The sequence below is a fragment of the Triticum aestivum genome, chromosome 1A, assembly GCF_018294505.1.
Source record: "Triticum aestivum cultivar Chinese Spring chromosome 1A, IWGSC CS RefSeq v2.1, whole genome shotgun sequence".
NCBI classification, from domain to species: Eukaryota; Viridiplantae; Streptophyta; class Magnoliopsida; order Poales; family Poaceae; genus Triticum; species Triticum aestivum.
The window spans coordinates 521,878,753-521,950,841 of NC_057794.1; the positions used below are offsets into that span (position 1 = coordinate 521,878,753).

The following is a 72,089-nucleotide window of genomic DNA, read 5'->3' on the forward strand; positions in this document are numbered from 1 at the left end:
ACATTACATTGATGAACTGGAGCTAGTTCTGTGTCACCCTAGGTTATGACTGTTACATGATGAACCGCATCCGGCATAATTCTCCATCACTGATCCATTGCCTACGAGCTTTCCATATATTGTTCTTCGCTTATTTACTTTTTCGTTGCTATTGCTATCATCATTACAAAATACCAAAAACATTATTTTTACTATTGTTACCTTTTGCTATCGTTACCACTACTATCATATTACTTTGCTACTAAACACTTTGCTGCAGATACTAAGTTTCCAGGTGTGGTTGAATTGACAACTCAGCTGCTAATACTTGAGAATATTCTTTGGCTCCCCTTATGTCGAATCAATAAATTTGGGTTGAATACTCTACCCTCGAAAACTGTTGCGATCCCCTATACTTGTGGGTTATCACTACAGAGCCGCTACAGTTTCATTTCTTTGTGTGGTTGGACATGACGAACTACTTTTGGACATATTGGCGGCGAGGGGACTACCACACCAGGAGACCTGCCCTTATTGTGATCAACATGAAGAATCGATCAATCATATACTCGCCACCTATGTCTTCGCTAGAACTATTTGGTCGAAAGTGTGGACAGCCCTGGGCAATCCTGATTGGACATCTTCGTCGGAAGACCACATGGTGGAGTGGTGCACAGATTGACAAGGGATCGATGTTAGAGGAAGGAAGCACAAGCAATTGTCATGCTAGTCTTTGGAGCTCTGGAAGCGTATGAATGCCAAGTTTTCGATGGTGTGGCTCCATCCACTACTCAGGGTTTTCGAAGGTTGAAGAGGAGGTTCATGTGTGGATGCAGGCGAGTCTCCACCAAGGGGGACTATGATCCTCTTTTGGGGGTCTTGGCTAGGTGGGTAGGTATTGAGTAGTCACCTTGTAGCCGCCAAATTCTTTGACCATTACTTCAGAATTAGCCACCGCACCCACTATGCCAAGCACCATACATGCCTCACCCTGTCCAACCTCTAGCAAAAGGTGACATGGCAAGAACAAAGCAACCAAGCTATGTCACGACTGATGTCGGAGACCTTTGCAACAAGACCCTAACTCCAGGATAGTCTAACTAGAAGGACGTGGCAACACCGACTAGCCTATGGTAGAGTCCTCGACATCCTCATCATCGGAGAGTCCACGAGAGAACCCAGACGTGTTCGCCGACTCACCCCCGGTTTACCAGAAGGTGCGGAGCTCATATCTACTTAGAAGCAAATGTATATTTTGGTTGAATAAGTGGTTCATATGAACTTGATGAGAACGGATGTTTATTTAAAATTAGTAGTATTATGTTCGATGAGAAGCGCTCTTAGTTCACTTCGGTAGAACGCTGGTCTACAAAACCTGATGTCATAGGTTCAAATCCTACAGAGCATGATTCCATCTATTTTATGTCGAAGTAGAGTAAACAAATGTTTATTTAATATTAGTAGCACTAAGTTTGAAGTGTATGATACAAGATGAAAACATTGTGATATGATCCCAAACAGATGAACCACAACGAAACAACATGATTGTTTTTGTGAAACATAATAAAACATTATGGTAAAACATTTGAATTTGTTAGAATATTATGTTTCTTGTAAATGACAATATATTTTATCTAATTTACTCTTAGCTCACTGTGCTTCAAACATGATTGATAAATAAGATGTATAGGTTAAAAAAATCAATTGTTTTATTGTAAATTATTATTTTTTTGCATGTCGGGAGCATACCACAATGTTACATTCCGTATCAATATACTTCAAACTTAATATCTGGATTTTAATAAACTTTCATTCTTATTAGGTTTTCTTCATGTTCTATAGTCCATCCCTATGTTTCATAATTAAAAAAATTATCAAAATATATTCACTATTGATCTTGTTAAGAAGCCCTCATTACCATGAACACAATTGTGCAAATGGATCATAAATTCGACTTTATGTTCAACAGATATGGAGGCTTCAATTTTCAGAATAAGATTTTAATGCATATGGTTGTGGAATGAGAGAGTAGATGGATTGTTGCACTGTACAATGTCGATGGTGACACACACATACTCCTATGTAACATACCTGACATCAACACGGTATGTATATGAGAGTATATAGTGATAATAGAAATCTATTATGTACTCTTACCTTTCATGTGAAAGCATGAACGACTAAGCCATGCACAGTACCTTCCGCGCACAGTAAAAAAACAGTCTGCTGAAGAGGTAAAAAAACAGCCTTTGGAAGTAGGAGCGACTGGAATTGGGATAGGGAGGCCCCGATTATGCGAGCATTGCAACGTCCCCACTTGATAGTTCATCCACAGATAGCAACTGTACCTCCCGTGAGTGAACTTTTTTTTTTGAAAAGGGGTGCAACCCCAGCCTCTGCATCAATAAGATGCATACGGCTCATAATATTAAAATAGAGAGTGTCACAAAGTCTTCAGCAGGTTTAAAGTAAAAAAGACGACAAGCCGCTCAGACGAGCGTAAACATAAAGCCACAACCGGCTGGCAAAAAATAGGAGCACTACATGCTTATCCTATTACATGACCGCCATCCAAACCGGTTGAAAATAACCCGAGCTACCATCTCCCATCGGGTAGACGCAGTAGCCAAATGCCCCCTGTCCTCCATCGGAGTGAGTAGCGACCACATACGGATCAACGCTGTGGCCCTGAAGATAACCTGCAAAAAATGAAAGTTCGTTGCTCTGTTAAAAACCAAATCATTTCTGCAGTTCCATACTGCCCATAACAAGGCACACGCGCCAACACGAATGAGTCTTGCTAAAACCAAGTCTACCCCATCAAGCCATGTTCCAAACAACATATTGATAGAAGTAGGTGGAATAATATTGAAGGCAATATGAATCGAACGCCAAAGAAGCTTAGCCAGTGGACAATCCAGAAAGAGGTGCCTGATAGTTTCATTACAATCGCAGAAACTACATCTAGCAGAACCCACCCAATTGCGTTTTGCCAGATTATCCTTTGTCAAAATTACTTTTTTATGCACAAACCACATAAACACTTTAATTCGCAAAGGTACCTTAACTTTCCAGACATGTCTGGAGCAAGGAATGACACTAGTATTAATGACATCCAGATACATGGATTTAACCGAGAACCTACCGTCCTTTGTCAATTTCCAAAACAACCTATCTGGATCCTGAGACAGTTGGACATCCATCAGCCGTCGTACAAGATGAAGCCATGCCTCCCATCGTTCACCCACTAGTGTCCTCCGGAAGCTAATATTGAGAGGCGTTGACTGTAAGACATTTGCAACGTATACTTCTCGACGTTGAACAATGTTATACAGTGTGGGATATTGACGTGCCAGAGGTGTTTCTCCTAGCCACGTATCCTCCCAGAACCTCGTAGTAGCTCCATCACCAACTAAGATTTTTGTCCTGTTAAAGAAGAGGGGCTTGACTCTCATCAACCCTTTCCAAAACGGTGAATCAGTTGGGCGCACCGTCACCTGAGCTAAAGTTTTTGACTGAAGATACTTATTACGCAGAATTTGTGCCCAAGTAGCCTCTGTCTCGGATGAAAGTTTAAAAAGCCACTTGCTAAGGAGACATCTATTCTTGATCTCTAGATTTTCAATGCCTAGACCGCCTTGGTCCTTGGGCCTACAGATGATGTCCCATTTGGCAAGCCTATACTTACGTTTCAACTCATCGTTTTGCCAAAAAAACCGGGATCGATAAAAGTCTAATCTCTTCCTAACCCCCACCGGGATCTCAAAGAAGGATAGAAGAAACATAGGCATACTTGTGAGAACCGAATTAATCAAAATTAATCGACCTCCATATGACATGAGCTTCCCTTTCCAACAGCTTAGTTTCTTTTCAAAACGATCCTCAATACACTTCCACTCCTTGTTCGTAAGCTTACGATGATGAATGGGAATGCCCAAGTAAGTAAACGGTAGTGAACCCAACTCGCATCCGAACAATTGCTTATACGCCACCTGGTCCTCAGTAGCTCTTCCAAAGCAAAACAATTCGCTCTTGTGGAAGTTAATCTTGAGTCCAGACAATTGTTCAAATAAGCACAGCACAAGCTTCATATTCCTAGCTTTCACCAAGTCATGCTCCATAAAGATGATCGTATCATCAGCATACTGCAAAATGGATATACCTCCATCAACTAGGTGCGGAACCAAGCCCGAAACCTGCCCCGCCTCCTTGGCCCGGCCTATTAAAATAGATAGCATATCAGCTACTATGTTAAATAAGATCGGTGACATTGGATCCCCCTGTCTTAGGCCTTTATGTGTCTGGAAATAGTGACCTATATCGTCATTCACTTTAATCCCTACACTCCCTTTTTGCGTAAAGGAATCAATTTGGTCGCGCCATGCCTTGTCGAATCCTTTCATACGCAACGCCTGATGAAGGAAAGGCCATTTGACTTTATCGTATGCTTTTTCGAAATCCACTTTAAAAACCACCCCATCAAGTTTTTTTGAGTGAATTTCGTGGAGCGTTTCATGCAAGACGACCACCCCTTCAAGGATATTTCTATCCGGCATGAAAGCAGTCTGGGACGGTTGCACCACCGTATGCGCTATCTGCGTGAGTCGGTTCGTCCCAACCTTAGTGAAAATTTTGAAACTTACATTAAGCAAACAAATGGGTCTGAACTGCTCAATGCGAATAGCCTCTGTCTTCTTAGGAAGAAGAGTTATTGTTCCAAAATTAAGCTTGAATAAATGAAGCTGACCATTAAACAATTCATGAAACATGAGCAACAGGTCATGTTTAATGAAATGCCAGCACTTTTTGTAGAACTCCGCCGGAAACCCATCTGGTCCTGGCGCTTTATTATTATTCATTTGTGCAATGGCCTCATACACCTCCTTCTCCGTGAAAGGGGCAGTCAAAATCTCATTCTCTTCCGTCTGAAGTTGGGGAACATCCTCAACTCTTGACTCATCCAAAGACACAAAACTCCGTTCCGGAGGTCCAAATAACTGCTTATAGTAGTTGGTAATGTAAACTTTCAGGTTTTCCTGACCAACTATCGTTCCTTCATCTTGTTCTAATTGAAAAATTCTCTTCTTACGATGCTTTCCGTTAGCAATCATATGAAAGAATTGGGTATTATCCTCACCTTGGACAACCTTGCGAACCTTAGCTCTGAGAGCCCACTTCAATTCCTCCTCACGGAGAAGCGCTTTCAGCCTTAGCTCGGCCTCCAATTTAGACTCCAACTCTCTGGTATCTAAAAGAGAGGTTTCAGCTTTTAACTCTAGGGTGTGAATCATCATAAGGAGCCTTTCCTTCTCCGCCTTATAAATTCCGTTCGTATGCTTAGCCCATCCACGAAGGAACCTTCGCAGATGACGAATCTTGCATTGCCACCGCTCCATGGGTGACCTTCCCCCCGAGTCTTTAGCCCACTCTCTAGCCAACAGATCGATAAATCCTTCTCTTTCAAACCAAGCAAGTTCGAAAGAGAAAATATTCTTATTACCCAAATGAGTTGGGGCCCCTGAGTCCACTAATAGCGGTGTGTGATCCGAGATACCTCGTGTCAACGCCTGCACCGTTACCAGAGGAAACTTCTGTTCCCACTCAACACTTGCCAGAACACGGTCCAACTTCTCAAACGTCGGAACCGGTAATGAGTTTGCCCAAGTGAATTTCCTACCCGAAAGCTCTATCTCTCTGAGGTCCAAGCTCTCTATGATAGTATTGAACATAAAGGACCATCTGCCGTCAAAGTTGTCATTATTCTTTTCTTCCTTTCTTCGAATAATGTTAAAGTCACCTCCCACTAAGACAGGTAGTTGCTCATTCCCGCAAACTCGGACTAAGTCCGCCAGGAAATCTGGTTTAAGTTCGGGTTGCGCAGCCCCATAGACTGCCACCAAAGCCCAATCAAAACCATCAGCTTTCGTTCTTACCCTAAACTTAACCGCAAATTCACCCATCACTACACTCCGAACCTCCAACGTATCGCACTTAACCCCGAGTAGAACCCCACCGGATCTTCCTCGAGGTGGGAGACAATGCCAATCAAAGTCTACCCCCCCTGCTAAGGTGCTAAGAAACTGTGCTGAAAAATTACCTCGTCCAGTTTCGGACAAAGCAATAAAGTCTAAGTGATGTTCAATAGAAGCTTCTGCTAGAAAACGTCTTTTAGCCAAGTCTTTAAGACCTCTGCTGTTCCAAAAAATGCCTTTCATAATTCATCATGAAATTTTTTGGAGGTACGGATCCTAGCACTTCTACGCACAGCCGACACCGGATAAACCTTACGTTTCCAGGTCCTCTTAGGCTTAACCCCACCATCAATAGATTCAACACACTCGGAAAGAGGCTCTACGGCCACAGGCACCACCTCTAGGTTTGTGGTTACCGGAGAGGTATACTCATCCTCCTCCTCCGTCACCTGGACCGCAGGATCAAGATCAGCACACAAGCTATCAAGAACCCTAACCCCTAGCTTGTCAATCTCCGACTCATTCATCGGTTTTACTGCAGCTATGTTACGAATCAATTCTAACGCACGTTCAGCTTCCAAGTCTAGCATCTCATTAACCGATTTAGAGATCTCTAGATCATCGTTACCAAGAGACACTCCTATTTGGTTTGCATTATGAACAATCTCTTCATTGGTAAAATGCATAATAGAATTAGACTTATTAACTGACATACCAGTTGTAGTCTCGACGTCCCGCAGCTTGGCCGCTCTCAACGCGCACCTCAGCTGCATGTCATCAACATCGGAGTGCTCCTGTAGTCTCCCGCTGACCCGTCTCCCTACAGAGACCGGGTCCGGGATCCCACCGAACGCGATGACCTCGTCGCGCGAAGTAGCGGTAGGGGAAGAGCCTCCTGCCCGTCCCACAGCCGCAGTGGCCATCACCGAGGCCACCGGAGCAGCCACCAGAGATGCCGAATCCTCCAACTCGCGGACCTCCTCGCGCGAAGTAGCGCTAGGGGAAGAGCCTCCTGCCCGTCCCCCAGCCGCTAAGACCATCACCGGAGCCGCCGGAGCAGCCACCCGAGATGACGAAGTATCCACCTCGCCGATGCTCGTGCCCAAAGAAAAAGGCGCTGCCGGTTCCGCAGGAAGCGCACCCACCAGGCTGCCTTCCAGTGCCACCGCAGGAGAAAGGGCGGCCTCCTGCGCACCCGTTTCCCTGCCATCCGGGGACCTCTCCAGTGGGGCCGCGCCGCCCCCAGTCTCCAGCCACATCAAGGACCCAGAAGGTCTAGCCTCCTGCAAGTCCGCTCGTCCCGCAGCGACCGGCTCCGCCACGATCGCCATGGCCGAAGGCGAGCGAGGGACAGACGACGGGGCCTGCTGCCCCACCTCATCAGTGTGGTCGACCGACCTCCCCACACATAATCTAAGTCTTGGACTCGGAGGACCAGCCCTAACACTCGACAATCTCGGCGGCGCCGAGAAGGCCCCAAGAGAACCCAGCTGAAGCGTGGTAGTTGGTACCGTGGAGGACGGCCCAACAGGAGTGGAGTCGGCATTCTCCGACTGCCCCGACGGTCCCAAAGCCTTATCCTCATTACTCTTAGCATTGTCATCCCTGGTACCTGAACCCCCACCTCCCTCAGAAGTGTCCATGGGATTGTCATCCTCAAACTCATTGAAAAGATCAGGATCCTCATAGTGCACGTCCAACTGATACAGAACGCCTGCGTAAGTCCAAGGCACCACGTCTGGCAAGTACTGAATATTGGCGACACTAACTAGCAGCCGTGCGACCCCATGAGCCCGAGTGAACTGCATATCCACCTGCTCGGTCTTACCTATCAGCGACCCCAGACTCCATGTCACCAGAAAGCTGTCCAAAGGATCAGACGGGGCACCAGAGAAACGAACCCAAATCTGAGTTAAAGGTGTGCCCTGTGGTTCTTTCTTTTTCCACTCATCGAACGCCAGCACAAAGCTAGTGCCTGTGACCCTGCTCATACCAAACTTGAGAATCCTCACCTGATCCTCCTTAGAAGGGAAGTCCACTTTATACGAATTATCAGAGAGCTTAAGTAATGACCACTGAAAATTACCCGGAGCTAGCTCTCTCAACTGCTGAATAATCTGTGCTTCGGTCAAAGGCCCGTGGACCACCTTCACAACACCGGGGAAGGAGGTTTCCACTATGGGTGCGGAAGGTTCCGCAGACGGAGATTCAAAAAACATCAACTCGGAGCAACACACCCCGTATATCTGGACGGATGGTTTTGGCCCCAACATCAGAGGACAGTCAGCCGCTGTGTGATTAGGCTTCCGGCAAAGATCACAAAGCTCCGCCGTACACTGGACCAAAAAGTGCCCCGGTTCCCCACACCGGAAACAAGTGAGCTTTTTCTTCTTAGCCACCCACTTAGACAATTTGTCACTGTCGACCTTGTCAGAACCGTGCTCGGAAACAGTATCCTCAGTCTGCATAGGCTCAGGCAGCGAGACTGAAGCCAAAGCCTGCACCGTCTCCACTGCCACCTGGGGTAACTCTGATGCACCCTCCGCGACCTCCGTCACTGTAGCCGTCCTAGCATACCGAGTCTGATTAAACCTGCGGTTACCGCCCCGACCTCCACGGAAGCGCCCGCGAAAAGCACGGTTGGGACCGGGAGCTCCCTCGACAAAGTTCCTGGTCGGTCCTTGGAAACCATTGTTACTCTGTCCCTTGTCCACCCGAGCATATCCTCGGTCTCCACCGGTTGAGGAAGAGCCCCTGTGCAACCCAGCACCATAAGCATCGTATCTGTCGTCGCCCCACTGACCGCGCGGTGGGTTTCGATCATCTCCCGCCGACGCGCTCGAGCCGTTGCGAGTGGAGTTTTGAGCACCAGAGCCCGGAGCTGCCGCCATTTGCCTCGGCCATGGTCTCTGCGTTGTTGTCACCTCGGCCCTGGGAACCGGCACCGGTGGTGGCCGCGGACCGGCAGTAGGCGGAGGTACCGGTCCTCGCGGAGGAGTTGGCGCCCTAGGCGTAAGCGCGGTTCCCCCCCCCCCCCCAGCCGCCGTCTGGGTCGGCGCCCGTATCGGAGGCGGCGCAGGTCCCCTGGGGGCTGGCGTAACCGCACCTCTGGGCGGCCTCGCACCAGGCGCCGCCCTAGCCAAGACCGGCGCCGGCAGCTCCGCTGCCCCGGCCGAAGCTCCTGGGGTAGCGACATTTTTCGCCGCCGGCGGCGGAAGTTTTGGCGGCATCGCGCCGCTAGCTGTTGTTTCCGCAAGATCGGGTTGCCGAGAGCCTCGCCTGACTCGGTCCCGAACTGACGAAGGAAATCCCACCCGACCGCGGCGGCGAACCCTAGCTAGAATAACGCCTCGACAGGGAGACGATCGTGCATGTGGCAGCTCGCGATCCGACGCAATCACATGCACGAAGGCCTCTACCGGTTTTGCCTGGGCTTCCAGCCCCGCTAATCCCGTGAGTGAACTGAAGAGAGATAAATCGATCTCTACCATTTCATGCTGTAAAACATGGTGTAGCACGAAAACAAGGAAGACTATATTTTTTTTCCATCCACAGAGGAAAGATATATCATTCTTAGTCAGGAAAAATGATAAATTGATGTATTTGTGCTTAAGCTATGTAGTTGTGACAGGTCTCTACCTAAACAATGTGAGATCTTTGTGCATGATGTATTTTCCTTTTGACGAATTTGTGCGTGAGCACTTGCGTTCCTCGCACCTACATCATCTCTCCCAGCATTTGTTTCAACCTTTTGAAAGTTAAATCATGATCATCAAGATATCTGAAGGCAAAAAACTACACGTGCTGCACTAAATACAGCCGGCCCTTGGTCAGATTCAGTACTTGATTCTAGTTGAACCCTACTCGGCTCGGGGAATGCATAGCGCATAGCGGAGAATCCAGTGCGGCGGCGCCTCATCTGGAAAATCCACCGCGGCGGCGGCGGCGCAGTACATGGAGATGGAGGGTGCCAAGAAGAGGAAACTAGCCGCAATGGGCATCAACGAAGCCACGCCGGCGGTTACGGAAGGCCACGATCCCAAACCACCGACGACGACGGCGGTGAGAAGCCCAGAACAGCCGCCCGGCGACCACATCAGCAACCTCCCCGACGCAATCCTCGGTGAGATCATCACCCTTCTCCCCACCAAGGACGGCGCTCGCACCCAAGTCCTCGCGTCACGCTGGCGCCACCTCTGGCGCTCTGCCCCTCTTAACATCGACGTCCGTGACCTCCACGCCTATGGGATACAAGCGAAAGCTCTCCTCGGCGTCATCCTTTCTGCCCACCACGGGCCCGGACGCCGCCTGTGTCTACCTGCGCCTTATCTTCTGTACCAAGCAAAAGCAGCGCATGGCTCAGTTGGAACCCTCGGATCCCCTGCCCTTGATAACCTCCAAGAGCTGGAGCTCTACGTGGCCCCATTTGCAAGCCGAAGCCCACAACTGCCATCATCGCTTTCAACGTCCATCTTTCGGTTCACGCCCACTCTCCGTGTCCTCACCATCAGCCAGTACTCTCTCCGGGACTATATGGTCGAAACGCTCCGCTTTCCCCAGCTCAAGAAACTTGCACTGGTGGAGGTCATTATATCACAATTCACGCTGCACATTATCCTCGCGAGCTGCTCTGTCCTGGAAAGCTTGCTTCTTGATTACACTTTTGGCATCCGTTGTCTCCGGATCAACTCCCCTACCATCAGCAACATCGGCATTCGTTGTGGCACAATGGAGCTTGTCATCGAGGATGCGTTTTTGCTTCAAAGGATGCTCAATCTTGATACATACACACAAATGCAAATTTCTGTTATATCCACGCCTAAACTTGAGATATTGGGCTGCATTCCTGAATTGTATAGCGACTCCAAAATTGTGTTTGGCTCAACAGTTATTCAGGTAGCTATGTCTGTTTTACTTATTACATGGCTTCTCATTAGTTGCACTTTTGTGTGCACATATGTTATGCATATCAATCGTATATATTTATATTTCATTGTGCTAATGTTTCGTTCTATGCATGCTTGACAAAGGGATTGCGCATTCATAGCTTGACAACGGTGGTGCCTAATGTCAAGATCTTGGCTATCAGTATGTATATTTATGATCTGGATAAAGTTATTAATTTATTGAGATGTTTTCCCTGCTTGGAGAAATTGTATATAAAGGTAAAATTTCTCATGTATAAAGTTCATATCGTATTAGTGGTCACCATTCCGCTGGCATATGGTTGACCAGCTTTCAAGTGGTTAATTTTTCTCAATGGCTCCTTTCAGGGAGGCAGATCAGGAAAACGAAATTTGTGGCGCCGGAAGCATCGGAATCTTCTCAAATCTCTTGATATCCGTTTGAAGACAATAGTGATGCATTGTTATCGAGCCATCAAGGCACAAATTAACTTTGTCCAATTCTTTGTGCTGAATGCCAGAATCCTAGAATCACTTAAACTTGCGGTTGAATACCACAATCATAATGATGAATTTTTTGATAAGCAACATAGGATGCTTCAGATGGAGAATGGGGCTTCTAGAGGTGCTCGGCTTTGTTTTACAATAGCTTGTCGGCATGATGTTTCAGATATCATGCATGTCCGTGATTTGGATTTGACCGATCCCTTCACATGTGGATGCTGAAAAATGGGGCCCCCCCTCCATCTTGCTTGTCCCATCTTGTGTTTTGTTCAAGCCTGAGTAGTTCCAATGTGCTTGTAGTGTGGAGAAGTTCATATTATCCCAATTTATTGTATCTAAACAAGTCATTTGGTGGAGCTATGCACAATTGCACTGTTAAGAAATTCAGTACTAAACAACGATGGCTGACAGAAGGTATATTCAATTAAGAAGTTTCTTTTAGAACTGTTTTTATGTTTTTTTCTAGTGTAGCATCATTGAAAATTTGCATGCCACTAAACTTCATGATTTGAGTACCTCTGATAGCTCAAAGTTTTTGAATGGAAGGGAAGAGTTCTTTCTTTTTCATCTGAAAATCAGGGACATGCGACATGCTGCTTTTTTCGCGAATACGCTAGAGAGCTTATCTTTTCATTGATAGGAAGAAGGGGAAAGTACAAGGGGGGGGGGGGGCTCGGTGTCCAGCACGCAGGCAAGACAAGGAGCAAGGAGCAGTGGTGACGGGCTGCTCAACCCGGGTACAAGTTTAGGGACCAAAGTCAGCAGCGCATTTAAACCGTGAGCGCCAGCCCTAGCCCAAGAACGTGCCTCGTTCTGGATAAGCTCAAAAAGCCGGGAGGTAGGGGGATTCGCCGTCGAAGACACAACGGTTGCGCTGCTTCCAGATAGACCAGGCCGTCAGGGTTGCAAGGGTGGCAAGCCCCTTGCGGTGCCCTGTGGGGGAGCTCATGATCATCGAGGAGCACCAGGGGAGGAACTCCTCGGGACCGGACGGAGGGGGGACGGTGGCGCGCACCCAAGACATTTCCAAATCTGCCTGGAGAAAGGGCAGGTGATGATGATATGTTGCATGGTCTCGACGTCCTGGTCGCAAAGAGCACATCTGTCATTGTGGGGGAGACCGTGGCGCGCCAGTCTATCGGCAGTCCAGCAGCGGTCGAGGTCGGCCAGCCAGGTGAACATCTTAACGTGCAGTGGGGCCCAACATTTCCAGGTGAGGCGCCAGAATGGGGCGGATATGGAGCCGGCAAAGAGGGCTCGATAGCAGGATTTGGCAGAGTAGTTCCCATCTGCAGTCCAGCGCCAGACAAGTCGGTCTGGGGAGGCGGACAGGTGAAGGTGACGGAGCCTAGTCCAGAGCTACGTACTCCACCAGTGCAATGGGCGTGAGCGCACCACGCAAGTCCGCAATCCAGCAACGGTCCTGGAGCCCCTCCGCCACGTTGTGTTTGCGACGCCGTCAGGGGACTAGGGAAGGAGGGTAGGGGCGATGTCCGCGATGGCCAAGCCGTCGATCCAAGCATCAGTCCAGAAACGGCAAGACCTGCCATCACCGAGAATCCAAGAAGTGGACGCGCGGAAGATAGCGAAGGAGTCAGTATCGGAGGGCAGGTGCAGGTGTGCCCACGGCCAGGCCGGGTCGGTGCGCTGCAGCCACAGCCAGCGCACACGGAGAGAGATCCCTTGCCGATGGAGGTCCGGGATGCCGAGCCCGCCGAGATGGAGGGGCCGGCAGACACGCTGCCAGTTGACTGGCCCGTGGCCAGCGCGGGTCTCCTTATTGCCATGCTAGAGGAATTCACGGATCGTGCGGTTCACTTGCTTGAGGATCGTCGGACAGAGAGCGATGACAACCATGATGTGGGAGGGGATCGCGCACAGCACTTGGCGGACGAGGGCAAGACACTCGCCGCGGGACAGGAGCATCGCCCGCCAGGTGGAAAGCTTCTTGGCCAGCTTCTCTACGATCGACCGGAGCGACGAGGTGGACGGCTTCCGGAGCGATAGCGGAATGCCCAAGTAGGTGATAGGGAAGTCCATGACAGTGCAGGCCAGTTCGCATGCGATGGAAGCACGCGTGGGGTCGTCGCAACAGATCGGGGTTGCTGAACACTTGGAAAAGTTCGTGCAGAGCCCGGAGGCCTCGCCAAAGACATGAAGTAGCTCCCGAATGACCCGGAGATCGCGGGTTGACGGGTGGCAGAAGATGATCACGTCGTCGGCATAGAGAGAAATGCTCGAAGAGGCGTGCCGAGTGGTGAGCCGCTGAAGAAGGCCGCTGTGGTGGGCATGGAGGAGGAGGGAGTTGAGAGCATCAATGGCAATCATAAAAAGCATTGGGGACACGGGATCGCCTTGCCGCAGTCCGCAAGCGTGGGCGATGGGAGGGCCGGGGGATCCCTTGATGAGGACGCGTGTGCTGGACGTGGAGAGTAAGATGGCAATCCACTCGAGCCACCTACGACCGAAGCTCAGGTGGCGTAGCACGTCGAGGAGGAAAGCCCAAGAGACCGTATCAAACGCGCGTGCAATATCAAGCTTGAGGAGGACACGAGGCACGCGGAGGTTGTGAAGCTGGCGGGCGGTTTGCTGGACCAGCATAAAATTATCGTGCACACACCGCCCGGCGATGAATGCACTTTGGTTGGAGGATACGAGCTGGCCCAGGCGAGGAGCAAGGCGTAGGGAGAGGACTTTTGCAACGAGCTTCGCAATCAAGTGGATTAGGCTGATGGGGCGGTAGTCCGAGAGAGAGGAGGCATCCGGCTTCTTTGGGATCAGCGTGATTAGGGCTTCATTGAGGCGCTGGAGGCTGCGCCCGTTCATGGAGTAGAACTTGTCGAACACCTCGCAGATATCGGCTTTGATTGTATCCCAGCACGCCACAAGGAACTCGGCCGTGAATCCATCAGGGCCCGGGGCTTTTCCACGGGGGAGCGCCTTGACCGCGGTCCAGATTTCCTCCTCAGAGAAAGGAAGCTCGAGCTCCTCGAGATCGAAGGAGCGGTCATCAATTTGTTGCAGATCGAGGGAGAAATCACGGGGCCTTGGAGTGCCGAGAAGCGAGGAGAAGTGGTGGTAGGCCGCCTTGGCCATGTCCTGCTCATCGGTGATCGTAGAGCCCTCACGCAGAAGGGAGAGGATGTGGTTCTTCTGGTGCCTGTGGGCCGCGTGAATTTTGAAGAAGGCTGTGTTAGTCTCGCCCTCCTTTAGCCATCCAAACTGCGCCCGCTCGCTGGCGATGAATCTCTTGAGCGAGGCTAATCCAAGGTAGGCGCGCTTTAGACTGCGCCGAAGCCAGATCTCAGAGGGAGAGAGAGCCCGGACGTCCTGGGCCGCATCGAGGCGGGCAATGAGCTCCCGTGCAATCATAAGTTGCAGGGACACGTGGCCATGAGTGCGCGCGCCCCAGCTCTGGAGGCGGTGAGCCGTGATCTTGAGGCGGAGGTAGACGTGCTGGAAGGGGTCCGGGTCGTGGACGGAGCCCCAAGCAGCCGCCACCGTTTCTTGAAAACCTTCAAGCTTGATCCAAAACCGCTCGAAGTGGAAATGTCTCGGGCCAGCCGAGCGCGGAGTGCAGTCGAGAAACAGCAGGCAGTGGTCGGACACCATCGAGGCAAGGCAGCGGAGGATGGCATGCGGCTGCGCGAGATCCCACTCAGAGGTGCATAGAAAGCGGTCGTTGCGCACAAGCGTGGGCGAGTCTCTCTCGTTGGACCAAGTGTAGCGGCGGCCATGCATGTAGACGTCGCGCAGCTCCATATCAGCAATGAAGCGACGGAATCTGTTGGAAGTGCGTCTGTTAATCCGGCTGTTGCTTTTGTCACTAGAGGAGGAGACGAGGTTGAAGTCACCGCCGAGGAGCCAGGGGCCAGCGCAAGAGTCACGGGTATCTTGCAAGTCCTCAAGGAACAAGATCTTTTCATCGTCGTCCTGCGGGCCATAGACCCCGGTGATCCACCAAGGATGTGCGCCCGAGGTGGTAGAAACGAGGGCCGTGATGTGGTGTTGACCAAAGTAGGGGCTGGAGATAGCGATCTCGTTACGGTTCCAAGCAAGAAGGATGCCGCCCCGGGTGCCGGAGGCCGGGAGGAAGAAGTAATCCAGGAAGCATGAGCCGAGCGTCTCCACAACAAGGGGCAACGAGAACGAATCGAGCTTCTGCTGAAACTTTATTTTGAAACCGATCATGTGAGTGTCAGGCATATGGGAAAATGCTGACCTAGTTTATGGTAATACGTTGGCCTGGGGGATTACTAAGGTACACCTCTAATTTCTGGACAGAATCAGGTTGTCAGTTACTTGTGCTCTTTTTATCCCCGGATTTATTTCTTTTGGTGGGAGGCACAAAGATTGTTCAGCAATCGGCATAGTTACCATTTCACTAGCGAGGTGTGTCGCTCTAAGAAAAGTTCACTAGGGAGGTGTGCTTCGGGATCGCAGCCTGCTGCTCGCAACCCACGCCGGCGGATGCTGCACCTCAGTATTGCGCTAGCTGCGAGTGTGCCTGAGAATTGCAAGACGAGTGAAGTGATCCTCCATTGTGCGCGAGAGGAGAACAGAAAGAGATGATGTCCCTCCGGTGTATCAGGCCTAACATAGACGGACATAGGTTGTCTAACTGCTATGGTACATCTTAATTATCGTTTGTGCAATATAAGTCAAGAAAAGTAAAAAAAATACTACATCATATGTATATCATCGCCTGGCTTTTGTATTTTCTTTTTCCTCTGAAAACTATATCATCATATTCATCACCCAGCCTTGGTTACCCCATCACGGCCATACCTCAACAAATCAGGGACTGCTTTCTTTGTTGTGTCACATACTCAGTCGTCAATATACATATCCAAGAGCCATTCTTAAATAGTTATTTCTAGACTTATATGATGCATACCACTTTGTGGAACCTTTGAATTTGTGTACTGAGCTTGGGGACCTCTGTGCTCGAGCTCAAATGAGCTTGAGTAAACAGTAAAATTGAAACAAATTTCAAAGACAACTGTTTTTTTGGTGCAAACATTGACAAATGTTTCGAGTGATCACAAAATTTCATTGCGAAATGACATTAGTGGAAGTCGTGGCAAAAACAAAACGATGCTCCAAAAGTGTTATTTTCAAAAGTGTATTGGATTGCTGATTTGTTTTTGGCCACGACTTCTACGAATGTCATTTCATGATGCTCCTAAACTGAACAAATTTGAGTATCAATGGCAACCACTTTTTTCTACACATTTGCATAGGATTGTAATGCATGCCATCATATCGTCTATGAAAATACAGACTCAAACTGCAAGTTTCCTAGAACAATAACTTATAGCTTGTCGTATTAGTAAGTGTAGAATTGTGAAGCTCCATGGTATCATAGACATGAGCATGCCAATACCAGAAGGAATCAACCTTGGCCCAGCCATTAGACAACTTTCTGTCAGCTTTCACTTGTGAAAACAAAAATCTTCAAATTATATGACCCATGATTCAACCTGATGGAAGAAGCTAATTAGTCAAGTTGTCAATTCTTTGCGAATTAAATGAAGCGGCATGTTAAATACGAAAACTAAAGCAGATAGGAGATTTTCCCAATAAAGTATTCAATGTTCTTTATCTAATAAGATGTTGCAGCAAGTTAATTGATTTGTGGAGTGAAGTGACATTCGCAATATGTTTTGATCATCTATCGGCTGCAAATTTGTATTAGCATGGCATTCATGGATCACGAGCGTAACCAAGAAGAAGTAATGTACGTTCTATGTTGTGGCGGAGATAGACATAAACCACTAGAAGGCTAAACGCAATAGATGAAGAGCTGGGGGGCAAAGGCTAATGTTTTCCTAATTTAAGCCCTTCAAAAAATAATTTCTCTAGGGATCTCTCAAGGCTGGGGGGCACTGCCCCCCCCCCCCCCCAACCCCCATCCCACCACATAGCTCTTTGATTGGTGCAGAGCACCGAATCGATCAATCTTTGAAGATGACGGTGTCTACGATGGCCATTACCGGGTGCAGCCGGCGGGGTCGGCCATGTCGAGCAGTGTCGAAAAATAGTGCTCCTTCCATCATTCGGGTAGGATGAGCCTTGCCACTCCAGCAGGCACCACCCATATCCCCTCATGAACAGAAATAGAGTCTAACAAGGGATGTGTCGTTCATGGTTGTGACCCGCGGTCGTTGTGACGGCTATTTTATTTGCCTTTGTTTCACATGGTGCTCTCGTGCCATGGACCTCCCCTTGGACCCTCGGGTCGTAGTCTTCCTTCTCTTCCCTTTATTCCTTCGTTATATTAATCCTCTTTAGGGATGGGACCCAATCATCCACTCTGTTTTTATTCCAATGAGCCTATTTGATAACTCAAGAAACTTAAAGACGTATATAAGTTGCAGGAATAGAGTGTAAGGAAGCGAGATGGGACTATTCAATATATTTTTTAGACATCGGTGGGACTATTCAATAGATATACTGACCCTATTTAGGAGCAATATTTTTGCATCGCAATCGGGCTGCATGTATCTTAAATGGGCCTACTCGGACCTACACACGTACAACAACAGCCCGAAGAAAAAAAGGCAATGTTTTTCCTTTCTACTAATAGTTCACACAAGGTATAAATAGAATAAAATATGTTGTTTTTCACAAGAGATAGCTAGCTTAGTTGGTTATTTGTGACTAGATGATGTTGTGAGTTCAAATTCAATTGGCACCAACTTTTTTATATGACCGAGCAGGCCCGCGCGTACCGGTGGGATGCTAAAAAAACCTACCCTAACGAAAAATTCAGAAAAACACATCCAATAATAATAATAATAATAATAATATAGGTGAACGGATGAACAAATGAAAAATGACCTTGCTTTATAATGATATATATAATATAATATAATAATAATAATATATAATTAAAAATTAAAGAAGAAGAAGAAGATAGAGATATAGACATAGACATGGATATATAGGCATATAGGCATAGATATAGATTTAGAATGTTTACAGGGATCACCTCCGAATCATGTGGATTACCTAGCCAAACATGTCTTCCCTGATGGAGAGAGACACCATACCTAGCCAAATTATTTGGTTCTTTAAGGGTATTTTATTTGTTTTTTTTAGGTAAACCCTTTCTGATTTGAGGGGAGGCTAAAGAAAAATACACGGGCTGCACTGAATGGGTCACTGAAAAGCGGCAAGGTGCTAGTGGGCCGTTAAATGTGGTTATACACACCCCCGCCCTTTGTCAGGTCCAGTACTTAATACTAGTCGAACCCAACAGACTATCTGTCGGCGGATGTTGTTTTCCCGATCAACTTGTGTGTCGAGGATGTAGTGTTGTGGTGTAGTGCCACCACCAGGGCACCACCAACTCGGCAATGAACGATCTCCTGAATGCTGAGTACAAGGTGGAGGAAGTGAAAACTGCTTTATTTCAAATGTTCCCGACCAAGGCGTCGGGTTCAGACGGGTTCCCTGCACATTTTTATCAACATCATTGAGATGTGTATGGCAAGGAGATAACCAAGGCTGTTCTACGCATTATTAGTGGCACTGAATCAGCAGCATGTATTAACGAGACCATCCTGATTTAATACTAAAGGTAAAAAACCCAAACTTGATGTCACAGTTCAGGCCCATCTCTCTCTATAATGTATTATACAAGATAGCATCCAATGTTATTTCTAACAGGCTGAATCTAGTACTTCCAGACGTTATTTTAAAGGAGCAGTCAGCTTTTGCCTAGGAAGCACTACTAGAGAAAACCTTACTAGTGGCGCTGGTTTTTTACATACCAGTAGCGCGGGCACCCGCGCTACTGCTAGGGCGCTACAACTATTATTTAACAGTAGCGCGTTTCTAAACAAGCGCTGCAGCTAAAATACTCAGTAGTAGCGCCTCTTTCTCTACCAACGCTACTACTATCATCACGTAGTAGTAGCGCCCTATTTTCTCCCCACGCTACAACTAGCTAAATAAAATTTTAAAATAATAAAAAGAAGTCAGATGCAATATTCATGGAAATCAAGACAAGTCCAGTGCAAATAAACTAAGTTCACAGAACCATCTCACAAACATTAACGACAATACCACATTTAATATAACCACACAATCTCACAAACTCATATATAGTAGTCAACAATGCATGGATAGATCATAGTTGATAAGTCTACTAGGTAGTCATACTAGCATATATATGGTTCAGCAGCCACACATATGCATATGTAGTTCTAGATGATATCGATGACGATCATCATCCTCAAGCCTGTCCGGTGGGTGTTCCTGATAGTAATTAGGATAGCCTGTCCAACATGAAGATTCTTGCCGACGAGAAAGCTCTTCCACCCAACCGAGTTGAAGTGTGTGCGACCGTCCGTGTCCATGCCGTACGCAAAGGTGGTGACGAAGCCCCTCGCGGTAAGGCGTATTCCAGCAGAGCCTTCTTCATCAGGCTTGATACTACAACTTTCAGATAGGCTCTTTGGCAATTTCTGAATAAGAAAAACATATCAATTAATAAGAAGCCTCACACATTCTACACTATCAAAAGACAGTACTACATTTCTACTAAGCATGAATTCTACTAATAAGTATATATGGATTCTACATTATTAATAGTTCTTTGATTCTACATGAAGCATATATATCATCAGATTCACTAAGCATATAGATCATCGGATTCACTAAGCATATAAGATTCACTAAGCATATATATCATCGGACTCTACACTAAGTATAACGATAAAGCATATATATCATCGGATTCACTAAGCATATAGACCATCGGATTCACTAAGCATATAAGATTCTCTAAGCATATATATCATCGGACTCTACACTAAGTATAACAATAAAGCATATAAGATTCACTAAGCATATAAGATTCACTAAGCATATATATCATCGGACTCTACACTAAGTATAACAATAAAGCATATCATCCAATTACTATAGTAAATGCAACATACCATGACATGCCGATCAACCATGGTACTTGTCAGGCGGGTCACGAATGGCACCCTGACGAAGTCAACACGTGGCGGAATGATGTCCCATAGGTTGCACACCTCCTCGCTCAACCTCATTCTTTGAGCTACGACGGCTTCATCAAGTGGGTCGTCATCATCCTCATCATCTTCTGCTTTGTTGACATAAATGACGGCCAGCTTGGGTCTTTCTACTCTGAAGGAGAAGCTGATCAACTCACCACCGGTGATACGCATGTAGGCAATGAAATGAACCCATCCATCTCCTCCCACCCGCGTCATATTTCGTCCTTTCTCGACCTCCATAGTGTAGGGGCCCTGCTACCTCTTGAGCACTGTGTTGGTTTTCCCTTGAACAGGAAAGGGTGATGCAGTAAAGTAGCGCAAGTATTTCCCTCAGTTTTGATAACCAAGGTATCAATCCAGTAGGAGATCACGCTCGAGTCCCACGCACCTACACAAACAAATAAGAACCTCGCAACCAACGCGATAAAGGGGTTGTCAATCCCTTCACGGTCACTTACGAGAGTGAGATCTGATAGATATGATAAGATAATATTTTTGGTATTTTTATGATAAAGAGAAATAAAGATGCAAAGTAAAATAAACGGTAATAGAAATAGCTAAGTGTTGGAAGATTAATATGATGGAAGATAGACCCCGGGGCCATAGGTTTCACTAGTGGCTTTTCTCAAGAGCATAAGTATTACGGTGGGTAAATGAATTACTATCGAGCAATTGATAGAAAAGCGAATAATTATGAGAATATCTAGGTATGATCATGTATATAGGCATCACATCCGCGACAAGTAGACCGAAACGATTCTACATCTACTACTATTACTCCACACATCGACCGCTATCCAGCATGCATCTAGAGTATTAAGTTCATAAGAACAGAGTAATGCTTTAAGTAAGATGACATGATGTAGAGGGATAAACTCATGCAATATGATATAAACCCCATCTTTTTATCCTCGATGGCAACAATACAATACATGTCAGTTCCCTTTCTGTCACTGGGATCGAGCACCGCAAGATTGAACCCAAAGCTAAGCACTTCTCCCATTGCAAGAAAGATCAATCTAGTAGGCCAAACCAAACTGATAATTCGAAGAGACTTGCAAAGATAAACCAATCATACATAAAAGAATTCAGAGGAGAATCATATATTGTTCATAGATAATCTGGATCATAAACCCACAATTCATCGGATCTCGACAAACACACCGCAAAAGAAGATTACATCGAATAGATCTCCAAGAAGATCGAGGAGAACTTTGTATTGAGATCCAAAGAGAGAGAAGAAGCCATCTAGCTAATAACTATGGACCCGTAGGTCTGAAATAAACTACTCACACATCACCGGAGAGGCCATGGAGTTGATGTAGAGGCCCTCCGTGATCAATGCCCCCTCCGGCGGAGCTCCGGAAAAGGCCCCAAGATGGGATCTCCCGGGTATAGAAGGTTGCGGCGGTGGAATTAGGTTTTTCGTGGTGCTCCTGGATGTTTGGGGGGTACGTGGATATATATAGGAGGAAGAAGTACGTCGATGGAGAGGGGCCCACGAGGGTGGAGGGCGCGCCCACGGGGGTAGGCGCGCCTCCCTGCCTCGTGCCCTCCTTGATTGCTTCTTGACGCCCACTCCAAGTCTCCTAGATCACGTTTGTTGAGAAAATCACGTTCCCGAAGGTTTCATTCCGTTTGGACTCCGTTTGATATTCCTTTTCAGCGAAACTCTAAAATAGGCAAAAAACAACAATTTGGGCTGGGCCTCCGGTTAGTAGGTTAGTCCCAAAAATGATATAAAAGTATAAAATAAAGCCCATTGACATCCAAAATAGATAATATAATAGCATGGAGCAATCAAAAATTATAGATACGTTGGAGACGTATCAAGCATCCCCAAGCTTAATTCCCGCTCGTCCTCGAGTAGGTAAATGATAAAAGAAGAATTTTTGATGTGGAATGCTTTCTAACACATTTCTCAATGTAATTTTTTCTTTATTGTGGCATGAATGTTCAGATCCGAAAGATTCAAGACAAAAGTTTAATATTGACATAGAAATAATAATACTTCAAGCACACTAACTAAGCAATTATGTCTTCTCAAAATAACATGGCCAAAGAAAGTTATCCCTACAAAATCATATAGTCTGGCTATGCTCTATCTTCACCACACAAAATATTTGAATCATGCACAACCCCGATGACAAGCCAAGCAATTTTTTCATACTTTTGATGTTCTCAAACTTTTTCAATCTTCACACAATATATGAGCGTGAGCCATGGATATAGCACTATATGTGAAATAGAATGGTGGTTGTGGAGAAGACAAAAAGGAGAAGATAGTCTCACATCAACTAGACGTATCAATGGGCTATGGAGATGCCAATCAATAGATATCGATGTGAGTGAGTAGGGATTGCCATGCATCGGATGCACTAGAGCTATAAGTATATGAAATCTCACAAAAGAAACTAAGTGGGTGTGCATCCAACTTGCTTGCTCATGAAGACCTAGAGCATTTTGAGGAAGTCCATCATTGGAATATACAAGCCAAGTTCTATAATGAAAAATTCCCACTAGTATATGAAAGTGATATCATAGGAGACTCTCTATCATGAAGATCATGGTGCTACTTTGAAGCACAAGTGTGGTAAAAGGATAGTATCATTGTCCCTTCTCTCTTTTTCTCTCATTTTTTTGTTTGGGACTTTTCTCTTTTTTTGGCCTCTTTTTTCCTTTTTTATTTTTCGTCCGGAGTCTCATCCCGACTTGTGGGGGAATCATAGTCTCCATCATCCTTTCCTCACTTGGGACAATGCTCTAATAATGATGATCATCACACTTTATTTACTTACAACTCAAGAATTACAACTCAATACTTAGAACAAAATATGACTCTATGTGCATGCCTCCGGCGGTGTGCCGGGATGTGCAATGATGCATGAGTGACATGTATGAAGAATTATGAACGGTGGATTTGCCACAAATACGATGTCAACTACATGATCATGCAAGCAATATGACAATGATGAAGCGTGTCATAATAACAGAACGGTGGAAAGTTGCATGGCAATATATCTCAGAATGGCTATGGAAATGCCATAATAGGTAGGTATGGTGGCTGTTTTGAGGAAGGTATATGGTGGGTTTATGGTACCAGCGAAAGTTGCGCGATACTAGAGAGGCTAGCAATGGTGGAAGGGTGAGAGTGCGTATAATCCATGGACTCAACATTAGTCATGAAGAACTCACATACTTATTGCAAAAATCTATTAGGTATCGAAACAAAGTATTACGCGCATGCTCCTAGGGGGATAGATTGGTAGGAAAATACAATTGCTCGTCCCCGACCGCCACTCATAAGGAAGACAATCAATAAATAAATCATGCTCCGACTTCATCACATAACGGTTCACCATACGTGCATGCTACGGGAATAACAAACTTAAACACAAGTATTTCTCAAATTCACAACTACTCAACTAGCATGACTCTAATATCACCATCTCCATATCTCAAAACAATTATCGAGTATCGAACTTCTCATAGTATTCAATGCACTTTCTATAAAAGTTTTTATATTATTCCTAAAAGAAAATTTCCATGTTGTTATAAAGGACTCTCAAAATAATATAAGTGAAGCATGAGAGAACAATAGTTTCTATAAAACAAATCCACCACCATGCTCTAAAAGATATAAGTGAAGAACTAGAGCAAAAACTATATAGCTCAAAAGATATAAGTGAAGCACATAGAGTATTCTAATAAATTTCAAATCATGTGAGTCTCTCTAAAAAGGTGTGTATAGCAAGGATTATTGTGGTAAACTAAAAAGCAAAGACTCAAATCATACAAGATGCTCCAAGCAAAACACATATCATATGGTGAATAAAAATATAGCTCCAAGTAAAGTTACCGATAGACGAAGACGAAAGAGGGGATGCCTTCCGGGACATCCCCAAGCGTAGGCTTTTTGGTGTCCTTGAATTTTACCTTCGGGTGCCATGGGCATCCCCAAGCTTAGGCTCTTTCCTCTCCTTTTTCCATAATCCATCAAATCTTTACCCAAAACTTGAAAACTTCACAACACAAAACTGAAAATAGAAAATCTCGTGAGCTCCGTTAGCGAAAGAAAACAAAACACCACTTCAAGGTACTGTAATGACCTCATTCTTTATTTATATTGGTGTTAAACCTACTGTATTCCAACTTCTCTATGGTTTATAAACTCTTTTACTAGCCATAGATTCATCAAAATAAGAAAACAACACAAGAAAAACAGAATCTGTCAAAAACAGAACAGTCTGTAGTAATCTGTAGGTTTCGACCACTTCTGGAACCCAAAAAATTCTAAAATAAATTTCTGGACGTGAGTAATTTATCTATTAATCATCTGAAAAAATAATTAACTAAATAGGACCTTCCAAATAAAACTGGCAGCAATTCTCGTGAGCGCTGAAGTTTCTGTTTTTTACAGCAAGATCAAAAAGATTTCCCCCAAGTCTTCCCAACGGTTCTACTTGGCACAAACACTAATTAAACACAAAAAACATAACCAAAACAGAGGCTAGATAAATTATTTATTACTAAACATGAGCAAAAAGTAAGGAATAAAAATAAAATTGGGTTGCCTCCCAACAAGCGCTATCGTTTAACGCCCCTAGCTAGGCATAAAAGCGAAGATAGATCTAGGTATTGCCATCTTTGGTAGGAAATCCATAAGTGGCTCTCATAATAGATTCATATGGTAATTTATTTTTCTTTCTAGGGAAGTGTTCCATGCCTTTCCTTAACAGAAATTGGAGTCTAATATTCCCTTCCTTCATATCAATAATTGCACCAATCGTTCTAAGGAAAGGTCTACCAAGAATAATAGGACATCAAGGATTGCAATCTATGCCTAGAACAATGAACTATGGGCATATAGTTCCTATTTGACACAATAAGAAAATCATTAATTTCTCCCATAGGTTTCTTAATAGTGGAATCCGCAAGGTGCAAGTTTAAAGAACAATCATCAAAATCACAGAAACCTAGCAAATCACATAAAGTTTTTGGAATCGTGGAAACACTAGCACCCAAATCACACAAAGCATAGCACTCATGATCTTTAATTTTAAATTTTATTGTAGGTTCCCACTCATCATAAAGTTTTCTAGGGATAGAAACTTCCAACTCAAGTTTTTCTTCCTAAGATTGCATCAAAGCATCAACGATATGTTTAGTAAAAGCTTTATTTTGACTATAAGCATAAGAAGAATTTAGCACAGATTGCAACAAGGAAATAAAATCTATCAAAGGTAAATTATAATAATTAAATTCCTTGAAATCCAAGATAGTGGGTTCATTGATATCTAAAGTTTTAACCTCTTCAATCCCACTTTTAACAATTTTTGCATCAAGATCTAAAAACTCCGAATTTCTGTAACACCTTCTAGGTAAAGGTGGCTCATCTCCAGTCCTATCATTACCAATATACATATTTCAAAACAAAGATTTAATAGGGGACACATCAATAACTTTTAGATCTTCATCCTTATTTTCATAAAAACTAGAAGAAGACGCTTTCATAAAGCAATCTTTTTAGCACGCATCCTAGCGGTTCTTTCTTTGCACTCATCAATGGAAATTCTCATGGCTTTGAGAGACTCATTGATATCATGATTAGGTGGAATAGATCTACGTTTCAAAGAATCAACACCAAGAGAAATTCTATCAACGTTCCTAGCCAATTCATCAACCTTAAGCATTTTTTCTTCAAGCAAAGCATTAAAATTCTTTTCTGAATTCATAAACTCCTTAACGCTAGTCTCAAATTCAGAGGGCATATTATTAAAATTTCCATAAGAATTGTTGTAGGAATTACCATAATTATTAGAGGAATTACTAGGGAACGGCCTAGAATTAAAATTACCTCTATACGTGTTATTACCAAAATTGTTCCTGCCAACAAAATTCACATCCATAGATTCATTATTATTCTCAATCAAAGTAGACAAAGGCATATCATTAGTATCAGTAGGAGCACTTTTATTAGCAACAAATTTCATAAGTTCATCCATCTTTCCACTCAAAACATTAATTTCTTCTATCGCATGCACTTTTTCACTAGTAGATCTTTCGGTGTGCCATTGAGAATAATTAACCATAATATTATCTAGGAGTTTGGTAGCTTCTCCTAAAGTGATTTGCATAAAAGTGCCTCCTGCGGACGAATCTAAAAGATTTCTAGAAGCAAAATTCAATCCGTCATAAATTTTTTTGTATAATCATCCATAAATTCAAACCATGTGTAGGGTAATTACGTATCATTAATTTCATTCTCTCCCAAGATTGTGCAACATGTTCATGATCAAGTTGCTTAAAATTCATAATATCATTTCTAATAGAGATGATCTTAGTGGGAGGAAAATACTTAGAGATAAAAGCATCTTTGCACTTATTCCATGAATCGATACTATTTTTAGGCAAAGACGAAAACCAAGCTTTAGCATGATCTCCAAGGGAAAAAGTAAATAGCTTCAATTTAACAATATCATTGTCCACATCTTTCTTCTTTTGCATATCACACAAATCAACAAAGCTATTTAGATGGGTAGCGACATCTTCACTAGAAAGGCCGCCGAATTGATCTTTCATGACAAGATTCAACAAAGCAGCACTAATTTCACAAGATTCAGCATCGGTAAGAGGAGAAATCGGAGTGCTAAGAAAATCATTGTTGTTGGTATTGGTAAAGTCACACAATTTGGTATTATCTTGAGCCATCATGACAAGCAAGCAATCCAACACATGAGCAAACAAGAAGAAAGTGAAAAAGAGGCGAACGGAAAGAGAGGGTGAGAGGAAAAGAGAGGGCGAATAAAACGGCAAGGGTGAACTGGCGGGGAGGAAAACGAGAGGCAAATGGCAAATAATGTAATGCGAAGGATAAGAGTTTGTGATGGGTACTTGGTATGTCTTGACTTGTGCGTAGACTCCCCGACAACGGCGCCAGAAATGGTTCGTTGTCGGGAGTTAAATATTGATTTGACTTGGCACGAATCTCCCGGACAACGGCGCCAGAAATCCTTCTTGCTATCTCTTGAGCACTGCGTTGGGTTTCCCTTGAAGAGGAAAGGGTGATGCAGTAAAGTAGCGTAAGTATTTCCCTTAGTTTTGAGAACCAAGGTATCAATCCAGTAGGAGATCACACTCGAGTCCCACGCACCTACACAAACAAATAAGAACCTCGCAACCAACGCGATAAAGGGGTTGTCAATCCCTTCACGGTCACTTACGAGAGTGAGATCTGATAGATATGTTAAGATAATATTTTTGGTATTTTTATGATAAAGAGAAAAAAGATGCAAAGTAGAATAAACGGTAATAGAAATAGCTAGGTGTTGGAAGATTAATATGATGGAAGATAGACCCGGGGGCCATAGGTTTCACTAGTTGCTTCTCTCAAGAGCATAAGTATTACGGTGGGTAAACGAATTATTGTCGTGCAATTGATAGAAAAGCGAATAATTATGAGAATATCTAGGTATGATCATGTATATAGGCATCGTGTCCGCGACAAGTAGACCAAAATGATTCTGCATCTACTACTATTACTCCACACATCGACCGCTATCCAGCATGCATCTAGAGTATTAAGTTCATAAGAACAGAGTAATGCTTTAAGTAAGATGACATGATGTAGAGGGATAAACTCTTGCAATATGATATAAACCCCATCTTTTTATCCTCGATGGCAACAATACAATTCATGTCGGTTCTCTTTTTTTCACTGGGATCGAGCACCGCAAGATTGAACCCAAAGCTAAGCACTTCTCCCATTGCAAGAAAGATCAATCTAGTAGGCCAAACCAAACTGATAATTCGAAGAGACTTGCAAAGATAAACCAATCATACATAAAAGAATTCAGAGGAGAATGAAATATTGTTCATAGATAATCTGGATCATAAACCCACAATTCATCGGATCTCGACAAACACACCACAAAAGTAGATTACATCGAATAGATCTCCAAGAAGATCGAGGAGAACTTTGTATTGAGATACAAAGAGAGAGAAGAAGCCATCTAGCTAATAACTATGGACCCGTAGGTCTGAAATAAACTACTCACACATCACCGGAGAGGCCGTGGAGTTGATGTAGAGGCCCTCCGTGATTAATGCCCCCTCCGGCGGAGCTCCGGAAAAGGCGCCAAGATGGGATCTCTCGAGTACAGAAGGTTGCGACGGTGGAATTAGTTTTTCATGGTGCTCCTGGATATTTGGGGGTACGTGGATATATATAGGAGGAAGAAGTATGTCAGTGGAGCAATGAGGGGCCCACGAGGGTGGAGGGCGCGCCCCCTGCCTCGTGCCCTCGTCGATCGTTTCTTGACACCCACTCAAAGTCTCCTGGATCACCTTTGTTGATAAAATCATGTTCCCGAAGGTTTCATTCCGTTTGGACTCCGTTTGATATTCATTTTCGGCAAAACTCTAATATAGGCAAAAAAACAACAATTTGGGCTGGGCCTCCGGTTAGTAGGTTAGTCCCAAAAATGATATAAAAGTGTAAAATAAAGCCCATTGACATCCAAAATAGATAATATAATAGCATGGAGCAATCAAAAAATTATAGATACGTTGGAGACGTATCAGGCCCCTAGGAGCCTCAAAGGTCACAGAGTCTCCGGTCAACTTGTTGAATTCCGACCTCACATTGCATGGGACGATCTGTGTACAAAAAGCAAAATGATATATACACGATGCATTAATGCCAATAACGCTAAAAACAAAATAGTGGCTACTAGTTTCATATAATTCATTACGGCTGCATGAAGAAAACTAGACTCGAAGTAGATGTCGAACAGCGTGCCAGTTGCAAGGCTGCTGGCGCACCTTGACTTGCACCGTCGACATGGTGGTGTTGGTGGTGGTGCCATTTCCCTAAAGCAAAATAACAACTAAATTGTAGTTCAGTTCAGACAATAACCTAATAGAGATCGTGTAACCCAAACAGAGCCTAATAATAAGATAAATGGCATATTGCCATTATTACGCAAGCAGACAAGCAAAAGTAGTTCAAAAACAGCCTAATTCTCCATTATTAGTAGATAAAATGCCGTTTATTCACACATTAATCGAGGCAGCTATAAGGCAGCAATAAGATCATCAATAGATAAAATACCATTTATTTACACAAATATCAATTATGCATTATCTCTGCAAGCATGGCAAACCAGAGCAATAACTCTTCCATCCTCATCAAGGACAACTCCCAGCCCTAACACAAGGGTAAAAACACTTCCATCCTCATCAAGGACAACCGAACTAAGTGGATCAATCCAGGGGAGCACTTTATCTATAACCACATCCAAAAGTTGAACCAGCTTAGAATATTTCAAAACAGCACGGCACAAGATTCACAAAATACAATATTAAACATCCATTCAACCATTGGCATTAGATGCACAATAATTAAAACTATAAAAGGCAAACACCCTCCTTTTAGATCAGATACAACTCCTATCTCTCTGTGTTTTCTTTTTCTGAAATTTACCAAAAATGGGCTCACTAACAGCATCAGATGGATAGCGATTTGGGTCCATCATTCCATTAACGGCCGGGTGCTGGCGGATTGACGTCGTCACCGGCTAACCTCCTCCTACTCCTAAAAGGCAATGAAACAACACTGCAAGTGCATGCTTCCCTTTGCATCAACCGCTCTGGCCACTATCTAATATGCCTGCTCTAGCCCACCTCAGGCCTGGTCTGCGCCTCTACTTCGTCAAGGCAGGACGAGAGAGAGAACCCCTTTCTAAACCCTAGAACACTAGGCACCACCGCCGCCGCCACTGCTCCAGGGACAACAGCCAAGGAAGAAGAAACCAAGCCTACGCCATGTCGAAATCCAAGCGCAATCGCTCAGGTCAGTTCACTTGCTCCCTTCTGCTGCCCTCAATCCCCCCTCCCACCTCTACCCGCTTCCTTTTCTATCTCCTGGATTCGACCAAGTTTTTGGCTGACCAAACTTGTGCATCTGGATTAGTTCCAACAACTAGTGGTGTTCATATATGTGCTAAACTGCTAATCAAGAATTGAAACCCATGTCGATGAGCAACAAAAAGCCTCTACTTCTCTCACCTAACCCCTCTCTCTACTCTCTCCCCAATCACGCGAGGAAACAAGCCTGGAACACGTCGCATCTAAGAACGGAGCCACCGTGCAATCCCTAAATCCCTTCCCCCATGCGAAATCCAAAAACATGGCGAGCCGCCGCGGCGAATGAATCGGAGCCTAGTGGTGGCGCGCGCAAGGAGGAGGAGATCGAGGGGGACATACGGGCTGGAGCGTCGGAGGAGGCGAGAGGCGACATCGCATGGTGGCGGCGCACGGCGCCGTTGCCGGGGGTGAGGCGGCCGAGGAGGAACCCTAACCGCGGCGGCGACGGGCAGAGGGGGTCGATGTGAGAGTGAGGGGGTGCGGGGGCACGCGGGCTGGTTTTCTTTTCCTCTAGTAGTAGCGCTGGATAGAGGCCGACGCTACTGCTAAGCCCACCAGTTGTAGCGCCCGTTCAAAACAAACGCTACGGGTAAGTGGGCTACCATTTTTGGCCTGCGGCCCATGTAACAGCAGCACGGCCCAAACTAACAAACGCTATTGTTATTTAGTAGTAGTAGTAGCGTGTTTTGTACCAGGCACTGCTGGTAAATACCAGTAGCGTGGGTGCTTAAATAGGTGCTACCGCTAAACTTCTATCTATAAGAATTTTCCTAGTAGTGGAGGCTTATCACAGATAACATAATTGGAGTGTATGAATGTCTTCATTTTATGAAGCGAAACAAAGCAAAGAACGACCGGCATTATGCGTTGAAATTGGATATGATGAAGGCTTATGACAGAGTGGAGTGGAACTATTTACAGGCAATCATGCTCAAGCTAGGCTTCACAGAGAGATGGGTTGATATTGTTATGAGCTTGGTAAGAACTGTGAAATTCTTAGTTTTATTTAATGGCAAGAGATTGTAGGAGTTCACACCATCTCGTGGAATTCGACACGGAGACGCAATCTCACCGTACCTCTTCCTGATAGCAACAAAGGACCTTTCGCACCTTTTAAAATATATAGACGAGTCATCAAACATGAGTGGGGTGAAGGTGGCAACCTCGGCACAACCGGTAAACCACTTGTTATTCGCAGATGACAGCCTGTTGTTTTTTAAGGCAAGTGGAGATGGGGCAATAGAGGTAAACCAGTTGCTAACCACTTATTGTCAGGCATCTGGCCAACGCATAAACTATGATAAATCATCTATCTTATTCAGTAAGGGATGCCCAGGAAATATTAGAGAGGAAGTTAAAGCATTGCTGCATGTTCCAAATGAGACCTAGAACAAAAAATAGTTGGGGATGCCTTCCGATGTGGGCTCTTCAAAGAACGGTGCCTTCAAGTACTTAAAGGATTATCTGCAGAGTAGAGTGCAAGGGTGGATTGAGAAAACCACGTCCTCAGCTGGTAAGGAAGTGTTGGTAAAGTCAGTTGTGCAAGTTGTACCTATTTATTCTATGTCATGCTTTAAGCTTCCATGGGGATTATGTGCGCACCTGAATATATTGATCCGCAAGTTTTGGTGGGGCAGTAAAGATGGACCGGAAAGCCAACTGGGTCCCTTGGGATACGTTGACACTACCAAAATATACGGGTGGCCTGGGCTTCAGAGATTTTGATTTGTTTAACCTGGCCCTTCTAGCAAATCAGTCATGGCGTATTCTTTAGACTCCAAATTCACTCAGCACAAGAATATTGAAGGATGTTTACTTTCCTTATGGTACAATTTTAGATGCAGAACTGATGACCAACAAGTATAGGGGATCTATCGTAGTCCTTCCGATAAGTAAGAGTGTCGAACCCAATGAGGAGCAGAAGGAAATGACAAGCGGTTTTCAGTAAGGTATTCTCTGCAAGCACTGAAATTATCGATAACAGATAGTTTTATGATAAGGTAATTTGTAACGAGTAACAAAAGAAAACAAGGTGCATCAAGGTGGCCCAATCCATTTTGTAGCAAAGGACAAGCCTGGAAAAACTCTTATATAAAGGAAAACGCTCCCGAGGACACATGGGAATTATCGTCAAGCTAGTTTTCTTCATGCTCATATGATTCGCGTTTGTTACTTTGATAATTTGATATGTGGGTGGACCGGTGCTTGGGTACTGCCCTTCCTCGGACAAGCATCCCACTTATGATTAACCCCTCTCGCAGGCATCCGCAACTACGAAAGAAGAATTAAGGTAAACCTAACCATAGCATGAAACATATGGATCCAAATCAGCCCCTTACGAAGCAACGCATAAACTAGGGTTTAAGCTTTGTCACTCTAGCAACCCATCATCTACTTATTACTTACCAATGCCTTCCCCTAGGACCAAATAATGGTGAAGTGTCATGTAATCGACGTTCACATAACACCACTAGAGTAAAGACAACATACATCTCATCAAAATATCGAACGAATACCAAATTCACAAGACTACTTATAGCAAGACTTCTCCCATGTCCTCAGGAACTAACGTAACTACTCACAATCATAGTCATGTTCATAATCAGAGGGGTATTAATATGCATAAAAGATATGAACATATGATCTTCCACTGAATAAACCAACTAGCATCAACTACAAGGAGTAATCAACACTACTAGCAACCCACAGGTACCAATCTAAGGTTTTGAGACAAAGATCGGATACAAGAGATGAACTAGGGTTTGAGAGGAGATGGTGCTGGTGAAGATGTTTATGGAGATTGACCCCCACCCGATGAGAGGATCGATGGTGATGACGATGGTGACGATTTCCCCCTCCCGGAGGGATGTTTCCCCGGCAGAATAGCTCCGCCGGAGCCCTAGATTGGTTCCGCCTCGAGACAGCGACGCTTCGTCCCGAAATCTTCCTTCTTCTTTTTTCCAGGGCAAAAGACACCTTATACCAGAAGATGGGCATCGGGGGCTTCCAGGTGGCCCATGAGGTAGGGGGCACGCCCCCACCCTCGTGGACGGTGGGTGGCCCCCCTCTGGTGCTTTCTTCGCCCAATATTTTTAATATATTCCAAAACTGACTTTCATGGAGTTTCAGGACTTTTGGAGTTGCGCAGAATAGGTCTCTAATATTTGCTCCTTTTCCAGCCCAGAATTCTAGCTGCCGGCATTCTCCCTCTTCACGTAAACCTTGTAAAATAATAGAGAAAAGGCATAAGTATTGTGACATAATGTGTAATAATAGCTCCTAATGCAATAAATATCGATATAAAAGCATGATGCAAAATGGACGTATCAACTCTCCCAAGCTTAGACCTCGCTTGTCCTCAAGCGGAAGCTGATATCAAAAAATATGTCCACATGTTTAGACATAGAGGTGACGATAAAATAAAATACGGACATGAGGGCATCATGATCATTCTTAAAATAGTAGCATATATATATATATATATTGTCATATTATTTCTTATGCTAAAGTAGCAATCTATTCACAATGTCAAGTATGAATTAGAAACTTCATTGAAAACTAACAAACTATAATCTCAGTCATTGAAGCAATTGCAATTTATCCTAACATCGGAAAGAGTCAATATAAGAGCTTTTCAGCAAGTCCACATACTCAACTATCATTTAGTCTTTCAGAATTGCTAACACTCACGCAATACTTATGGGTATGAAGTTTTAATCGGACATAGAGAAAGATAGGGGCTTATAGTTTTGCCTCCCAACCTTTTACCTCAAGCGTAACATCAACAATAATGCTTTATGAAAACCCACATCCAATTGGATATATATATATATACATCAGGATCTTTCCAACACACAGTGCTTGCCAAATGATAAAGTGTAAAAAGGAAAGGTGAAGATCACCATGACTCTTGTATAAGGTATAAGACAACAATAAAAGATAGGCCCTTCGCAGAGGGAAGCAGAGGTTGTCATGTGCTTTTATGGTTGGATGCACAAAATCTTAATGCAAAAGAACGTCCCATACCCATGTGCTTATGTCTCTTTCTTTGGAGGTGGTACTGTGATGTTCTTGGCGATGATGCCCCTTAGGATAAGATTCTCTTCCTCAAGCTTATTAACTTGCTACTTGAGATCCATTATTTCCTTACTGAGCTTACCCGTGATGGCTAAAGCTCCTTTCACCCATGGATGTTGCATAGCCGCGGGAGAACAAGTAACACTCTTTTTCATATTCTTATAAGAAAGGAATCTAACATTGGGAGGGATAACATAGTTTGGAATTGCTGAGCTCTGAAGTTCCTCCATCATAAATTTGGCTTGGAGACGAGTTCCTCCATCATAAATTTGGCTTGGAGACGAGAGGTAACTTCTTGATCTTCCTCCATGGCATCTATACTTTTCAAGTCGGCCTCCATCTCTTCCTCAGTTGATGGCCCAAAGTGATCGGCATCGGTGTTTGCTTTTGGCCACGATGTCGGGTGAGATACCCGGCTCTCCCCAAATGACTCTTGAGAAGACATCTTGCTCCAAATCTGCTGCAAAAATAGCTCGAAACAAAAACAGAGGATTGTGTCATGGTACGATGGTCAAAACCTTCGGGAGATTATATAATGAATTTTTACCAACTAAAAGAAGTATCGTGCAAGAGAGCGGAGTCCGGAGGGCACAGGAGGTGCCACGAGGCAGGGGGCACGCCCAGGGGATAGGGCGCGCCCTCCACCCTCGTGGATGCCTCGTGTCCCTTTCAGACTACTTCTTATTTTCTTATTTTCTTAAATATTCCAAAACGGAGAAAATTGCTATTAGAACTGTTTTGGAGTCGGTTTACTTACCGTACCACATAACTATTCCTTTTCGGAGTCTGAAACATTCTCGAAAGTGTCCCTTATGTACTCCTCCAGGATTATTGCGACGCGCGGATAATTAGGCTACAGTGAACCTCTTCTAATGATGCCATGTCGCCTCGATTACTGTTGCTAATCTCACGTTAGTTTGAAAACAGTTCGAATTCAAATTCAAAATTAAGCAAACAATAAAAGTTTTCAAATATTAAAACTAAAATGTTCGGTGTGTGTCCAATATTGCTATGATAATTATAGTGAAGAAAACATAATTTTACAAAGTGCCTAAGTCCTTTAAACTAAATAAAACAGAAAAGGAAATAAAAGAAAAGAAAATACAAATCAGACAAGAAAAAGAAAAACAAACAAAAGAGAAAAGCCCCCCCCCCTGATGGGCCAAGTGGCCCAGCTGGCCTCCACCGGCCCAACCGACTGGCCCACTCCCTCTCCTTAACCGCCCGAAACCCTAGCCATAACCACCTGTCGCCCCACTCGCTCCCCCCACTCCCCTCGACCCCACTCCGCTCGATCCCCTTCCCCCATCTGGATCGGTCCACGTCCCGACCCCTGCTGCTCGCCCCTCCCGACCCCGCGCTCCCCGACACCGGCGCCCGTTCCCAGCGCCGCTCCGCTGCCGCTATGGCTCACGGCCTCGACGTGCCGTCGCCGACACCCGTCGCCTCCCCGGCCCCGAACCAGCGCACCGCCACCTCGACATTGTTGCTCTGGGCCTCGTCCGCGACCGCGCCGTCGCCGGACTCCCTCGTCCCCGTCGCCGTCATCTGCCTCATCCTCGCCGTCGTCGGACCACCTCAACCCTCCCCGAGCCCACTGTCGTCTCCCTACAACCCCGCCGTGAGCCTCGTCCACCCCTCTTCTCTCCCCGTTACTAGATCTGGCCCACGCTCGCACCCACCACACCTACGCGTGCCCCGCCGCTTGCATCCCGCGCCGTCGCCACCGTTCACGCTCACTGCCCGGTGGCCACGCCCACACCTCGCCCACGCGCCCCGCTCACCTGCCGCAGCTCCTGTGGCCGGCCGCGCCCCCTGGCCGCGTGCCAGGCCCTAGGCCGCACCGCGCCGGTGCCTTTGATGCCTCGTCGAGGCCATGGCCTCCCCCCCCCCCGCGCGCGCCCGGGTTCGCCCCTCCTCGGGCATGGATGCCCACGTCTGCAGCGCCCTGCGCTCATCGACCCCCCACACCGCCACCTTGGGCCTCCGCTCGCCGCTGCTGACCGCTGCTGGCGCCTCGCCGCGCCCAGACGGGCTCCGGCCTCAACGGGCGCCCACGCCCACACCCCGCACCCGTTAACCCTGTTGGCCTGCTGGCCCTATGACAAGTGGGGCCTCAAGCTCCCAGAACGTATTTAAAAAAAATAAAGATAATTAATTAATTAATTAAAAGAATTAATTAAATTAATTAATTTTGATTAATTAAACTAATCAAATAATTAAGCTAATTAAACATTAGTTATCTAATTAACCTGGTTAGTTAATTAGCTAATTAATTAGTATGAAAGTAGGGCCCACCCCCTAATTAATACTAATTAGGTTAATTAAATTGTTTAATTAAAATGTGTCACTGACCAATGGGACCCACTGGTCAGGTTGACCAGTCAACCCTGTTGACTGCTGACGTCAGCCTGACATCATGCTGATGTCATAAATACAATTTTGAATTAATTTAAATAATTAATTAATTTCCAGAAATTAATAAAATCTTTAGAAAATCATATGTTTTAAACCGTAGCTCGGATGGAAAAACTTTTACATGAAAGTTGCTTAGAACGACGAGACGAATCCGGATACGCAGCCCGTTCGTCCGCCACGCATCCCTAGCATAGCAAACACGCAACTTTCCCCCTCCGGTTCGTCTGTCCGAAAACGCGAAACACCGGCGATAATTTCCTGGATGTTTCCCCCCTTCACCGGTACCACCTCGTACCGCGTTAGGGCACACCTAGCTTTACGCTTTGTCATGTCATGCATCGTCATGCATTTGTTTGCATTATATTTATTGTTTTCTCCCCCCTCTTCTGTCGCTAGACACCGAGACCGACGCCGCTGCTACCCAGTACGACTACGGTGTTGACGACCCCTCTCTCTTGCCAGAGCAACCAGGCAAGCCCCCCCTTGATCACCAGATATCGCCTACTCTCCTCTACACTTCTTACATTAGAGTAGTGTAGCATGTTGCTGCTTTCCGTTAATCCTATTTCGATGCATAGCCTATCATTGTTGCTCCAGCTGTTGATACCTTACCTGCAATCCTAAATGCTTAGTATAGGATGCTAGTTTACCATCAGTGGCCCTACATTCTTGTCTATCAGCCATGCTATACTATTGGGCCGTGATCACTTGGGAGGTGGTCACGGGTTTATACTTATACATAATATATGATACTTGTGGTGATTAAAGTCGGGTCGGCTCATAGGAGTACCCGCGAGCGATTCCGATGTTGGGGGGCTGAAGGGGCAGGTGGCTCCATCCCGGTAGAGGTGGCCCTGAGTTCCCGAAGGCCCCCGACGGTTACTTTGTGGCGGAGCGACAGGGCAGGTTGAGACCACCTAGGAGAGAGGTGGGCCTGGCCCTGGTCAGCGTCCGTGGTTATTTCGGAATAGCAAGCTTAACGAGATCTTGGTATTTGATCTGAGTCTGGCTACTAGCCTATACGCACTAACCATCTACGCAGGGACAGTTATGGGCACTCGACGTCGTGGTATCAGCCGAAGCCTTCGTGACATCAGTGACTGAGCAGCGCGCGCCGGGTTGGACCGCGTAACGCAACTTCCTTTATAATGGAGGTTGCTAGGTCTACTCACCGGCCGCGTACGCAACGTGCATGTGTGCAATGAGCTATGGGCCCAGACCCCTGCGCCATAGGATTTAGACCGGCGTGCTGACCTCTCTGTTGTGACTAGGTAGGGCTGCGACGTGTTGATCTTCCGAGGCCGGGCATGACCCAGGAAAGTGTGTCTGGCCAAATGGGATCGTGCGTGTTGGGTTATGTTGTGCACCCCTGCAAGGAAGTTAATCTATTCGAATAGCCGTGTCCCTCGGTAAAAGGACAACCCGGAGTTGTACCTTAACCTTATGACAACTAGAACCAGATACTTAATAAAACACACCCTTCCAAGTGCCAGATACGACCGGTGATCGTTCTCTCACAGGGCGACGAGGGGAGGATCATCGGTTAGGATTATGCTATGTGATGCTACTTGGTGAACTTACCATCTACTCTCTTCTCGTGCTGCAAGATGGAGGTTACCAGAAGCGTAGTCTTCGATAGGACTAGCTATCCCCCTGTTATTCCGGCATTCTGCAGTTCAGTCCACATATGATACCCCTTAATCCTTTTGATACCAATGCATACATATGTAGTGTAGCTCTTTGCTTGCGAGTACTTTGGATGAGTACTCACGGTTGCTTTGCTCCCCCTTTTCCCCCTTTCTATACTCGATTGTTGCGACCAGACGTTGGAGCCCAGGAGCCAGATGCCACCGTCGACGACGACTACTACTACTCGGGAGGTGCCTACTACTACGTGCAGCCCGCTGACGATGACCAAGAGTAGTTTAGGAGGATCCCAGGCAGGAGGCCTGCTCCTCTTTCGATCTGTATCCTAGTTTGTGCTAGCCTTCTTAAGGCAAACTTGTTTAACTTATGTCTGCACTCAGATATTGTTGCTTCCTCTGACCGTCTATGATCGAGCTCCTGTATTCGAGCCCTTGAGGCCCCTGGCTTGTAATATGATGTTTGTATGACTTATTTTATTTGTAGAGTTGTGTTGTGATATCTTCCCGTGAGTCCCTCATCTTGATCATACACATTTGCGTGTATGATTAGTGTACAATTGAATCGGGGGCGTCACAAGTTGGTATCAGAGCCAACTGCCTGTAGGAATCCCCCTTCCACACTCCTTCGCCGAAGTCGAGTCTAGACATTGCAAAAACTTTTTTAACATGGCTGTGTGTCTTACGGGCCCACGTCGCCATTGGGTGGCATTAGGATCTTTTATTCCACGTCTGTACTCTGGGACTCTGAGCTCTCTTCTATTCGGGTTAAATGATTTTGCTAAAAACAAAACTAACTTTAGGTTCTCAAAATCACTTTCTCCCGCAGAGCCCTCACTTCAGATGATCGCCTGCTGCACTAGAAGATTCCGAAGTTACTCTATGATGTCCTCTTGAGTCTTTGTGGCATTGCGTTTGCGATTCCCTTCCACCGTCGACCCCTATGAAAACTGCATACACTTGCCATTCATACAATCATTCCTTGTTGATCTTGTTATTACAAGATACCTCGGAAATTCTCTCTATTGTTCTGAGAATACTTTGTGCCTACTGCCTTGCAGTTCATTATCTACATACACACCCCTACGGATAATTTCTCGCACTTACCGAGTATCCGCCCATCCCTAGTTGTTTGTGTGTTTCACTAAGTTCTTCAAAATAATATTCGATCTTCCGAAAATCCTTAGCAGCTTATTGCTTTTGAAATTCTTGCTTGCTTGCATTATGGTTAATCCCATAAGTATTGTAATCCTATTGGCATCCCTTGTCACTATCATTCTTGAGTCCATTGATTCAATAAGTTGTTAATGTTCACAATCATCAGTCGAATCCTAGGATTATCCTTTCGGCTCAGACGTCATTTGGATATGAGCTGGTTCTTGACCAATCATGCCTTGATCGGTTGTGCATTTAAGTCTATTTAACTTATTCGTTTTCGATCAGAATGATTGCTTCTGATCCCTTGATTTGGAAATCAAAAAAAATTCTTTGCATTAAGCTTTGAATTAGTAAGTTGTTTCTATAATCTGATGCCTTGGCATTCCTTCTTCCTCTGATTGAGTTCCGATACTCACATCAGCCCCGTTGTTGATCGCCATACCCATTGTCGGGTTATTATCCAACATTGTCCTTGACGACCTAAATTCTTGTGATTCTTTACCGGATACATAATTCTTTTGGTACATTGTATCCTCTACTTTTGAGAACCTTGCTCTACTTTTGAGTTTGTGTTATTTACTCCTGAAGTTCATGGTATATGTTCTAAGAAGCCCCGATGGGTTGAACCTATGCCTTTCTTAATATGTGTGGACTCGAAAGTGTTCATGAGTCATACTCTTTTGGTATTTTACCAGATTAAATTTCAACACGACTACTTCATTGAATGCGAGAAGTGAATGAAAGGTTATGCATTGGAGAAGTGGGAGTTGACCTTGAACTTTGTGTTCATTCCCATGGACACGATGTAGATCCTAGCATGGTAGCTTCTTGTAATAATAACTATTTCCTTGATATAATATCCTTTGATATCGGTGAATTGATCCTTTGCAATCGTGGTTCTGACCATATGTTCTTCTTGGATCCCATTTCTCAGACAAGTTGAAGTACTTGTCTTCTGCAAAGCAATACACTAGTCCAACCTCTACTTTGATCTGTCTTCGAGTATTACCCCCTGGTATCTCGAGATTATATTGGAACTGCGTAACTTCCTATGAGTTCTTCATCGAGTACTACATTCTCATTGATTACAATTTTTCATGGGCTCTGAGTTATTAAACACTCAAAGACACCGATAACTGAACCGACTCCGCACTACGGTTCAACAACTCTTAGTAATCTTCTTTAAGTACGAGTTTGTACCCGATCATGCCATTCCTAGACTGCATGGCTATGTCATTGTCTTGATGATTTTACCTGTGCTACCTGGTCCTTATTCCTGGAGCACCACTTTCGATGATGAGCTAAGCATACGTCGATTTTCCTCGTCATATCATTTCGCCTTGAACAACAAGCTCGATTTCGAGTTTGTGTCGTACTAGTGGTTCAAATAACCTTCCACTTCATCATTCATTTGACTTGATGTCATCATCGATCGATTACATCTTCATGAAATCTCTCGACAAATGTGTCGTGATCATCATCAGTATTTCGAGCTCTTCCAGAATATCAATCAAATTCATGAGAATTACTCTCCTTGCCCCTCGATCATTGTGTTACCATCGATAACATTCTTGCCTTACCACAACACAAAACTTGTTCATGTTATGATTGCAACTTGCTATCCAGCTTGTATGATGTTCCACCTTGAAGTATTAATGTCCTTTATGAAAAGGATGTTGTGAGGATTGCTCCACCTCTTAAGAATTCTTGGTATATTGATGCTTCTCACCATCACCATTCTTTCTTGGTCCTCGTGTTGATTCCAAGCGGTGTACCAACAAGTGAACTGTGCGGTTTGGATTCTTCACTTCTAGCAACCCTATTGCTTTGAAGTTAATGGTCGGCCGTTCATTCTTAGACTATTGATTATTGAATCACCATTTCGACGTTGGTCGTGCAACCCACCCATATTTTGGGTGCACCTTTCAACCATTGTTTAATTGTGTGTGTTTTCCTCGAGCATACATCATTATACCATTTGATCTGACAAACGTTATCTCCTTGTTCACATAGTTGTGGAAATCCATCTTTTGTTAATCTCGATGAATTCGCTGATTCCATCAGCCACCTCCTCATTCTCTCCTTGATTTAATGATGAACTCTTGTTTCGGAACTCGCTTCCATAGTTCAATCCCCGAGAATCTTACAATGTAATCTCGACAATTTGTGTTGCACCTTTCTTCTCAGGCATCTTGAGTCTGAGTTGTCCTAACACCAATCAGATTTGAAACTTGTCAGATATGATGGTTGGGACATATTTCCAAGAGTTATAACATTGGTCTTTTATGACCCGGTAAGGTGATGTCATGCCCAGCACACCTGGCTGGAGGACCTATTGTTATAGTTTTCTTTTTGGCAAGGTTAGTCATTCTTCCATGAGGAAATTGTAAGACTTATTCTATAAGTTGTTCCTGATGGATCCTTTTTGTTTCCAAAGTCTGATCTTCACCAGATGACCATGTCAATGCTATCTCGAAGCATGTCCATGGTACTCCGATTTTCAACAGGAACATTTGAAGCCCAATGTTAAATGTTTCCTGCTCAATTATCCAAACATCACTGTATGGATAATGTCATGAAAATTCTCTCTCGTACCTAAAGAGTTTTCTACATTATATCCTGTCATGGATATCATGATCTGCTTGTCCTTGGGAAGGATATACCCATGAAATATGTGTTTAAACACATTTTCCTTTCCATTATTCTGTTTAACTTGATAATCACTTTTCCTTTCCATTGATTTGTTTAAACCTTCTTGTGATCTATATTATATAAGCAGTAATATATCCCTGCTTATGAAAACACCTCATTGTACCAATCTGTCAGAAAAACCCTGTTACTTTTGTTGATGACATTCCGGTAACCACCGATGGACGAGAACTTTGCCTATAGGTCCACCTCGTTTCAACGAGCAGGAAAATGGTTCTCTTCGTCCCTCGCCCTTGGTACTGATATTGTTGCTGACATAACAGATAGGCTATCCACTAACATACCTTGCTTACACGATCATGCAAGACGTCATCGCCCTTCCTACTTTTAACCCACATGGTGGGCCCATAACCCACATGTCCCAGGATCGAAACCTTACTCTCCTGTACACCATGTTGTCAAAGTTATTCCTCGCGCTTGACTTCTTATGTTATTCATGGGCCACCTGCCTAGTAATCTATTCTGGTATTAGACGCAATACTTATTCCCATTGCTCTAAACCCCTTTCACATGCCGTTTCAGGCATCGAACGATTGCCTATCCATTTGAAACTTCTACTTTGCACGTTCTCACTTTGCTCTCGATAATTTCTTAAGTTTCAATTCGAGAGTTACTTTTCGCCACGTTCCCTAATGATTATCTACCGGATAAGCAACCATGCAGAGTTCCATTCTTCCGGTATACCCCTTATTCTTTCATAAGTACGATGGAGTTTCCAAAGAGAGGATGCCAACTTCATCATGATGACCGAAGTAGAGGAATGAATACATCAATGTAATGGATCGACCTCTTCAAGAAGAGCAACCAAGACCGAGAAGATTCGTTAGAATTTCGTAACCAGACATTTCCCACTTAGTCCCCCTCTTAAATCTCGGGACGAGATTTCTTGTAGTGGAGGAGAATTGTGGCGCCCGGATAATTAGGCTACAGTGAACCTCTGCTAATGATGCCACGTCACCTCGATTACTGTTGCTAATCTCGCGTTAGTTTGAAAACGGTTCGAATTCAAATTCAAAATTAAGCAAACAATAAAAGTTTTCAAATATTAAAACTAAAATGTTCGGTGTGTGTCCAATATTGCTATGGTAATTATAGTGAAGAAAACATAATTTTACAAAGTGCCTAAGTGCTTTAAACTAAATAAAACAGAAAAGGAAATAAAAGAAAAGAAAATACAAATCAGACAACAAAAAGAAAAACAAACAAAAGATAAAAGCCCCCCCCCTGCTGGGCCAAGTGGCCCAGCTGGCCTCCACCGGCCCAACCGATCGGCCCACTCCCTCTCCTTAATCCCCTGAAACCCTAGCCGTAACCACCCGTCGCCCCACTCGCTCCCCCACTCCCCTCGACCCCCACTCCGCTCGATCCCCTTCCCCCATCTAGATCGGGCCACGTCCCGACCCCTGGCGCTCGCCCCTCCCGACCACACGCTCCTCGACACCGGCGCCCGTTCCCAGCACCGCCCTGCTGCCGCTGTGGCTCACGGCCTCGACGCGCTATAGCCGACACCCGTCGCCTCCCCGACCCCGAACCTGCGCACCGCCACCTCGACATCGTCGCTCTAGGCCTCGTCCGCGACCGCGCCGTCGCCGGACTCCCTTGCCCCCGTCGTCGTCGTCTGCCTCGTCCCCGCCATCGTCGGACCACCTCGACCCTCCCTGAGCCCACTACCATCTCCCTGCAACCCCTCCGTGAGCCTCGTCTGCCCCTCTTCTCTCCTCATTACCAGATCCGGCCCTCGCTCACACCCACCACACATGCACGTGCCCCGCGGCTCGCATCCCGCGCTGTCGCCGCCGTTCACGCTCACTGCCCGGTGGCCACGCCCGCACCTCGCCCATGCGCCCCGCTCACCTGCCGCAGCTCCCGCGGCCGGCCGCGCCCCCTGGCCGCACGCCAGGCCCTAGGCCGTGCCGCGCCGGTGCCTCTAATGCCTCGTCGAGGCCATGGCCTCCCCCCCCATGCCCGGGTTCGCCACTCCTCGGGCACGGATGCCCACGTCCGCAGCGTCCGGCGCTCGTTGACTCGCCACACCGCCACCTTGGGCCGCCGCTCGCCGCTGATGGCGCCTTGCCGCGCCCAGACGGGCTCCGGCCTCAACGGGCGCCCACGCCCATACCCCGCGTCCGTTAACCCTATTGGCCCGCTGGCCCTATGACAAGTGGGGCCTCAAGCCCCCAAAACGTATTTTAAAAAATAGAGATAATTAATTAATTAATTAAAGAATTAATTAAATTAATTAATTTTGATTAATTAAACTAATCAAATAATTAAGCTAATTAAACATTAGTTATCTAATTATCCTGGTTAGTTAATTAGCTAATTAATTAGTATGATAGTGGGCCCCACCCCCTAATTAATACTAATTAGGTAAATTAAATTGTTTAATTAAAATGTGTCAGTAACTAGTGGGACCCACTGGTCAGGTTGACCAGTCAACCCTGTTGACTGCTGACGTCAGCCTGACATCATGCTGATGTCATAAATACAATTTTGAATTAATTTAAATAATTAATTAAATTTCAGAAATTAATAAAATCTTTAGAAAATCATATATTTTAAACCGTAGCTCGGATGGAAAAACTTTTACATGAAAGTTGCTCAGAACGACGAGACGAATCCGGATACGCAGCCCGTTCGTTCGCCACGCATCCCTAGCATAGCAAACACGCAACTTTCCCCCTCCGGTTCGTCTGTCCGAAAATGTGAAACACCCGGGATAATTTCCCGGATGTTTCCCCCTTCACCGGTACCACCTCGTACCGCGTTAGGGCACACTTAGCTTTATGCTTTGTTATGTCATGCATCGTCATGCATTTGTTTGCATTATATTTATTGTTTTCTCCCCCCTCTTCTCTCGCTAGACACCGAGACCGACGCCGCTGCTACCCAGTACGACTACGGTGTTGATGACCCCTCTCTCTTGCCAGAGCAACCAGGCAAGCCCCCCCTTGATCACCAGATATCGCCTACTCTCCTCTATACTGCTTACATTAGAGTAGTGTAGCATGTTACCGCTTTCCGTTAATCCTATTCCCATGCATAGCCTGTCATTGTTGCTCTAGCTGTTGATACCTTACCTGCAATCCTAAATGCTTAGTATAGGATGCTAGTTTACCATCAGTGGCCCTACATTCTTGTATGTCTGCCATGCTATACTATCGGGCCGTGATCACTTGGGAGGTGGTCACGAGTATATACTTATACATAATATATGATACTTGTGGTGATTAAAGTTGGGTCGGCTCATAGGAGTACCCGCGAGTGATTCCGATGTTGGGGGCTGAAGGGGCGGGTGGCTCCATCCCGGTAGAGGTGGGCCTGAGTTCCCGAAGGCCCCCGACGGTTACTTTGTGGCGGAGCGACAGGGCAGGTTGAGACCACCTAGGAGAGAGGTGGGCCTAGCCCTGGTCGGCATCCGTGGTTATTTCGGAATAACACACTTAACAATATCTTGCTATTTGATCTGAGTCGGGCTACTAGCCTATACGCACTAACCATCTACGCGGGGACAATTATGGGCACTCGACGTCGCGGTATCAGCCGAAGCCTTCGTGACGTCAGCGACTGAGCGGCGCGCGCCGGGTTGGACCGCGTAACGCAACTTCCTTTGTAATGGAGGTTGCTAGGTTTGCTCACCGGCCGCGTACGCAACGTGCAGGTGTGCAATGGGCGATGGGCCCAGACCCTGTGCCATAGGGTTTAGACCGGCGTGCTGACCTCTTTGTTGTGCCTAGGTAGGGCTGCGACGTGTTGATCTTCCGAGGTCGGGCATGACCCAGGAAAGTGTGTCCGGCCAAATGGGATCGAGCGTATTGGGTTATGTGGTGCACCCCTGCAGGGAAGTTAATCTATTCGAATAGCCGTGTCCCTCGGTAAAAGGACGACCCAGAGTTGTACCTTGACCTTATGACAACTAGAACCGGATACTTAATAAAACACACCCTTCCAAGTGCCAGATACGACCGGTGATCGCTCTCTCACAGGGCGACGAGGGGAGGATCATCGGTTAGGATTATGCTATGCGATGCTACTTGGTGAACTTACCATCTACTCTCTTCTCCTGCTGCAAGATGGAGGTTACCAGAAGCGTAGTCTTTGAGGACTAGCTATCCCCCTGTTATTCTGGCATTCTGCAGTTCAGTCCACATATGATACCCCTTAATCCTTTTGATACCAATGCATACATATGTAGTGTAGCTCCTTGCTTGCGAGTACTTTGGATGAGTACTCACGGTTGCTTTGCTCCCCCTTTTCCCCTTTCTATACTCGATTGTTGCGACCAGACGTTGGAGCCCAGGAGCCAGACGCCACCATCGACGATGACTACTACTACTCGGGAGGTGCCTACTACTACGTGCAGCCCGCTGACGACGACCAGGAGTAGTTTAGGAGGATCCCAGGCAGGAGGCTTGCGCCTCTTTCGATCTGTATCCCAGTTTGTGCTAGCCTTCTTAAGGCAAACTTGTTTAACTTATGTCTGTACTCAGATATTGTTGCTTCCTCTGACCGTCTATGATCGAGCTCTTGTATTCGAGCCCTCGAGGCCCCTGGCTTGTAATATGATGCTTGTATGACTTACTTTATTTGTAGAGTTGTGTTGTGATATCTTCCCGTGAGTCCCTGATCTTGATCATACACATTTGCGTGTATGATTAGTGTACGATTGAATCGGGGGTGTCACAGTTATGGTGTCAATAACATTGGTTTCAACATTTATGGGATTACCCGAGATATAATGTTTGATTCTTTAACCATTCACCACCTTCGGATTTGTGCCTTCGAAGTTGTTCATTTTTATGGCACCGGAACGATAGACCTCCTCGATAACGTAAGGACCTTCCCATTTAGAGAGGAGTTTTCCTGCAAAAAATCTTAAACGAGAGTTGTATAGCAAAACATAATTACCTATGTTAAACTCACACTTTTGTATCCTTTTGGCATGCCATCTTTTAACTTTTTCTTTAAACAGTTTGGCATTCTCATAGGCCTGGGTTCTCCACTCATCAAGTGAGCTAATGTCAAATAGTCTCTTCTCACTCGCAAGTTTGAAATCATAATTGAGCTCTTTAATGGCCCAATGTGCCTTATGTTCTAGTTCGAGAGGTATGTGACATGCTTTTCCCTAAACCATTTTAAACGGAGACATACCCATAGGATTTTTATATGTAGTTCTATAGGTCCATAATGCATCATCAAGTTTCTTGGACCAATTCTTTCTAGATCTATTAACAGTCTTTTGCAAAATTAATTTAATTTCTCTATTACTTAGTTCTACTTGACCACTAGATTGTGGATGGTATGGAGATGCAATTCTATGATTAACGTCATACTTAGCAAGCATTTTACGAAAACCACCATGAATAAAATGTGAACCACCATCAGTCATTAAGTATCTAGGGACTCCAAACCTCGTAAACTTCTTTAAGCATCTTAATAGAGGTGTTATGATCAGCACTACTAGTTGGAATAGCTTCTACCCACTTAGTAACGTAATCAACAGCAACTAAAATATGTGTATACCCATTAGAGGAAGGAAACAGTCCCATATAATCAATGTCCCAAACAACAAATGGTTCAATAACAAGTGAATAGTTCATAGGCATTTCTTGACGTCTACTACTATTACCAATTCTTTGACATTCATCACAAGATAGGACAAACTTACGGGCATCTTTGAAAAGAGTTGGCCAATAAAACCGGATTGCAATACCTTATGTGCCGTTCTATCTCCAGCGTGGTGTCCTCCATAAGCCTCGGAGTGACACTTGTGTAGGATCTGTTCATGTTCATGCTCAGGTACACAACGCCTAATAACACCACCTACTCCTTTATAAAGGTGTGGGTCATCCCAGAAGTAATGTCTTAAATCATAGAAAAACGTTTTCTTTTGATGGTATGTGAAACTAGGTGGTATAAATTTAGCAACAATATAATTAGCATAATCAGCATACCATGGAGTAGTACGAGAAGCATTTATGACAGCTAATTGTTCATCAGGAAATCTATCATCAATAGGTAGTGGGTCATCAAGAACATTCTCTAACCTAGATAAGTTGTCTGCAACGGGGTTCTCAGCTCCCTTTCTATCAATAATATGCAAATCAAATTCTTGTAGCAAGAGAACCCATCTAATAAGTCTAGGTTTAGCATCTTTCTTTTCCATAAGATATTTAATAGCAGCATGATCAGTGTGAACAGTTACTTTAGAATCAACAATATAAGGTCTGAACTTATCACAAGAAAATACAACTGCTAAAAATTCTTTTTCAGTAGTAGCATAATTTCTCTAGGCATTGTCTAGAGTTTTACTAGCATATTGGATAACATTTAATTTCTTATCAACTCTTTGTCCTAGAACAGCACCTATAGCATAATCACTAGCATCACACATAATTTCAAAGGGTAAATTCCAATTAGGTGGCTGAATAATAGGTGTAGAGATCAAGGCTTTCTTAAGTATTTCAAGTGCTTCTACACAATCATCATCAAAGACAAAAGGAACATATTTTTGTAAGAGATTAGTCAGAGGCCTAGAAATTTTGGAGAAGTCTTTAATGAACCTCCTATAAAACCGGCATGACCAAGGAAACTTCATATACCTTTAATGTCCTTAGGACACGACATCTTTTCAATAACATCAACTTTAGCTTTATCAACTTCAATGCCTCTTTCAGAAATTTTATGCCCCAAGACAATACCTTCCTTAACCATAAAGTGGCACTCCTCCCAATTCAATACAAGATTAGTTTCTTCACATCTCTACAAAACTCAATAAAGGTTGCTTAAGCAATCATCAAAAGAAGTTCCATTCGGGACAAATCATCCATGAAAACCTCAACAATCTTTTCACAAAAGTCAGAGAATATAGCAGTCATACATCTTTGAAAGGTAGCAGGTGAATTACATAAACCAAAAGGCATACGTCTATAAGCAAAGGTACAGAAAGTGCAAGTAAATTTTTTCTTTTCCTGATCTTCTTTTGACATAGGTATTTGAGAGAAACCAGAATAACCGTCTAGAAAGCAAAAATGTGTATGTTTGGATAATCTTTCTAGCATTTGGTCAATAAAAGTTAAAGGGTAATGATCCTTTTTAGTAGCTTTATTTAATTTGTGAAGTCAATTACCATTCTATAACCTATAACAATTCTTTGTGGGGAGAAATTCATCTTTATCATTACGAACAACAGTAATACCACCGTTCTTAGGGACACAATGTACATGACTTACCCACACACTATCAGCAACGGGATAAATTATACCTGCCTCTAGAAGCTTTAGTATTTCATTTCTTACCACTTCTTTAATCTTAGGATTTAACCATTGTTGGTGATCAACAACAGGTTTAGCATCCTTCTCCAATTTTATTTTGTGCTAGCATAGAGTGGGACTAATGCCCGTAAGATCATCAAGAGTATATCCAATAGCAGCCCGGTGCTTCTTAAGAGTTTTCAATAATTTCTCTTCTTCCTACTCTGAACGGTTAGCACTAATAATAACAGGATATATCTTCTTTTCATCAAGATAATCATATTTAAGAGTGTCAGGTAATGGTTTAAGTTCAAACACGGGATCACCCTTGGGTAGAGGAGGATCCCCTAGAATTTCAACAGGCAAGTTATGTTTCAAAATAGGTCCCAGTTTAAAGAATACTTCATCTATTTTCCTTCTTTCATTCATAAACATATCATTTTCATGGTCTATCAAATCTTGTTCTAAAGGATCATTAGGAGGCACGACAATAGATGCAAGATCAATAATTTCATCTTTACTAGGCAATTCTTTATCATGGGGTTGTCTACGACATTTAGCAAAATTAAAACCATGAGACATATCCCCTAAACCAACAGTAACAATATCCTTTTCGCAATCTATCCTAGCATTAATAGTGTTCAAGAAGGGTCTACCAAATATAATGGGGAAAAAGTCATCTTGTGGGGAACCAATAACAAGAAAATCAGTAGGATATTTAACTTTCCCATACAAGACTTCAACATCTCTAACAATCCCAACTGGTGAAATAGTATCTCTATTGGCAAGCTTAATTGTAACATCAATATCTTCTATCTCGGTAGGTGCAATATCATGCATAATTTCTTTGTATAAGGAATGAGGTATTGCACTCGCACTAGCACCCATATCACATAATCCATGATAACAATGATCTCCTATTTTAACAGAAACAACAGGCATGCCTACAATAGGTCTATGTTTATTTTTAGTATCGGGTCTAGCAATTATAGCAGCTTCATTACAGAAGTAAATAACATGCCCATCAATATTATCGACCAAGAGATCTTTAACCATAGCAATACTAGGTTCAACTTTAATTTTCTCAGAGGGTGTAGGTGTTCTAGCATTACTCTTATGAACCACAGTTGAAGCTTTAGCATGATCCTTTATTCTAATAGGGAAAGGTGGTTTCTCAATATAAGCGGTAGGAACAATAGGATCAACGTTATAAGTGATAGTCTTTTCTTCAACTTTAATAGGTTCAACTAATTTTACTTGAATGGGAGGGTGATATTTAAACCACTTCTCCTTAGGGAGATCAACATGAGTAGCAAATGATTCACAGAAAGAAGCTACTATCTCAGAGTCAAGTCCGTATTTAGTGCTAAATTCATGAAAAACATTGGTATCCATAAAAGACTTAACACAATCAAACTTAGGTGTTATACCTGACTCCTTACCTTCGTCGAGTTCCCAATCTTCAGAGTTGCTTTTAATTCTTTCCTATAAATCCCATTTGAATTCGATAGTCTTCATCATAAAAGAGCCAGTACAAGAAGTATAGAGCATGGAGCGATTATTGAGAGAAAGCCAAGCATAAAAATTTTGAATAATAATTTCTCTTGAGAGCTCATGATTGGGGCATGAATATAACATTGACTTAAGCCTCCCCCAAGCTTGAGCGATACTTTCTCCTTCGCGAGGCCAAAAATTATATATATATAATTACGATCGCGATGAACCAGATACATAGGATAAAACTTCTGATGAAATTCCAATTTCAATCGGTTGTAGTTCCATGGTCAAATACCATCACATAGCCTAAACCATGTCAACGCCTTTCCCTTCAAAGATAAAGGAAAGACCTTATTCTTGATAACATCCTCAGGCATACCTGCAAGCTTAAATAATCCACAAACTTCATCCACATAGATTAGTGCATATCGGGATGTAATGTTCCATCTCCTGTAAAAGGATTAGCTAGCAGTTTCTCTATCATACCCAAAGGAATTTAGAAGTAAACATTTTCAGTAGGTTCAGTAGGTTGAGGAGCAACTCTTTGCTCTACTGGTCGGGGTGAAGATACCCCGAACAAGCCCCTCAAAGGATTATTTTCCATAGTAACAAGTGATAGTAAATTTTAGCAAACTATATAAATTTTTTCTTACCAAATTCCACCTACCAAAGGCGCTTCACTCCCAGGCAACGGCACCAGAAAAGAGTCTTGATAACCTACAAGTATAGGGGATCTATCGTAGTTGTAACACCCCGGATGCAACTTTCCATATTTGTAACTCTGACTCTTGCCTTTTCCGGAGATGCGATATGAGTTTCCCTTCGATGGTTGGGTTTTTGTCTTTTGTTTTGCATTTTGTTCATGTCATGCATTTCATATCATGTCATCATGTGCATCGCATTTGCATTCGTGTTCGTCTCATGCGTCCGAGCATTTTCCCCATTGTCTGTTTCACAATCCGACACTCCCACATGCACCGGCGCACCCCTCTTGTCTCTTTTCATGAGAAGGTGTTAAATGTTCTCGGAATGGACCGAGATTTGCCAAGTGGCCTTGGTACACCATCGGTAGACAGCCTGTCAAATTTTGTTCCGTTTGGAGACCATTTGATGCTCCAACGGTTAAGCGGGTAACCGCAAAGGTCTCTTGTGTGTTACAGCCCAACACCGCTCCAAAATGACCCAATAACCCATCTAAACCAACTCCATGTCCTCCGTCGTCGGATCACAATCATGTGGGCGAAAACTACACCTCATTTGGACACTCCCACCTCCTTCTACCTATATATATGTGATCTCCTCCGAATTTTGCGCAATTGAACCCTAGCCCCGCTCCCCTCGCGCCGCCGGACATGTCCAGCCTCCACGTCGCCCGGACCAATCCGGGGACGCCACGTCACCCCGCCGCCGCTCACCTCCAACCGGAGCACGCCACGCCACCCTCTCTCTCCTCCCACCGCACCGGGCCCGCCGAAGCCCATCGCGGTCCCTCCCGGCCCGTTTCCCCGCCGCCGCCACCTCGCCACTGCGCGCCGCCGCCTTCCGCCACGCCTGCCGCCATGCACCGTGCTGCCCCGCCGCCTCCCGTCACCGCTGTCGCCGGAGTTCGCCCCGGCCAGATCCACCCCGGGTGGATGAGATCCATCGGGAGTTGAACCAAACGGCCTCCCCGCGCCCTGGATCTATCCGTCCCCAATATCCTCATCCCGTTGACTTTTCGGAGGGAAAAATTCCACTAAGTCCCGAATTCTTGATATTTTGTGCACTTCTTCAACATGGCATATCTTGGTGACCGTAGCTCCAAATGGTGCATATGATATGTTGAATTGTTCGCCTCGTTGAGCTCTCCACGCTAGAAGCATTTCCATGCATGTTCATGTTCTTTATGATGCCATTTGCATTGATGCAAGGGTGCTATAAAATGTTAACTGCTGGTACTTATCAGATCATGAGGTTTTGTCACTTTTGTCACATTTGATGTGTGCTTCATATGAGTTTGAGGTCTACATGTGTTTTGAACTACAACATGTCATCTTTACGGAGGTGCTTGTCTTGTATTTTTTGTGATCTTTGTGGTGACTAGCACAAGCATGCAAAGTAGCCTTCGTGACGTTGCTATTTTTAGGGACTTCGGATTTTGCAGACTTTTTCCTGCTGTTATTTTGATGCCATGTAAACTTGATGCTACAGTGAGATCCATGCTTATTTTGGGATACTTCAGTAAGGGTGTTTTTAACATGTGGTTATGTTCTATCCATCCATGCCCCTATTTGCAATTGTGGAGTTGCCTAGCATATCTTGTTCTTGCTCTACTTTTGCTATAAAATGTTCCTGGCAGAATATTAACATGTTAATCAATATTGCCATGGTTGTTGCTAATGATCCATGCATCCTATGAACTTGCTCTTGCCATGGTTAGCTTCATAAACATGTCATCTTGCTATTGGTATACTTATATTGCCATGTAATACTTTGTGGTGAGTGGCATGAGCTCACAAAGTTTTTTTTGACTATGTACTGCAAGGCAACAGCCTCACAGTGCTTTATTAAATTAATAAGAGGGTTACATAATTACAGTGTACCAGAAAATAAAGAAAAGAATATACTTACAAGAGGCCTATGAGAGAGAGGCTATCCAGGAGACCAAGCTATCCTTATATTTACATTTGATTCTATGAGCTAATAGGGAAATATCATGTATTGAATTTCTCCTCCAAGAAATGAAGGTAGGTCTCTCATTTCTAAAGATTTTCCCATTCCTTTGTGTCCAGATATTCCAAGTAGTAGTAAAAACCACCTCAGTGAGGAAAGGATGACCAAAATCCCTCCTAGCAGCAAGAGCCATCTCATATGTATTCTAGTTGGGTTGAGCATTCCAAGAAATCCCAAGGTAATTCCAAACCCTTTGGCTGAAGTTGCAAGCAAAGAAAAGATGTGCACGATCCTCATGTGAAGCACAGAGGCAAAGAACACATGTATCATCCTAGATGATCCAGTTCCTGCGTTGCATCATATCCCTAGTGTTCAAACGGTCCATTAGAAGAAGCCATCCAAACACTTTAAACTTCAGCGTGCAAGCACACTTCCAAATCCATTTGAAGATGGGATCAACCACTAGATGGGAGAAGCAAGACTCATAATATATCTTTGATTTAAACTCCCCAGTTTTAGATGGCCACTTCCATATGTCCTTAATCTCCCCTTTCAAGCTGACTAAAGACAACAAATCTTGAAGCTGAGTTAGTTCAGTATAGGCCTCTTGTGACAGTGGCAGATGGAAGTGTTCCGAGATCTCTGGAAGCTCCATAAACTCTCTGACTATGATCGTGTCATCAATGACAAAAGAATGAAGCCTAGGGAAATGCTCGCTCAAAAAAACCACATTATTACCCAGTTTCCAGCGATCAAGCCAAAAGACCACCATGTTTCCAGCATGTACTTGTGGGACGGCTAACTTGCAGAAGTTGGAGTACAAGTTCATGACATCCCTCCACCAAAATGAGCCACAGCTCTGAGTGACCTGTGGTGGCGAAGCAGCATAATAGGTGTACCAAATTAATGTGACCCAAGGCATATCCAATCTGTTAAAAAACTTGAAAAGATGTTTGAGTAACAAGGCTTCATTTTGGAGTCCCAAATTAAGCACACCCAAACCACCACACTTCTTGGGTCGGCAGACCAGATCCCATGCAGCTAAGGATTGTCGAGGATTATCTGTGTTGCCTCTCCACAGGCATTGATGCATGATTCTCTCAATCTGTTGCAAGATGCCCTTGGGGAGAGATAGTGTACACAGGAAGTAGATTGGCATTGAGCAAAGCACTGACTGAAGCAGTTGCAGTCGACTTCCTTGATTCATCAGACAGGAGGAAGTAGATAACCGGTGTTAAATACGATCAACAAGAGGTAGTAGATCATAGATCGTGGGCCTGGAAGTACCCATGGGTAACCCTAGATATGTGAAAGGCATAGATCCCACATCACAACCTAGCAGGTTGGCGACCCTAGCGCCCTCCTCATCACTCATATTGATTAGAATAAGAGATGACTTACTGAAGTTGACACGTAAACCAGTTGATGTTGCAAAGGTGTTAAGCATGTCCTTGAAGGCGATCAACTGGTCAGCAATTGCAGGCAAAACAATGAGTGTGTCATCCGCATATTGTACGATCGGGTAGGCATTGGAGTTTGTTGGTATTGGCAGAGTCAGTATGTTTCTCGAGCACATCTCATTGACTACCGACTGAAGCAAGTCCACCACAATGACAAATAATAACGGAGAGAGTGGATCTCCTTGGCGTACTCTAGATCTGCAGACAAAATGATTACCTGGCACTCCATTTAAGAGGACAGAAGAAGAACCCGTGGATAAAATGTTATCAATCCAACCAGTCCAACGAGCATCAAAACCCTTGCATTGTAAGATTCTGAGGATGGCTTCATGCTCAATTGTATCGAAGGCCTTCGTGAAATCAAGCTTAAAGAGGATGATGGGCCCTTTAGATGCTTTACATTGATGAATATATTTGAAGCACCAGGCTAAACAATCCTGGATAGAGCGGCAACGAAGAAAACCGTACTGGTTGCGATGTATACATATCAGAATCACTTTTTGTAGCCGATTGGCCAGCAGCTTAGTCAAAAACTTCAAACATGTGTTGGTCAAGGATATGGGCCTGAAATCTCCAACCACTTCTGGGTTAGCTTCTTGGGGACAAGGGTGATTAAGGAAGTATTAAGACATTCCAAATTACACCTCCCCTCATAAAACTCGTTGACAAGTTGCATAAAATCCTCCTTGAGAATAGACCAACACCTTTTTAGGAAAAGACCTGTAAAGCCATCGAGGCCTAGAGCACGGTCGCACGGCATGTTCCTAATTATGGCATCAACCTCAGAATCCGTGAACGGCAAAGATAAATCTTCCAGACCATCAACTATCTGAATTAAATTGTGCAGATCAAAACCCATTTGTATTCCTTTTGCATGGCCCATACGCTGATCGAAATCAGACCAAAACATGCCCGCCAACATTTGATGATTAGAAACCACCTCACCCGCCAAATTCTTGATTGAAGAAATCGTATCCTTCGGTACCTTTCGATGGCCATAGCGTGAAAAAATTAGAATTTTCCTCCCCCACCTTAATGCTTCTGATCGTACAGTGTTGTTTCCAATAAACATACTACCAGTGCAGAATATCCTGTAGATGCAACTTAACTGTTCGCCTGAAATTGAATTCATGCCAACTTAATGGCCGGATCTCCTCCATCTCATCAAAGAATAGAATTACTTTGTTACAATCAGAAATTAGCGCCTTAACTATGGACAGCTTTAGATGCCATTTCTTTAATGTATGTCTGCGGCTTTGAACTTGGAGGATGTCCTTAAAGCAGCCGTTGGTTTATGCACCGTCCTGCCCCAAACCTGAGCAACACACTCATTAAAGCCAGGTAAGTCAACCCAATAATTTTCGAAACGAAAAACTTTAGCTTTAGGAATGGCCGTGGCCATTGTGACCACACAAGGAACATGATCTGATGTCGATCACGCAAGAGGCAATAACAAAGTGTTTGGATGATCCGAAGTCCAAGCAACCGAAGTGAAAAACCAGTCAATTTGTTCAAGAAGGGGCTGAGATTGCATATTAGAACAAGTAAATTGCCTTCCCTTAATTGGCAGCTCAACAAGACCCAAGTGACCTATGATTTCATTAAACAGGAAGATATCGTTGGCATTACCACCAGGCAGGTTACGGTTTTCAAGCGATCTTATAAAGTTAAAGTCCCCCAAAAGAAGCCATTTGTCATCACAATTAATGTCCAGATTATATAACCACTGCACGAACTCATCATGGGCAGGACTCTAACAAGGACCATAGACAGTCACTAGCTTCCAAACTTCAGATGTATGTTTGGAAAGGAACTCCACAATAATACCAAAAGGTTTGGCCTCAATTAACTTGCCCTCAAAAAAGAAGAATTCCAAATAACAACCATACCAGCTGATGCACCGACCAAAGGCACATAAGCAAAATTGTCAAAACGTCGAGGACAGAACTTTCTAATGAACCTATGATCAATATGCATACACTTAGTTTCTTGTAGGCAAACCACAAAGCAACCACTTTCATCAATTTTCTGTTTAACAGGAAGCTGTCACGCTTCAGAATTAAGGCCACGCACGTTCCAACACAGAACCTTCCATTCTTTAAACCCAGTCTGACTCATTACAAACCATAAGAAGTTGCAGCAAAAGTAGACCACACAATGATCCACATAGTCCAGCTAAGCATAGCAAAATGACAGAGTTCGAAACATAAAGACATAAATAAAGATAGATGATGTTTAAGGTGGTACGCCATGGACCAGAAAGCAGACGTATGCAATCAATCATCAAAACTCTTGCTGCTGGTAGATTGAGCCGGATTAGCAACAAGCTTATCCGCGGTGATCTTCTCCGGAGTGATGCGCAGTCGAGCCCCAATACGCTGGAGGTCGGCGATGGCAGTTGGTGGTGGCACTGTCGAAGCTCCATCAGACTGAGCCGACTTGGTCTTGTGCTTCTCCAGAGTGTGAGGTGACCTGTTCAGACCTTTAAATTTGCTGGTGCCACTGCATGGTAAATTACGGTAGCCATCTCGTAAAGCACTGAGCCATGCACTGCGACGAACCTCAGTGTCCACCAAAGCTGCCGACGTTTGCTTGCGATTGCGTTTCAGAGTCACCTTTGGTGCAGCAGTGAACTCAAAAGATTCAGTGATGGGTTCAAAAATATCATCAAAACAGAGGGCCCGAGCAACTGGCCTTTTTGCTAGAGAAATAAGGCGAGAACTGACGCTGGAAGGAGCAGGCACAGGTGGCAGAATAATGCTGAGATCATATCCATTATAGCAAACATCCCAAGACTTGTTAGAAAGCAAGAGTGGCCCAAAACCAGACTTAAACATGAGCTTTGGGATTTCAGCAAAGCGGAGAGAGGGCATCATCTTCTCAAATGAGCGCTGCCATAGCATGTCAGGAGGCAGGACAGGCCCAAAGACAGTGAGCACCTGTCCAATATGCAGAGGAGGCTGCAAGGGAGCCCCAGGTTGTTGAAAAATGACCATATCATTCACTGGCTGATTATTAACTGAATCATCTGAAACTTGCAGGACCATCGACTCTTGCGATTGATCCACAACAACTTGATTCTCATCCACAAGCTCCTGTTGCACATCATGTGGAGCATCCTGGTGTTCTGGCGCATGGTTATGCTCTGGTGGTGGTAACTCATCCCAGCCAATCTCAGGAAATTCAGGCATAACCCAGTTATGATTATGAAACTTCAGGTGTCCAGGGAGAGGATGCGGGTTGCCATCAAAGGGCATAGGGTCCTCATCGGCTGGCAGAATATCAGCAAAGTCTGCAGAAAAGATGTATACCAGAGCAGACCAAGATATGCGGGAACCACCAAAGTCAGCAAACTCCCGATACACAACATCCCGTGGCACTAAGGTGGTTGTAGGAAAAGAAACATATGCCAGAGTACGAACAAGCAGAGGATCATCCTATTGCCAGTGATGAAAACGGCCAAAAGTGCTGATAGCATCTGAAATAAACCGTGTGCGCCTATAATCCAGAGGTATTCCAACAATCATAATCCAGCCTCGGCAAAAACCTTGGATAGCTATGTAGTTAATACCCTCATCATGCGGCAGAAATCGAACAAATCTATCATTTCCAAGATCGAATGGAGGATGATCTACTAGAGCTTGCCTAGCAAAGGGGCTATTGAAACGAAAGAGACCAACTCCTTGAATCCAAGGCTGAGCATCAAGAACAGCGCGGCCAAGATTGTTAACTACAAAATCACTGACCATATTCCTGAAGATGAGACCTTCTTCAGGCAGAGGAGCAGGCTCGATGATGGCAATGGCGTAGTCTTCATGCTGACGATCAGGAGCCACAGCAGGAGCGTAGAAGGTGCGCGAGAGTCGCCGTGGACCACCATCGATGATCTCGAAACCATGCGGGACGAACGGCGTGGGGTCGAGAGAAAAGGTGGCCATTGTTGGATTCGGAGCAAGTGCTATTGGCGAGGATGGAGTCTTGGAGGATGGCGGCAAGCTGGGCGGCGGTGACGAAGGAGCTGGCGGTGTGGTGGGCGGCGGTGTTGAGGTAGGTGGCGGAGGTGTGATGGGCGGTGGCTCTGCGGGAAATGGCGGAAGCGATGGGGTGGCAGGCGTGATAGGACTGGGCAGAGACCCCAGGGGGGAAACCGAGACGCTGGGTGATTATATCTCCGCTGACCATTCTGGAGAAACCGAATTGGCTCATGGCACCCACCTGTAAGTTGGGAAAGGCGCAGAGCCGGAGCACCCCTTGGCTCCGTGGCCTGATCTAAAGCATCGACGGCATCTGACCTGCTTGGTGCATGAACTGGTGTTGTGCAACATAGATAAACAGTTCTGGCACTTCCAAACGTTGAAAACAATATCATCAATAATATCATTAACCCTAGCAGAATCCCCAGCAGAGTCCATAATCAGTTGAGAATAATTTCCAAATGAAGAGACCACCTTATCCAAAAGCGGTACTGATGGTTGGGCCGCAACTTGGGCCATAGAAGCCGTGCAGGGTGCCAGATCACCATGTTGGGCCTGAAGTTCCAGTGCAACGCAAACATATGACACAACATCTTACGTGTCTTGCAACACATTGCCTAAACAGATTGGTGTCATTCTAGAAATGACGACAGTATTCTTGGCAGGGACGTTGATCATTCCGAAAGAGATGGGTGGCGTCGCCACCGTCCACTGGAGATTGTTCGCCGGCGGTGATGGCAAGATCACCTTCTTAGTAGGGTTAATTTCATAGGCGGCCTCAGCAATCGTGTCGACAAGGAGCTGAGTAGCTAGGTATCTATAACCCTTACAAGCAGGATACTGATGGAACGTGGCAAAGGAGATTTTCTTCCTTGTCAAAGAACCCGATCTAAGAGAAGACTTTGATGGAGGTTTATGCATAGCAATCAAACCCAAAGTTGCATGCTTTTTAAAGGGACTAACCAGAATCCACTCAGCGTCACATTCCTTTCTCCAGATCTCTAACTCACGTCTCCAATTTGGACCACCATTTCCCCAAAGGTGAAAATAACATTTGAATTGCGGGCATGCAAACGATCTCAACTTGAGAATGCAAAGGCCAACTTGCTTGCAGGAAACAATGAAAGAAAATACCTTGCCCTTGATGAGTTGGACCGACAAATCAATGGCCGATCCTCCAATCACTGATTCCAATGCAGCCACCACAGAATCCTCATTAAGATGGAAAATATGTCGGCTAAAGGACACAACCATGATGAAGTGGTTTGCATCATCCGAGGGGTGAACAGATCTTCTGCAAGAAATGAAAACTTTGTCAGCAAAGATGGAGCCCGCCGAGAAATCTAAATCCAATGTTGATCCACCAGAGGTACCCATGTGAGATGAGCTCACAAAGTTGCTATCGTGAATCTGTTTATACCATGCTTTGATTTTCTCCTAAGTCTGAATCTGTTAATAAATCTTGCTATGTTTACATGGGTGCCATCATATCTTCTGTGCCTTTTTGGCTCATGATCAGTAAGGTACTTTTGATCTATGCATTTAGTAGAATCATTCCATGCCTTTGTTTTCTATGATATGTTCTTGTAGCATATTGTTTGCTTGCTCTAAATAGTGCTTCCTGATGTTGTTTTTGACATGTTAGTATTTTCACTAAGTCTGTGATGCTGATATCTTTTGCACTTTTGTCATGCTTGTTTGAACCTGCTCTAGTGTGATTTTGTAGCGACCAGATCTTAAACAGTCTGATCTCTGTGCATCAGTGTCATCCCTGGATCGGTAATGCTGACACGCATAGTACTTGAGGATTTATAACAGAGTAGCAATCACACACTTATTACATCGAATGTCTCAAAAGAGAACTTATTACAATAAATATGGCTTAAGGCTATCTAATACGATAACAGCGGAAGGCTTGGAAGATAAAGTGAGTCCATCAACTCCAACGGCATCACTGAGTGAAAGACCACGACCTAAGGCTCCTTACTCGTTGTCTGAAAAGTCTGGAACATGATACGTTGCAGCCCGAAATGGGTCAGCACATGGAATATGCTGGCAATGTAACACAAGAGAGTAATGAACGGAATAATGCTATCACTACATGCATATTTGGCTGGTGGAGGCTGTATGGTTAATATGTTTTGCGGAAAGCCAATTTTTCCCTACTTCAAAGGAATATATTTTATTTAACTACAAAGTTGGTTGAAAAACATTGAGAAGGTAAACCCCCTCTCAATCCCAATTAAAAGGTACGTAATAACTCAATCAAATTGTATTAAAGGTGATGAGATCCACATGATAATCCAAGAACTAGATATTCAAAAATGTCCATAACCAGGGACACGACTAACCATGATTAGTTCGTACACTATGTAGAGGTTTGTGCACTTTTCCCCATAAGACTCGATCTCCTCCGTTAGATTTCTCGCACTACATGATGTTTGAGAAACGGATGACCGAGACACAGTCTTTCCGAAGAGGTCCCCTTAATCGATAGATAGGCCTATACACATACAATCCCCTACATTTGCTAGCCCATCATGGAAAGGTTTCCCACAACTTACTCAACTATGCCAGAGCCCATATTGGCATGTGGCTGCACACGGAAGTTTCCAACATGAAAAATCTTATGATCCCTTTGAGCCTGGGTGGCAGTCCATAGGAGAATCACACGGTACCCCGGGATTTCCAAAAGTTACAGGCAATCACTAGGTTCCCCAGGTGCCTCAATCCACCCAGATGTGTATTTAAGTTGCCACCTTAAGTTGAAACATTAATTAACAACTCACTTCTGTCATGGATATCCTCAAACCCAATCCACGTCTACGAGCATAGCATGACAATATAAGCATAACGTAGAAGTAACTCCCAAGGGTTTGATAATAAACAGGTGATAGGTACTACCTCATCTACTTCCCAAAACCCACAATTTATTCAAGTCCTAACCATGCAAGTGTTTGAGGGTTGATCTAATGCAATAAAACTGGGTAGTAAAGAGGTATGATCAAAGTGTTATTTGCCTTGCTGATGATTCGTGAAACCTAGAGACTCGTAGTAGCACGCTTCGCACTCCAGGTACTCTATCGCAATCAAACAAGCATACAATAAGAAATCACGCAAGGTGCATGGGTAAAACTCAAATAAGAAGATCTAACCAGAAAGTTCAACTTAAGAACTCTGGTTTGCAAAAAGAATCAAATCAAACGAAGCAATGAAACTCAAACTGTGAAAGAAACAAGCTTCGTTTACTAATCTGGACTAAAGTCAAATTTTACACTAGCAAAAACTTGTTCAAGTTGGTTAAACAGAAAGAGGGCTTCGGGACAAAACTCTAGGTGCTTGAATCGCCTGATTCCGATAAACGAGCGAAAAGTTAAACTAAAACGAAAATCGGATCAGGAATCGCGATCGAAAATAATCGCGAAAAATCCGAGAAAAAAGAAAAACTGACGAATAGTCTAACGAATGAACATTCGCTATTTGCGGCTAACAGGTGAAAACCGTTGGTTAAAAAGAATGTACGGACAAACGTCCAGTAAATAACAAAACCAAAGGAAAACCGATCTAACGAAAATAAACTGGAAAAAATTAAAAAAACGGGGTTTAATCAAAGAAAACCGACCGGTCAACCGGTTGTCAACGGCGACGAGATCCAGCGGCGGCGGCGCGGTTCCGGCGGCGGTGCATTTCCGACGACGGCGGGCGACGGCAGCCGGCGGCTAGGGTTTGGCGGCGGGGCGCGGGCTGGTGGGCTGCGGGGCTTGGCCGGCGCGGCTTATAAAGCCCCCCAGGCGGAGTCCCGCTCGGGTACGGCCCGGAGTCGGTTTCTCTTTTTTTTTTAAAAAATATTCTGACGTGCAGAAAAAGAAAGAAAAGAAATACTAAATGGACTCCAAAAATCCTGAAATAAATCTTCCCCGTCCTCTAAAAATCTACCGGACAAGGTGAACATTTATTTGGGACTCTAATGCAATTTGAAAAACGCATATTTTTCCTAATTCAAATAAAATAGCGATAAATATCCGAATAAAACTCTTATTTGATTTTAATATTAAATCTCCAATATTTCTTTATTTTGAGGAAGTCATTTTATCCTCTCTCTTTTATTTTTATAAAAGAAATATTCGAAGATAAAATAATTAAAATCAAACGATCCTCTTTTCAAAATTCGAGAAAAACTCAAATATGAAAATAATGAAATTCCCAACTCTCTCTGTGGGTCCTTGAGTTGCGTAGAATTTCTGGGATCAAGCGAAAATGCAACAAATATGGTATGCAATGATGATCTAGTGTATAACATTCCAAATTGAAAATTTGGGATGTTACAAACCTACCCCCCTTAAGATGAATCTCGCCCTCGAGATTCGGGTTGGCTAGAAAATAGGTGAGGGTGATCTTTCCGTAGGTCTTCCTCGCGTTCCCAGGTGGCTTCATCTTCAGTATGGTGGCTCCACTGAACTTTGCAAAACTTAATAACCTTGCTGCGTGTAACACGGCTGGCAAAATCAAGAATCTTGATTGGCTTTTCCTCATAGGTCAAATTGCTATCCAACTGTATCGCTTCCAGTGGCATTGTGTCTCTCAGAGGGATATCAGCCATCTCTGTGTGGCACTTCTTCAACTGAGAAACGTAGAACACATCGTGAACTCCTGACAATCCTTCGGGCAATTCCAACTTGTAAGCAACTTCTCCCATATGTTCCAAAGATTTGTATGGTCCCACAAAACGTGGTGCTAACTTTCCCTTAACTCCAAAGCGCTTAACTCCTCGGAGTGGTGATACACGAAGATACACTCTGTCTCCAACTTTGTAAAATGTCTCCTTGAGTTTAGAATCCGCATAGCTCTTCTGCCTAGACTGGACTACCTTGAGTCTATCGCGAATCAGCTTAACCTTCTCTTCAAACTCTTTAATCAAATCTGGTCCAATCAACTGTCGGTCTCCAACTTCATCCCAGAACAACGGCGTTCTGCACCTCCTTCCGTACAATGCTTCGAAAGGGGCCATCTTCAAGCTGGTTTGGTAACTGTTGTTGTAAGAGAATTCCGCGTAAGGCAAATTATCGTCCCAACTAGATCCATAATCTAGTGCACAAGCTCTCAACATGTCCTCCAGAATCTGATTGACTCTCTTAGTCTGTCCATCCGTCTGCGGGTGAAAAGTTGTACTAAACTCTAGCCTGGTTCCCAAAGTTTCATGCAACTGATTCAAAAACTTTGAGGTAAACTGGGTTCCGCTATCTGATACAATTGTCCTCGGAACTCCATGCAAACATACGATCCTGGTCATGTATATCTTTGCCAACTTAGCACTGGTGTAAGTGGTCTTCACTGGGATAAAATGAGCGACTTTCGTCAAACGATCGACTAAACCCATATCGAGTCATAGCTTGAATGAGTCCTTGGTAATCCCGTGATAAAATCCATGCCTAGCTTATCCCACTTCCATTCGGGTATCAGCAATGGTTGTAGCAATCCTGTTGGCTTCTGATGTTCTGCCTTCACTCTCTGACATACATCACAAACTGCTACATACTCCGCAATATCCTTCTTCATTCCGGTCCACCAGAATCTATCCTTCAGATCCAAGTACATCTTGGTATTTCCTGGATGAATCGAATATGGCGAATCATGGGCCTCCTATAAAATCAGCTTCCTGTTCACTTGATCGTTTGGCACATATACACGGTCCTCAAACCATAAGGTATCATGCTCATCCTCACGAAATCATTTAGCCTTTCCTTTGTTCATCCTTTCCTTTATCTCGGCAATCTCCTTATCCGTCTTCTGTGCTTCTCTGATCTTATCCATCAAGGTAGACTAATCTCCAATGCTGCTACATAGCCTCTCGGAACTATCTTCAAACATAGCTCACGAAGGTCTCCTGCTAACTCCTTGGGTAACAATCCGGTCATGAGTGTATTGACATGACTTTTTCGTCTCAACGCATCGACCACGTTAGCCTTTCCGGGATGATAATGCAACTTCATATCATAAACCTTTATGAGTTCCAACCATCGTCTCTGCCTGAGATTCAACTCTTTTTGCGTGAAGATATACCTCAAACTCTTGTGATCCATGTATACCTGTGATGCCCCCGATTTGACCGTACACTAATCATACACGCAAACGTGTATGATCAAGATCAGGGACTCACGGGAAGATATCAGAACACAACTCTACAAATAAAATAAGTCATACAAGCATCATATTACAAGCCAGGGGCCTCGAGAGCTCGAATACAAGAGCTCGATCATAGACGATTCAGTGGAAGCAACAATATCTGAGTACAGACATAAGTTAAACAAGATTGCCTTAAGAAGGCTAGCACAAACTAGGATATAGATCAAAAGAGGCGCAGGCCTCCTGCCTGAGATCCTTCTAAACTACTCCTGGTCGTCGTCAGCGGGCTGCACGTAGTAGTAGGCACCTCCCGAGTAGTAGTCGTCATCGACAGTGGCGTCTGGCTCCTGGGCTCCAACGTCTGTTCGCAGCAATCGGGTATAGAAAGGGGGAAAAGAGGTAGCAAACCAACCGTGAGTACTCATCCAAAGTACTCGCAAGCAAGGAGCTACACTACATATGTATGCATTGGTATCAAAAGGATTAAGGGTATCATATGTGGACTGGACTGCAGAATGCCGGAATAAGAGGGGGTAGCTAGTCCTATCGTAGACTACGCTTCTGGCCACCTCCATCTTGCAGCAGGAGAAGAGAGTAGATGGTAAGTTCACCAAGTAGCATCGTGTAGCATAATCCTAACCGATGATCCTCCCCTCGTCGCCCTGTGAGAGAGTGATCACCGGTTGTATCTGGCACTTGGAAGGGTGTGTTTTATTAAGTATCCAGTTCTAGTTGTCATAAGGTTAAGGTACAACTCCAAGTCGTCCTATTACCGAAGATCACGGCTATTCGAATAGATTAACTTCCATGCAGTGGTGCACCAGATTTCCCAACACGCTCGATCCCCTTTGTCCGGACACACTTTTCTGGGTCATGCCCGGACTCGGAAGATCAACACATCGCATCCCTACCTAGGCACAACAAAGAGGTCAGCACGCCGGTCTAAATCCTATCCGCGCAGGGGTCTGGGCACATCGCCCATTGCACACCTGCACGTTGCGTACGCGGCCGGTGAGCAGACCTAGCCTCCCTTATACAAGAGCAGGCGTTCCAGTCCAACCCGGCGCGTGCCGCTCAGTCGCTGACGTCACGAAGGCTTCGGCTGATACCACGACGTCGAGTGCCCATAACTGTCCCCGCGTAGATGGTTAGTGCGTATAGGCCAGTGGCCAGACTCAGATCAAATACCAAGATCTCGTTAAACGCGTTAAGTATCCGCGAATGCCGACCAGGTCCAGGCCCACCTCTCTCCTAGGTGGTCTCAACCTGCCCTGTCGCTCCGCCTCAAAGTAACAGTCGGGGGCCGTCGGGAACCCAGGCCCACCTCTACCGGGATGGAGCCACCTGCCCCTTCAGCCCCCATCTCCAAACAGTATCATAAGTAATGTAACAGTATAAGTATATATCATATGCCCATGGTCACCTCCCGAAGTGATCACGGCCCAGTAGTATAGCATGGCAGACGGACAAGAGTGTAGGGCCACTGATGAAAATCTAGCATCCTATACTAAGCATTTAGGATTGCAGGTAAGTTATCAACAGTTGCAGCAACAATGACAAGCTATGCATCAGAATAGGATTAAAGGAAAGCAGTAACATGCTACACTACTCTAATGCAAGCAGTATAGAGGAGAGTAGGCGATATCTGGTGATCAAGGGGGGGGGGCTTGCCTGGTTGCTCTGGCAAGAGGAGGTCGTCAACACCGTAGTCGAACTGGGGTCGCCGACAGTCTCGGGGTCTACCGAAAAGAAGAGGGGGAAGAAACAATGAATACAATGCAAACAGATGCGTAACAATGCATGACAAAGCAAGCATCGGTGTTAGGTGTGCCCTAACACGGTAGGAGGTGTTACCGGCGAAGGGGGGGAAACATCCGGGAAAGTATCCCCAGTGTTCCACATTTTTGGTCAGATGAACCGGAGGGGGAAAGTTGCGAGTTTGATAGGTTAGGGATGTGTGGCGGACAAACGGGCTGCATATCCGGATTCGTCTCGTCGTTCTGAGCAACTTTCATGTAGAAAGTATTTTCATTTGAGCTACGGTTTATTTTATATGATTTTCTAAAGTTTTAAATCATTTTTAGAACTTACTTAATTTATTTAATTCAATATTATCCAGAATGGTGATTGCTGACGTCATCATGACGTCAGCATGACGTCAGCAGTCAACGGTGGCCATTGACCAGTCAAACTGACAGACAGGGCCCGTTTGTCATAGACTGTTTAGTTAACTAACAGTTAGTTAGGTTAATTAGTGATTAGATTAATCTAATTATGATTAATTAACTTAATTAATTCTTTAATTAATTAATTAACAATTTTAATTATTTTTATTTATTTATTATTATTATTTATAAAAAACATTCTGGGGGGTTGGGGCCCCACATGTCATAGGGCCTAGGGGCCTTAATGGGTGTGGGCAGCAGTCACTGCCCGAGCGGGCGCAGCCAGTGTTAGCGGGCTCGGGCCCATCGGGCTCCTAGGGGCATGTGGGGAAGATGGTGCTGGCGCGCCGGCGTGGAGCGCCGGCGAGCAGCGGCCGGGCGGAGAAGGGGGGTGGACGCGCCATGCAGTCGGCGAGCGGAGGCGCGCGGGCCTGTGCAAGCGCGCGCAGAGGGGCCAACAGCGGCAGCATGGCCAAGAGCGGTGGCGGGGCGCACTAACACGGGTGAGGCCAGACGCAGCGCAGGCGTGGTCCGGTGCGGGAGGTAGGGCGCGGGCGCACGCGCTGCCTAGGACGCGACCGAGCGCAGTGAGCGTGGGCGCAGTCGTGCGGTGAAACGGGACAGTGGGCGCGAGGCGGGCTGTGGGAGGAGGTGAGGCCAGGGTGGGTGCACGAGCATGGGGCGGCCTGAGTGCGGGCTAGCGGGGCGCGGTCATCGCCGGCGAGGACGCCACGGGCGCGGAGTCAGAGAGGGGAGAGAGTGAGGAGGGGGGTTTCCTCACGAGGGTTGTAGGGTCAGGGGCAATGGGGGTGAGGAGGAGGGTGAAGACGACCGGGCAACGGGAAGGCAGTCCGGCGGGGGCGGTCCGGCGGGGGGGAGCGGTCCGGCGAGGGGCGTCGATGGGGTCGGGGCACGGTTGCCTCAATCCAGATCCAGCGGGGAGTGGGGGTGTGTGGGGGCGAGGGGAGTGGGGAGTGGGGCGACTGGGAAGGGAGTTTAGGGTTCGGTCGCCCCATGGGTGATGTAGGCGCCGGCTGGGCCGGCCTGTTTGGCACCAAGGCCATCTGGGCCATGGCCCAGCGAGGGGGAGTGTTCTTTTTTTATCTTTTCCTTTTTCTTTATTTTCTTTTCTGCTAATTTATTTCTCCTATCATGTTTTCTTTTAGCCTTTAATTTATTTTCAAATCTAAAAGATAAAAGTAGTTTCTAATTAGTGTATCTAAATATACTACTGCCACATTAACTATGGACCCCAATAAAATAGTTTAGTATTTTGTTAATTGTAAAAGGCATGTAATTAATTGTTTTTGATACTGTCATAATTATTTTAGAGCCTTTAAACACTTCTGCAGAGTTTGGTTTCGCCACCACAATTACCTATGATTTATCCGACACCTTTAGGACATTTTTGTTTTAGCATTTCAAAACTTCTGTTGCTTGCTTGATTTTGAATTTGAATTCGAATCGTTTTCGAACTAACGCAAGGTTAGCAACAGTAATCGAGGTGACGTGGCATCATTAGCAGAGGGTTACTATAGCTTAATTATCTGGGCGTCACAATTCTCCTCCACTACAAGGAATCTCGTCCCAAGATTTAAGAGGGGAGTGATGGGGAAGGAATTTGGTTGCGAAATTCTAACGAGTCTTCTCGGTCTTGGTTGCTCTTCTCGAAGCGGTCGATCCATTACGTTGATGTCTCCATTTCTCTACTTCATGTCATCATGATGAAGTCGTCCTTTTCTTTGGGAACTCCAACGTACTTACGAATAGGTAAGGGGCAGCTCGGCTATGACAGAATGCTTATGAGGGAAACAATATCGGGTTAACCCATGAATGAGCATAAGACTATCTCTCGAGTTGAACATATAAAATACATTGAGAGTAAGCTACGAAGGTACAATAAGAGGTTCCAAGCGGATAGATAGCTGCTCGAAGTCTGAACTAGAGTGAGAAAGGGGTTTAGAGCAGCGAGAGTAAGGATTGCGACTAATACCAGAATAGAGCACTAGGAAGCTGGCCCGTGAATTAAATATGAAGCTAAGCGTGGGGAATAACCATTAGTAATAGGATTGTACAGGAGAGTCAGGTTTTGATCCTTTGGAACTGTGGGTCATGGGCCCACCTTGTGGTTAAAAGTAGGAAGGGCGTTGACATCTTGCACGGTCATGATAGCAAGACAAGTCAGAGGGTAGCCTATCGGTTATGTCGGCAACAATGTCGGTACCAAGGGCGAGGGATGAAGAGAACCATTTTCCTGCTCGTTGAACGAGGCAGACCAATAGGCAAAGTTCTTATCCATCGGTGGTTACCAGAATGCTATCAACAAATGTAACAGGGTCTTACCGACACGGTTGTACACCAAGGTGTTTACATAAGCAGAAGAATATTACTGCTTAGATCATATGGATCACAAGGAAGGCTAAACAAATCAATGGAAAGGAAAATGTGATCATCAGATCAAACACAATAATGGAAAGGAAAATGTGTTTGACACATAAACCAAGGGTATTTCCTTCCCAACGACAAGCAGAGCAAGATATCCATGACAGGATATAAAGTAGAAAATCATTTAGGTAGGGGGAGATAAATTTAATGACATTACCCATACAACAGTGTTTGGATAACTGAGCAAGAAACATTTAGAATTGGGCTTCAAATGTTCTTGTTGAAAATCAGAGTACCACAGACATGCTTCAACAAAGCATTGACATGGTCTTCAAGCAAAGGTCGAACTTGGATACACAAAGGATTCATCAGGAACAACATATAGAATAAGTCTTATGATTTCCTCACGGAAGAATGGTTAACCTTGCTAAATAGGAAACTGTAACAATAGGTTCTCCGGCCAGGTGTGCTAGGCATGACATCACCTTACCGGGTCATATAAGGTCCAATGTTATGACTCTTGGAAAAATATTGCAACCATCATATCTGACCGAGTTTCAGATTTGATTGGTGTCAGGATACCTCAGACTCAGGATGCCTGAGAAAAAAAGGTGCAACACAATTTGACGAGATGACATTGTGAGATTCTCAGAAATGATCTATGGAAGTGAGCTCTGAAACAAGAGTTCATCAGTAAACCAAGCAGAGGATGAGGAGGTGGCTGATAGGCTCAGCAACAAATCATCGAGATTTCCAAATGATGGATTTCCACAATTATGTGAACAAGGAAATATCATTTGTGGGATCAAATGATATAATGATGTATGCTCAAGGGATACATACACAACTGAACAATGATAGAAGGGTGCACCCAGGAATCTGGACTAGGTAGCACGATCAATGTTCGAATGATGATTCAATAAGCAATAGACTTAGAATGAAACTGTAGACCAATAACTTCAAAGCAATAGGGTTGCTAGAAGTTTAGAATTTACACATCACAGACAATTTGTCGGTATTCCGGTTAGAAACAACACGGAGACCAAGAAATGAACACAAAAGGCGAGAGATATTACTATATCAAGAATTCTCAAGAGGTGGTAAAATTACCACGACATTCTTGACATAAAAGGTGGTAATATTCCAAGGTAAAGAAGAACAAATGCTGGATAGCAAGGATCTCAAGGTATAACACAAAACACGAATAAGTTTGTTTAGAACGAAAGGCAATAAAGTGGTCAGTGAAACACAAACCATTGAGGGGCGAGGATGGTATTTCTCATCAAGAATTCGATATATATCTTGGAAGAGCTCAGGATGTTGATGATGACCACGACACATTTGTTGAGAGGTTTCATGAAGATGTAATCGGTCAGCGATGACATCAAGTCAAATATGATGCAGCGAAAGGTTATGGGAACCTAGGGTACGCCACAAACTCGAAATCAAGTTTGTTGTTCCAGTAGAAATGATATGACGAGGAAGATCGATGTAAGATTAGGTAATCTTCGAAAATTTTGCTCCGAGAAGAAGGACCAGGTGGCACAGTTAAAAATTAGCACGATAATGATATAGACAACCGGGCTAGGAATGACTTGAAGGATTATTAAACTCGTAAGCAATGAAAATTACTTATAGTTATTGAATCGGAGTACAAACTCGATTCACTATCGGTGTCCTTGAGTGTCTATCAACTCAGAACCCGGGGACAATTTTGGAATCAGTGAGAAATAATACTTGAAGAAGAACCCATAAGAAGTTATGCAGTTCTGTGATACTCTTGAGATACCAGAGGGGGTAATACTCGATGACAGATCCAAGTAGAGGTTGGACTGGGGTATTTCTCTCAGAAGACAAGCGCTTAAACTTGCATGCGAAATGGTATTAAAAGGAGAACATGGTCAGAACCACGATTGCAAAAGGCCAGATCCCAGATATAAGATGAACTTATACCAAAGGAATAATTAATTTAAGAGAAGCTTTAATGATAAGATCTACATCGTGTCCATGGGCATGAACACAAAGTTCAAGGTCGACTCCCACTTCTCCAATGCATAACCTTTCATTCACTTCTCACCTTCGAGGAAGTTGTAGTATTGAAATATTATCTGGCAAAATACCAGAAGTGTATGACTCATGAAAACTTTCGAGTTCACACATATTAAGGAAGGCATAGGTTCAACCCATCAGGGTATCGTGGAAACATATACCACAAGCTTCAATAGTAAATACCACCAGCTCGAAAACAGAGCAT

General features: G+C 44.7%; 2 protein-coding genes across 2 annotated transcripts; one reads left to right on the forward strand and one right to left on the reverse strand.

Annotated features, from left to right (window-relative positions):
* Positions 1–2,159: 2,159 nt before the first annotated feature.
* Positions 2,160–8,842, reverse strand: LOC123042178 (uncharacterized). The gene is made up of 3 exons (XM_044464715.1): positions 6,667–8,842; positions 2,599–2,678; positions 2,160–2,177 (listed from the first exon to the last, which is right to left on the reverse strand). The coding sequence occupies exons 1-3, from the start codon at positions 8,840–8,842 to the stop codon at positions 2,160–2,162; spliced, it is 2,274 nt and encodes a 757-aa protein (XP_044320650.1).
* A 967-nt stretch (positions 8,843–9,809) lies between these two features.
* On the forward strand, positions 9,810–11,710 carry LOC123172458 (putative F-box/FBD/LRR-repeat protein At3g49480). Its single transcript, XM_044589452.1, has 2 exons — positions 9,810–11,116; positions 11,225–11,710. Exon 1 carries the CDS (start codon positions 9,906–9,908, stop codon positions 10,974–10,976), a length of 1,071 nt encoding a protein of 356 aa, XP_044445387.1. The 5' UTR covers positions 9,810–9,905; the 3' UTR covers positions 10,977–11,116; positions 11,225–11,710.
* Positions 11,711–72,089: the final 60,379 nt, after the last annotated feature.

Coding starts and splice junctions, on each gene's coding strand:
- LOC123042178 (XM_044464715.1), bottom strand. CDS start 8,842: ATGGCGGCAGCTCCGGGCTCTGGTGCTCAAAACTCCACTCGCAACGGC. Junction 2,679..6,666: donor GGACGTCGAGACTACAACTG/GTATGTCAGTTA, acceptor CATTTTTTGCAG/GTTATCTTCAGGGCCACAGC.
- LOC123172458 (XM_044589452.1), top strand. CDS start 9,906: ATGGAGATGGAGGGTGCCAAGAAGAGGAAACTAGCCGCAATGGGCATC.